Source organism: Acinonyx jubatus, chromosome C1, assembly GCF_027475565.1.
Source record: "Acinonyx jubatus isolate Ajub_Pintada_27869175 chromosome C1, VMU_Ajub_asm_v1.0, whole genome shotgun sequence".
In the NCBI taxonomy this organism is placed as follows: Eukaryota; Metazoa; Chordata; class Mammalia; order Carnivora; family Felidae; genus Acinonyx; species Acinonyx jubatus.
This window is the reverse complement of record NC_069381.1, coordinates 18,013,232-18,079,660: the sequence shown is the minus strand read 5'-3', so window position 1 is coordinate 18,079,660 and position 66,429 is coordinate 18,013,232. Positions and strand designations below refer to the sequence as shown.

The window sequence follows — 66,429 nt, the reverse complement described above, 5'->3', positions numbered from 1 at the left end:
TGATGCTAACTCCTGGTAGATAGTGTGAGAATTGAGTTACATTAGAGGACACCTAGTGGGTGTGGCAGAATTGCCTGATGTGGGGACCCCACCTCCCCCCAGCACACATTCGGTAACCAGAAGTGTCAGAAGTAAAGCAATTTCTTGAGAGTAGAGGAGACACAAGAGTGTGTTTATCCATTAGAGTATAGAGGTAGAGAATGAAAATGGCACACACCAACTCTGACGATATAAAATATAAGTCCATATGCTGATTAAGATGTGAAGGGAGGGGCATCTGGCTGGCTCAGTCAGTGGAGCATACAACTCTTGATCCTAGGGTCCTGAGTTCAAGCTCCACATGGGGTACAGAGTAGAGACTACTTAAAAAAAAAAAACCACTTAAAGGGAATTTGGTGGGATATAAATGTGGCCATCTTCCATGTTCTTTTCCCTGTAAAGATGATAATGTTGATATAAAACACTTTCATAAGTCAATGAAAATTGCTTACAAAATTACCCAACAAACCACCCCTGTTTCAGATGTACCATATGGACTCTTAGCTGCTTGGAGATTTAAAAATAACAAAAAAAAAAACCCTGCTCTTTCCACATGGAAAATACTCAAATGCTCCAACTCATCCTTTCTTTGTCAGCAGAGGGTATTTTGCCACAAACTAGCCTCCTGAGCACCTGAGATTTTTTTTATTTTGTATTTTTTTAAGTTTATTTTTTAAATAGGCTTTTTAAAACCTTTTTTAAAATGTCTATCTATTTCTTTTGAGAGAGAGAGAGATGGAGAGACAGAGCTCAAGCCAGGGAGGGGCAGAGAGAGAGAGAGGGAGACACAGAATCTGAAGCAGGTTCCAGGCTCTGAGCTGTCAGCACAGAGCCTGACGTGGGGCTCGAACTCACGAACCGCGAGATCATGACCTGAACTGAAGCCATATGCTTAACTGACTGAGCCACCCAGGTGCCCCTAAAATTTATTTATTTATTTTGAGAGATTGAGAGAGAGAGAGAGAGCATGCAAGTGTATGAGAGTGGAGGAGGGGCAGAGAGAGAGAGAGAGAGAGAGAGAGAGAGAGAGAGAGAGAGAATCCCAAGCAGGTTCTGCACTGTCAGCACAGAACCCAAACTGGGGCTCAATCCCATGAACCGTAAGATCGTGACCTGAGCTGAAACCAAGAGTGGGATGCTTAACTGACTGAGCCACCCAGCTGCCCCTGAACACCTGAGATCTTACCTCCCAGCCAAGACTGTGCAGCTCTCACTTCTCTCTTCAAACCCTTAATCTGCTGTTTATGGTTTTTGAGATGGTTGCCGGGGAAACCAGACAAATGTCATGTAGGATTTGAATGCAATTTCAGGGGCAAGACAAAGCACAGAGAATCATGAATCCAGACAAATCCAGATCCACACTAATTAGTTCAGTCCAAAAAAACAAAAACAAAAACAAAAAAAGAGGAAGCAAACATACCTAGACCAACTGGTTTTGAAATCAATTCCTTGTCTCGGAGTGCCTGTGTGGTTCAGCTGAGCGTCCAAATTCAGCTCAGGTCATGATCTCACGATTCATGGGTTCATGCCCTGCACTGGGCTCTCTGATATCAGCATGGAGCCTGCTTCAGATCCTCTGCCCTCCTTTCTCTCTGCCCCTCCCCTGCTCTCTCTCTCTCTCTCTCACACACACACACACACACACACACATACACACACTCTCTCTCTCTCTCAAAAATAAACATTTAAAAAAATCAATTTCTTGTCTCTCAATCAAGAGGTGGAGAGAGTAGCAAAGTCCAAAAGACTCAGAAGTTGTAGTTCTTAATTAATTACCTACAGGGCATAGCATGATTTTCATGTGACTGTTTCCCCAGATAAATGTGGACTGTGTAGTACCCGGGATGCAATTGTGAAACGGAATAAAGAGAACTTCCAATGAAATGCAGTCGGGAGGCCAGAAGGGACAGTTCTCGCCTCCTACCAGAGGCCTCAGTTGCAGAACCAACAGGAAGAGACCTACTTTGCATTCCCAACAGGAAGAAGCCTGCACTTTACCACCCCGGCAGGAGGAAGATTTTCTCCTTGCCTGGCAACAGCCCAGCCAATGAGAGACTGTTCCAACTCGGCCAATGAAAAGCCACTACACTTTGAACTCCCAGTTTTCTCCAGTGGGCTTTGTGTTTATAACAGCCCCTCTTAACACCCTCTATAAATGAGGGTTCTTCTCTGTTCTCCCGACGTGCCTATGACTTTGCCATAGTTTATATGTCCTGAATTGCAATTCCTCTGCTCTTCCTGAATAAGCCTATTTTGCTGGTAAAATAACTGACAGTTTTATCTGTAAGGTTAACAAGATCCAGTGGAGGTAGGCATCCCTTTCCATGAACTGTTGCCCTGCATTTGGGTTAATTCCCATTTTACCTCTGGGAGCATCGGGGTGATGGAGAGTGAGGAAAGAAGAGAGTTATGGGGCCAAGCCAAGCGTCTGTAACCCCCAGCAAGCCACCTGATCTCCCTGGGCCTCTTTTTCATCTGTAAAATGGCAGGTTGGACTGTTTGGTCTCTGAGGGCTCTTCCAGATCCATGGTAAGTTTGATTATCTTAACAGCTGTTTTGTTTAATGTTTATGTATTTTTGAGAGCAAGAGAGAGACAGAGTGTGAGCAGGGGAGGGGCAGAGAGAGAGGGAGACACAGAATTGGAAGCAGGCTCCAGGCTCTGAGCTGTCAGCACAGAGCCTGACGCGGGGCTCGAACTCATGAGCCGAGAGATCATGACCTGAGCCGAAGTTGGATGCTTAACCCACTGAGCCACCCAGGTGCCCCTGTCTTGACTGCCTTTTTAGACAGCCGGCTCAGGTAATCACCAGGCAGTTTCCTCATTTTGATGCTTTGTTTTTTAGGAAGTCCATGACTCAGTACATTAGCACAAATCACTTGCAGGTGATTACAAGGGAAAACTGGTCCCAGGATGAAAAGGAGAGGCTGTAAATGAAATTAAGCCTTTGGCCATCAGCAGAAGGTGCTCTCCCTCCCCTTGGCAGGGAGCCTGCATTTTTATTTTGAGGGTTCTGGGAGCTCTTTCTGGTGGCAGTTAACTCATCTTCAGCTTTCTCAACTGCCGAATTCCCCCTCCCCTGGTACCTCCTGGGTCCACTCGAATACCACAGTCACCCTGGGAAACCTGAACAAGCGTAGACAGAGCCATAAGAACACACGGAGACAAGATGCAGTTCAACAGCTACTCCATGTACTTGCTGTGCGACCTCAGGCAGTCTTCTAACCTCTCTGGGCTTTAGTTTATTCTTCCATGGTTCATTTTTTTTTTTTTCAGTTCAATTTTTTTATTATTTATTATTTTTAAATTTACATCCAAGTTAGTTAGCATATAGTGCGATCATGATTTCAAGAGTAGAAACCAGTGATTCATCCCCTACGTATAACACCCAGTGCTCCTCCCCACAAATGTCTTCCTCAATGCCCCTTGACCATTTAGCCCATCCCCCCACCCACAACCCTCCAGCCACCCTGTTTGTTCTCTGTATTGAAGAGTCTCTTATGTTTTGCCCCCTCCCTGTTTTTATATTATTTTTGCTTCCCTTCCCTTATGTTCATCTCTTCCGTCTCTTCAATTCCACATGAGTGAAGTCATATGATATTTGTCTTTCTCTGACTGACTACTCTTCTATGATTCATTAATTCATTCAACCAATATTTACCAAGTGCCTGCTATATGCCAGCAGCGAACAGAAGAGACAGTAATCCCTGCCCTGATGAAGGTTATGTTCTCATGTGGGGAAAACAAAAATAAGCCAATGCTAGGCATGTTGGAGGGCGGTGAGTGCTCTGGGGAGAAATAAAGGGGGGAGGGAATAGTGATATCTGCCCACTGCCCACCCACAGATTGTGATGAGGACTGAATGAGTTGGTGTCAGTACAATTCCTTCATTGGACAGTAATGCGCTTTGCGAATTTAAAGAGTAATTACAGGGGCGCCTGGGTGGCTCAGTCAGTTAAGTGTCCAGCTTCAGCTCAGGTCACTATCTCGTGGCTCGTGAGTTCGGGCCCCACACTGGGCTCTCTGCTGTCAGCGCACAGCCCACTTCGGATCCTCTGTCCCCTACCCCCTCTCTACCCCTTTCCCACTTGTGCTATCTCAAAAATGAATGAACAGGGGCGCCTGGGTGACTCAGTCAGTTGAGCGTTTGACTTCAGTTCAGGTCATGATCTCACGGTCTGTGGGTTCGAGCCCCACATCAGGCTCTGTGCTGACAGCTCAGAGCCTGGAGCCTGCTTCAGATTCTGTGTCCCCTTCTCTCTCTGCCCCTCTTCCACTCACACTCTATCTCTCAAAAATAAACATTAAAAAAATTTTTTTTAATGAACATTTAAAAAATAAAGAGTAATTATAATATTGCAAAGAGTAGTTAAATTGCAATTGCAATATAATATTGTAAAATAGACATTTTGCTAAATGAAAGCATCAACAGAGATCCTAAGGGCCAGAGAATGTGGTGGTCCGGGATCCAGAACCCATGTCTGGGCGTGAATCACAGCTGGGGGCTGAAGGGAACGTGAACCTTCTCCAGCCCAAGGGGGGTGTCTCAGTCCTGGCTGCCCCTTAGGATCACCTGGGTGTTTTGAAAAGCTTCTGCTGGTGTCACCAATGCCCCATCGAACAAGAGTTCTGGGGGCGGGGCCAGAGATTCACTTTTGGCCCCCAGCTGCCTAGGTGGTCAATGTGTGACCAGGGTTGAGAGCCTCCCATTTCAGAGGAGGGGCCTGAGGCCACAGAGAGAGCGACTTGCCCACCAGTTGGCCTCTAGGCCTGACCTGCTTCGTCTTCCAGGCGCCACTTCCCTGCTGCCAGTCAGCACCTCATTCCCTTCAGTGCTGGGAGCCCCCTCAGGACTGTCATTGGCATCCGGGCCCCTCCTCCCGGACCCCGGATCTCCTACCTGACGGTGACAGAACAGTGTGACTCTTCTTCTCAATGATGACTAGGCTGGTGATCATTACACAGCATCAAGCATAGTTCTCTGAGCTTAATCGATGCCCAGGAAACAGTTGTGAAGGAATTGATGAAATACAGCCTTTGGCCGTGGTTTCTTGGGTCACCAGATAAGGGCAAATAATAAAAATTGAGGGGCATGGGACACCTGGGTGGCTCAGTTGGTTAAGCGTCCAACTCTGGATTTCAGCTTAGGTCATGATCTTGTGGTGGTGATCGAGCCCTACCTTGGGCTCTGTGCTGAGCCTGGAGTCTGCTGAAGATTGGGCGCTTTCTCTTGGGGCACCTGGGTGGCTCGGTTGATTAAGCTTCTGACTTCAGCTGAGGTCGTGATCTCACAGTTCGTGGGTTCGAGCCCCACATAGGGCTCTATGCTGACAGCTCAGAGCCTGGAGCCTGCTTGGGATTCTGTTTCCTCCTCTCTCTCTGCCCCTCCCCCACTCATTCTCTCTCTCTCTTTCTCTCTCTCTCAAATAAATAAAGATTAAAAAAATTTTAAAAAGGGGTGCCTGGGTGGCTCAGTCAGTTGAGTGTCCAACTTCGGCTCAGGTCACAATCTCATAGTTTGTGAGTTCAAGCCCTGCATCAGGCTCTGTGCCGACAACTCAGAGCCTGGAGCCTGCTTCGGATTCTGTGTCTCCCTCTCTCTCTGCCCCTCCCAGCTTATGCTCTGTCCCTCTCTCTCAAAAATAAATAAAAACATTAAAAAAAAATTTCAATGTATAGCCCTCCAATCTTTTCTGTGTGCAAATATGGGTTGTCTATTTTATAAAAATGAAATCCTATCCTACACATTTTATAATTTAAAGCTAGTTTTGTTGCACTTTTCATGTTTTTATTATTGGAATCCTAATCTCTTTAAAAATTTTCTTTAAAAGGTTTGCCATCCTGCAGAAGGGCCTGAGCTGTAAGCAAACAAGATTATCTTAAGTTACCCATAACCAGGACCAAAATACAAACATCTTTTTTCCTGGATAAGAATGTCTTCTAAACATTGACACCCCACTGATTCTTTTCACCTTCAGTGTCAGCCTGACTCTGTCTGGGGGCATTTCCCACCTGGCTGACTCTCTGGAGTGACCAGGGAAAATGCAGGGATTTATGGAATCGGAACAGGATGAAAGACAATCTCACCAATCTGAGTCTTGCTCCAGGGAAAGCAAGATATTTAATCATTGCGGGGTGCCTGGGTGGCTCAGTCGGTTAAGCATCCGACTTCAGCTCAGGTCATGATCTCACAGTCCGTGAGTTCGAACCCTCACAGCTCAGAGCCTGGAGCCTGCTTCAGATTCTGTGTCTCCCTCTCTCTGACCCTCCTCTGTTCATGCTCTGTCTCTGTCTCAAAAATAAATAAACTTAAAAAAAAAAGATATTTAATCATTGCATATTTTCTGGTTGTATTTTGGCTATAAAAAAAATGTAGTCAAGGAGTAAAAATACCAACCAATCTAACTGAAAGACTTTTCACTGGAGGCTCACTCTTTAAAGCTGTGGTTCTCCTGGGGTGCCTGGGTGGCTCAGTTGGTTAAGCATCTGACTCTTGGTTTCGGCTCAGGTCATGATCTCACGGTTTGTGAGTTTGAGCCCCACGTTGGGTCCTGTGCTGACAGCATGGAGCCTGCTTGGGATTCTCTGTCTCTCTCTCTCTCTGCCCCTCCCAACTTGTGCTCTCCCTTTCTCTCTCTCTCTCTCTCTCTCTCTCTCTCTCTCTCTCTCAGTCATTCATAAACAAACAAACAAACATTTAAAAAAATGTGGTTTTCCTGTGACCAGTTTAGGACTGGACCTCCCTCACAGGTCAGTCAACTATTAAGAAAAAATGACACATGCAATGATTCTCAATAAAACAAGGGAAAAAACATTTTAAAAAAATGACAGAAGAAGAGAGGAAACATTTAGCAAGCATGACTAGTCAGTGTCAAGGTGCCCAAGCTTGGCCTGAGGCCCTGAGCACGGGCCTTTCACCATAATGGAGTGAATGAGCCCTGTGGGCTCTACAAATGCCACAGAAGCAGAGAAAACCATGCAGGCTGTCACAGACATGGTTCCTTCTGCTCTGTGACTAATTCAGTTCACCTTGTAGAGAGGGATAGAGAGGGGACAAGATGCTCACCCACACAATCCTCTAACGTGCCAGTTCTGGGAGCAAGCCCCAATCACAATTCTGTGACCTTCAGCACCCTAGATGACCGGATCATTTCCACCTAATCTTCTGGGTGCCTGATAAGTAAATCCCAGAACAAGAAGGAGCCAAGTCTTTGACACTGGGAACAGGTGGCACTGGGAAATCAGTGCCCAGGGGCTGCTTCTCATTTGCAAAGGAGAACAAATCTCTGTCCAGACTTTCCAACAGTTGCTAGAAACTTCTAATGAATAATCTGGGAAAATGACCAAAGTTATCAAGGAAATGAGTAATAGAAGACGCATAAATTTGGCCTCTAAAATACCTTTCATTCAAAGGATTCACTCAGGCAACTTCTGAGAAATCATTTTTGGCCTGATTACTTCCTTTGGGGCCAAGAGGCTTCGTAAAATCTCCTAGGACAGAAGATTGTAAAATTTTCCATTAAAGATCTTAATTATTCAAGCGAAATAAGTCAGTCAGAGAAAGACAGATATGACATGATTTCACTCATATGTGGAATTTGAAACCCTTAACAGATGAACATAGGGGAAGGAAAAAGAAGATGGAAGGAAAAAGAAGATAAAAGCAGCAAGGGAGGCAAACCATAAGAGACTTGAATACAGAGAATGAACTGAGGGTTGACTGGGGTGGGGGGTGTCGGGGTGGGTTAAATGGGTGACAAGCATTAAGGAGGGCACTTGTTGGGATGAGCACTGGGCATCCTGTGTAAGAGATGAATCACTGGGTTCTACTCCTGAAGCCAAGACTACACTGTATGTTAACTAACTTGAGAATGAATGAATGAATGAATGAATGAATGAAAAATTTAAAAAGGTGGAAAAAAAAAAGAAAACATTTAAATACTTTTTTAAAGTAAAAAAAAAAACAACACCTCAATTATTCAAAACACATTGAAGGAGGATAGCACCAGACCAAGAATTATCTTGATTACTTCTTTGAAGCAAAAGGAAATGGTGAATCTAGAGTCAAACCACATGCAACGCTTATTCATTTGTAACTCAGAAAACAGTGAATGATAGGTGTATTTTTTCCCACCACAGGGGAAAAAGATCTAATAAAGGGGAGTAGATCTAATAAGGAATCTATGTAACTTAGTTGGAGTAAGCATTTATATGTACACATCTAGCAACAGAATAGGTGGTACCTGATATTTTTCTGAAATATTTATCCTAAAAGGCATAAACATCTCCAATGAAAGCTGCATTTTACCTAAACAAATCACAGCAAAATAGTTTCTTCTAGAGCAATAGAAATAGCACACAAATTTAAACTAACCCTGATGTAGAATCAAAGGAGGAAAAAGAGAGGTATTAATAGTTTTTTAATGACTATGTAAAGGTTATATAAAGTCTAGCAATAAATCAGACTTCTTAGTTCACAGCACATCATCATCACTGATCCATATAAGATGCCTCTTCTGTATTAGTACGTACGTATGTGGTTAACATAGATCTTTTTATTTGTATATATTCTTGCACAACACAGTACTGTCTTCGTATTTTAATTTACGTAACTCAAGTGTTACACACATCTCACTGATGACTTTTGTCACGCGGTCTAGCATCCACGTAGCTGGGTAGATGGCTACTCTGTTATATGCTTCTCCGTGGGGTCGACTTCCCAGAAGGGGACACCAGCTTGCTTCCATAAATAACGGTGCAATAAACATTCTCATTGTGTCTCCTTCTGGACCCATCTGAGAATAATACCTTTGGGATATTCCCAGAGCAGAGCTGCTGAGTCAAAGATTTTGTTCTTATTGAAATGACTAAGTACTGCCACATCGTTCCTCAGAATAACTAAACCAGTCAACACCCCGACCTGTGTTACACTGGGTTTCCTGTATCCGCACCCTTTGGCTAGACTTGGCATTATTTACTTTCTACATTTTTGAAAATCCAGTAGGTATAAAGTGCCACCTTGTTGCTTTACTTTACACATATCTGCTTATTGGGTGTGAGGGTCTCTTGCAGGCCCCCTTTACTTTTCTGTCAATTGCCGTTCATATCTTTTACCCCATTTTCCTACTGGGATGCTTTTCCTTTGGATTTGCCAAAGTACCTCATATATTTATTTATCCCATATTTGGATTGCAAATATCTTCTCCCTATTATCTGCCGACATTGTCCATGGCATTCTTCACAGACTCTAAATCATTAGTTCTGATGTAATCAACTAATTTTAACCTTATAGCTTATGCTTTTAAAGTTTGATCAAGTCTTTCCCTTCCTCTAGGTCACAATGGCATTCTCCTACAACCCATTCTATTAACTCCATAGTTTTACATTCTATATTCTGGTCTTTAACCCATCTGGAGTCCATCTCTGTATGCAGTGTTTGACGGGGAACCAAGTTTTATTGACCTACCTATACTAAACCTTTTTCCCCAGTACCATCGACTAGGCAGTGTAGCCTTTCTCTGATTATTTATGATGCCTCTCTATTGTATATTAAAATCTTCTGCAGGGGCGCCTGGGTGGCTCAGTTGGTTAAGAGTCCGACTTCGGCTCAGGTCATGATCTTATGGTTTGTGGGTTCGAGCCCCGTGTTGGGCTCTGTGCTGGTGGTGCAGAGCCTGCTTGGGATTTTCTCTCTCTCTCTGCCCCTCCACCACTTGCACTCTCTCTCTCAATATAAATAAACTTAAAAATTTTTTACATCTTACGTAGACACTGGTCTCTGTCTATTCTTCTTTTAAAACTTGGACTTTTCTTGTATCAATCTCATGTGACTTTTTAGGTTGTCTTAATATTGTTAGGGCAACTCCTGCACCTTTTTTCTTTTTAAGGTTGTCTTAACTATTTTTTTTTTATTCTTTTAGAATAAGTTTAATGAGTGTAGTGTAAAAAAATATATAGCTGGAATTTTGACAAAGATTCCATTGCATTTAGAATTTGAAAAAAATCTCGGGGCGCCTGGGTGGCGCAGTCGGTTAAGCGTCCGACTTCAGCCAGGTCACCATCTCACGGTCCGGGAGTTCGAGCCCCGCGTCAGGCTCTGGGCTGATGGCTCAGAGCCTGGAGCCTGTTTCCGATTCTGTGTCTCCCTCTCTCTCTGCCCCTCCCCCGTTCATGCTCTGTCTCTCTCTGTCCCAAAAATAAATAAACGTTGAAAAAAAAAATTAAAAAAAAAAAAGAATTTGGAAAAAATTTGACATTCCTAAAATATGAAGTTATCCCGCTTAAAAGCATGTACGTAAATTATCATGTCCTTATTAGAGTTCGAAAGTTTGTTTATGCTGATGTTTTGTTGCAATTATGAGTGTTATTGCTTATATATTGGTCATTGATGGTGTAAGGGAATGCTACTGATTTTTCTAAGTTATTCCTGTATTCTCTGCTGAACTTTTGTAAATTCTAATAGTTTTATCAACTTGGTTTTCCCATTTATTCAATCAGGAAGGCCCTTCTGATACCCCAACCTCATAACTGTCCTCCTTAGAGAAATTAATAAAGAAATTTTAATTCACAAAACTATCCTTTAATCAGACTCCATGTCAAGATTTTAGTAGAATGTTTCTCTAAATGTTCCCCGGACAGCAATGCAATGGAACACTTCTGGGCAAAAGGGCTCTGTCGCTAATTAGATTTGATAAACACGGTATATCCTAGTTCAAATTAATTTGCACTCTCTCAAATTAAATTAAAATTAAAAAGTTCCTAGAAGCATGGCAATACAGAAACCAGTCAACTTTCCCAGGCATTTTGACCATAAGCTTTTCACAAATAACATTACTATCTAAATACTTAATCTACAACTAATTTATAGTTATACCTTCTATGTCTCAGAAGACTGGGAGATGTTTAGCAAGATTTGAGATGTTGCTCATGCGTGTAAGAATTTTAATCCTTTCTCCTTCTAGGTTAGAACCATATTGTGATGTGTTCAGAAAAGGCAGCGGGAATTTCTGCCCACTCCTGCTATCTAGTTTAACACGTGTCTTGGTGATAATTGGACTCTGTTGAATTTCATACACTGTTGAATTTCACTTTTAAGTCAGTGTATTTTTTTAAATAAAAATCCTTTTTTCTAGGGGTGCCTGGGTAGCTCAGTGGGTTAAGCATCCGACTTCGGCTCAGGTCATGATCTCACAGTCTGTGAGTTCGAGCCCTGCGTCGGGCTCTGTGCTGACAGCTCAGAGCCTAGAGCCTGCTTTGGATTCTGTGTCTCCCTTTCTCTCTGCCCTTCCCCTGCTCATGCTCTGTCTCAAAAATAAATAAAAAAATTAAAAAAAATTTTGTTTTCTAAATGTTTTATTTTTGAGAGACAGAGAGAGACAGAGCATGAGCAGGGGAGGGGCAGAGAGAAAGGGAGACACAGAATCCGAAGCAGGCTCCAGGCTCTGAGCTGTCAGCACAGAGCCTGATGTGGAGCTTGAACCCACAAGCCATGAGATCATGACCTGAGCTGAAGTTGGATGCTTACTGGACTGAGCCACCCAGGTGCCCCAAGTCAAGTCTATTTTCATGAGGTAAATTACTTAAACCTTTATTCTTCTATTTTCTATTCTGCATTAAAAAAATCATTTTATCCTCAGGTTATTTGCAGTGGTTCTACAAGTTGTTGTTTCAGCCCAGGAATCCTTAGCTCAAGTGCAATCTCATGCTAACGCCATTCTGCACAAGGAATGCAGGTGGGTCTGAAGCAGGGTGCAAGGTCCCACTGACTTGGGAGCCTGGCTCCCCCTGGAGGCAGCCCTGAGGAACACAGCTTGGAAAAACATCTGTTTAAAGGAGAACCATTGGGGACTAATCCGCTTTTAGTTTTACTGAAACAAACAAAACACTTAACAATTTTAAGAGCCTTTGAATCCTAATTCTTCCAAATAAAAAACAAAACAAAACAAAGATTTCAGTTTAACAGAGTAGTGGAGCATGGTCCACCTGGAACGGAGGCAGGAAACTATGGTTCTAGTCCCAGGTTGGCTACCATCCAGATGTATGAATTTGGCAATTCTTCTTGGGCATTTACTCATAAAGATGCATGCGTGGGGATGTGGCAGCCGCTGGACAGACTCGTGTTTGGGACGGTTCTGCTGAGCTCTCCCAGGGGCTAGATACCCTTCTGGTCCTCACTTCCCCCTCAATCCCTTCAAAGGGAGCAGCTGTTCACCTTTGTTTGGTAATCAGTTTTACATTAGACTTTATGTAAGACTTCATTGGAACAAAGAATAGAGTTCTATGGCTGAAGAATTAAGTACATATTGAAACAATCACTCCACTAGATAAGCTTTACAGTCATTTTTAGCTTCAGCGTTTGGATCTGGAGGGTTTTTGGTTTTTTAAACCAAGACAGAAAATAAGCCTTTACCTGGAATGAATCATTTTTAACTGAGGATAAACCCAGGTAAGAAAACTTTTCTTGGTAAAGAACTCAAACCATCGTGGTTATTTCCAGAGTCTGCAGTGAGTTAACACCTTTAACTCTGGCACAGCACAGTACTAACGTTCAAATGGAATCTACTAGTTAGAGTAGGTTCCACAACCGACATGGGGCTCAAACTTAACAACCCCGAGAGATCGAGAGTTGCCTGTTCTACCAACTGAGCCAGCCAGGTGTCCCAGTGTAAATGACAGTTATTAAAAATAGTACAAGAACTCAATCCAACAGATGGATTAAAAAAAAAAAAACCCTAATTTTATTTTTATTAGCTTTAAAAACAAAACTTGTTACAAGTAATCACAAGGATTCCAAAAAAATTACATTCTGCTTTTGTCACTTTGATAGGACAAGGAACGTTTACATGTCCTAAAAATACAGGATAGCCAAAGTTGACAAGTAACGAACTACTACGAATTACGGACGGTCACTTCAAGCACACTAAAATACGGAATACATGTATATAAATTACTGACCAGTTTTCGGAAGTACAATGAATATTCACTATAATTTATAGTACCAGAAAAGTAACGTGCCCATGAAGGTAACACAAGATCACAAACATGTTCACATAAAATGGCAATCCACCTCCTGGGTTCAATGAAGATAAAGTTGGAGGACATGTGCGCTGGCAGCAGAAACGTGGATCCCTCCTGTCTGGGGCCCCCACCTCGGGGTGACAAGCAGTGGGAAGAGGATAGCGCAGCCACATGAGTAGCCACCTTTCTCTCTCCGCAGTCCCCAGCCTGGGGGAGGCAGCCTGGGCACTAAATAGGAAACAATACAGGAAAGCGCGTATTATCTGCATAGAGACCTTCCGTTATGACAGAATGAACATTCAGTCGAAGCGGTGCAGGAAACTCCAAGGGTCTGCAGCCCATAATTGATTTTGCTTCAAAAGGAAACACAGTTTACAAGAGAGACCACGTGTCTAATGTAGTAAAAGGTCTTTACACTTCTGTTTAAAGGGATGGAGACACTTGGACTCAGCTCAATGTTCGTTTTTCTTAAGCTTGGCTGGAAACTTCTATTTTGAACGTGACCATTTTTATGATCTTTTTGGTCGGTAAAACCTAGCAGTTGTAGCAACTTCCTGTTGCTTTGTGGCTTGTGTATTTGGTAATAAAAACAACACTCTTCAAGGTATTGGCATTTTCCCGATTCATGGTTAAACACAACGATGGCGTTCCAATGAAAATGATCTGGCTGGCCCGGACCCCAAGGGGAGTTTATAAAGCAAACGAGTCCTTGTCATATTGTTGAACAAGGTTCATAAACCTTTTTCTTCAAATGTATTTAACTTGTTAAAAAGTGAGCTTCTATTACAATGGACTTACCTTCCAGCTGGGAGGAATGAATCCCCTCACCTTTTGTTCCTTTATATTGTCACACGGGTAAAGTAATTTGTTTCCTTTCATACAGGACGATGCAAATGTAGGTGGAAAACAGGAGCACAGTGGGGGGGTGGGGGGGGGAGGAAGGTTGACCACGTTCACCTGGGTGACAGGTTTTAAAGTACACATCTTCAGAGAAAAGGCAGATACCAGCAGACAGGGAACTTTGATGCACCAAAGAAAAGCATACATTTTCCACTGCTTAATTATGTTTGAGATCTTCCCTTTTAAAAATAAAGCTATGGTCTGTAAACGAGTCTATCTAAAAACATGAAGCACAGGTCAGTCTTCAACCTTTTACAAGCACTGGGTAATGGTGTCATTCCACTGCAAACTGTTTCCAAATCCGACGAGATCTCACACTGCTTCCTGAGAGTCACATCTCAAGTATGACTGTTTATATTTTAATCTCGTTATGACTAAAATCTAGGAGAGCCCACACAAAATGTCAACATAATTGCTGGCTACCAAAATGCCATTATTTAATGGGATTCCAATCCCAACAGCACGATGACAACAGAAACACAAACACGGAACATAACTTCACTCATGAAATTACTAAGTCACTACCTTCATCTGATGTTTCTTGTTCACTGTATCCCTTCAGGGGGAGATAGAATTCTTTTCCCTTTTTTTTGTTTGTTTTCTTATGACAGAGATTCACTGCTTCTGAGGGCCTCTAAAGAGGCCTATGCAAGAAAAAAGTAGAAAAGGCCCAAACATGGGAGCTGGGAATGCAAGCTAGTCCCTGCGAGCTTTGAAACAAGTGGCATCACCTCAGTTTTCTCGTCTGTGTCACAGGAGGAGTAGAGTACGTCATTTTCCAAAGCCTCCTTCAGCACAGTGGCTCAGGTTCTGAGAGAAGCTAGTCTTCACTTTCGATCACAACAGTTTTTGAGATGAAATCGCTGGGAGTGGGAAACAAAATGACCATTTTCTAAAACAACGACAGTGCTGTTCCTGTCCCATCTCCTGGCAGCTCTGATTCAAACACACCATGTTCTATTTGAACCATTTTGTTGAGCTTAAAAGTTCCTGGTAGCGTTTACTGGGCTCTCAGTTATGTGGACAGGTTTAGTGTATAAAGTCTCAAGAAGCAGACAGTAAGAAGATTAGTCTGCTCTCCTGCTCTCTGCTCCCGAGGGCAAGGGAACTGTTCACACCCTTTCTGCCTCTTAGAACCTTCAACTAGTCGATCCTCACACCAGCACACTTCTTAAATGGGCCGATTTCTGGTTTTATCAGGTGGGTATGCTGCAAGAACCTAGAACGGAAGAGCCAACGCACTGCAGGTTCTGTTGACTATTCTCATTAAGTGCTATGATTTTCTTATCCCTCACAGACTGTTTTTTTCCTAACACAAAGCATCATTTTCTTTCCTCACAATGCTCTAAGTAATTTGATTCCCGAGAAGAAGTTATGATTTCCAAAGAGCACATAGCTACTCTACTACCAGTTCAATCTAAGTAATAACTCAACTTCAGAGAAGAAAAATGTAGCTAAACATATTAAAAGGAACTTAAAAAAAGAACACGAGCCTCATCTCTTATAAGATGGTTACATGAGCTGGATATAAAAATGGCCAAAAAAAGGACAGAGCCCATCATACTTGTTGAGAAACTGGTTAATTTCACAATAGTTAAAAGTTTATGGGCATTTAGTAGTTTTTCTTTTAGCATTCACCTTATGGAACTACATTAGAGGCAATGAAAATATTAATGTTTTCCATTCAGAAAAGTTTAATATATATTAAGTATTTTATATTTAATATATATTTATTTTGATTTAAGTTTTTCAATTTATTCAATACTCTCAAAAAAATAAGAACAGAGAAAAAGAAAATATTCAGGTAATTTGCACTGCCTGACTTTAAAACCAGGTTATGTAAGTTAGGGACAGACTATTCTTTAACTGGAAGAAAGACCATGAAAGCCACGCCAAATAAAACATCATGGATTCTGACTACTTAGAAAATTATAGGTAATAAACATTACCTAAAAGGAAAAATTTTAATTCCCACCTGTTGAAAATACACACATTTCCTGACAGGGTCCAATCTGCAATGATTAGTGTAGCCAGGTAAGATTGAAAACTGGCAAAATGGGAAATTTAGAATGCAAAGCAAATGTACCAAGTGACTGTCAGTTAAACTGCCAAACAATTATCTGAATTTAATAAACTGCTTATGAGATCACAAATTTCAACTGAATTTATACTGAAGCTTAGTAGCAGCAGACATCTATAAAGAGGAGAGTATATCATCTGAGAGAATTTGAGGGCAAGGAAGATATAGAAAACTTTTTTTTTTTTTTTTTTTTGGCAATACAGTCCTCAGAGATAAATCTCTCCATAATAAGAACCTCTAACCCACAAAAACATGCTACCAAAAATGTACGGACATCCTGGCATGAATTTCTGTGTTCTTCTCTCCGTGTGGGCACAGCCTCCTTGGTTTATTGGTCCAAACTCCCATGTGCGGCCCCTCACACACATGACAGGGGGCTCCAGACATCTGACACATGGAGGAAACAGCACAGTGAACAGAGCTCAGCAGAGCCACCTGACCAAAGCCAGATTTTCTTAGTTATGAGACTTTTCTATAAAAGGATTACAAAGTCTGAACAGACCACAGAAAGTTAAAAAGATACTTGCTTCTGCTTTAGGGGCTTCCACTATCCACTCCTGAAGCACAAGTCAGAAATGATTCTGTTTTAGGGAAAAATGCCAAGTGTAAGCCAGGGTATAAAAGATCGCACCAGGAACAGAGAAGTCTGACTATCTGAATGATCTCAATTTCCCCATCTTTCCCTAACTCAGCGGAAAAGAATATGTGTGTCTTTTCTTCCAAAGGAAACTGGAAAATGTTTAAATAGGCCATTAAACATTGGTCTTCGGAAAACCTTATCAGTACCTTTTCTAATTTAAAGTCAATGAAGGGGCGCCTGGGTGGCTCAGTTGGTTGAGCGTTCGACTTCGGCTCAGGTCATGAGGTCACGGTCCGTGAATTCGAGCCCCGCGTCGGGCTCTGCGCTGACAGCTCAGAGCCTGGAGCCTGCTTCGGATTCTGTGTCTCCCTCTCTCTCTGCCCCTCCCCACTCATGCTCTGTCTGTCAAAAATAAACATAAAAACTCAACAGGTGGCTAAAGACAGTTGGGTATGCTACAGGCTAGCACATGGTCCCACATGGCAGATCGCATGAGCCACCTGAGGTCCTCGTCAGTCAAACTCTCTGGTGGTATGTCCTGCTTCCAAAGTAGCAGTTCTTTCTCTGGGAGGGACGGTGCATTGGGAACAGTGGTCTGTGCGTCACTGTCCTCTTGAAGTTTAACAGTAACAGGGAAGAGAGTAACACCCACAAGGATTTGTACTATGTGATTCCCATAGTCAAAGTGAATTTGGCATTTCCTCCCCAAAGCTAAAGAAAAAACTACTTGAGAAAAATGATTCTCTATCAATTACTTTACATTCCAGATTTCCTTCTGTGCAAAAAATTTCACATATATGGAGGAACAATTGACCTTTGATCAACAGAGTAGCTGGAAGCTATTATACCATTACAAAAGTACCCACAGCAGATTACTGAAATTGTAAGACTATTTTTAAATTCATAAAAATGGTACTGAGCTCGGTGACTACCGCTTTAGTTTTTTGGTACCCCATGCGAAATGGAATCAGGGAAGTTACCATTGCTGGAGGGAGCCAGAAATCAGCCAAATTTCCTAATTTGCTACCGCTTAAAAAATGGTCAAGAGTTGCGACACGTTGGGGGCCAATCCTTTCATTTCATGTGCTGTTCGGAAGATCTGTTAAAATTGCGACCAGGTAAAATCCGCCGCGACTTGATAGGGCTATGTCTGCAGCACAGGCGTGGTGGCAAAACACACCGCGCCCCATTCACTCCCAGCCTCCCCCCACACAGGATCAGCGCCAATGACCGGCAACGCTGCAGAGGGGCACGGGGCTCCGGTGTTGAGCCCACAAGGGCACCTGCCTGGCACCACAACCAGCGGCCTCACAGCGCCCCATCGAAGGTCTGGGGCTCACCCGGTGCTGCGGCTGGAGGTTCGGGGCGCCTCGTCTGGGTAATTTTCTGTTTGGGGTTTTTTGTTTCTTCTGCCTCTTCAGTTTCACTGTCGCAGACATGAACCACCACGCTGGGTGTCGACTCAGTTCCTGCATGGAGCTCGTATTTCTCTCCTGTGGAGGTAAACGGCAAGAACAGGTGTCTGTGTCTTAAAACTTCTTGTTCCACTCAGTTTTGGCACGAGAGATAGGTTACTTGAAGGTTCTTAGACAGTTTTGCCCTTTTAAGAAATTAGCTGGTGAGGGGTACTGAGGTCTTGGGAGTTAAAATGGAAATGCTAATTACTGTTGTATGAACAGTATGAGTGAACTGCTTAACTTTAGAATGATTTTGGTTTTCCTGCAGGAGAGACTTGTAAGGTGCCAGGCAGCATCAGCAAGCCCTTTATTATTTTTTTTAATTTTTAAATGTTTATTTAGGTTTTTTGAGGGAGAGAGAGAGAGAGAGAGAGCGAGCATGAGCAGGGGAGGGGCAGAGAGAGAGGGAGACACAGAATCCGAAGCAAGCTCCAGGATGAGCTGTCAGCACAGAGCCTGACGTGGGGCTCAAACTCCTAAGCTGTGAGATCATGACCTGAGTTGAAGTCGGACACTGAACCCACCGAGCCACCCAGATGCCCCAAGCAAACCCTTTATAATAGGACCTCATACATCTAAGATATAGCCTATCATGTCTAAAAACAACAGTAAGCCACCTCCCTAAAAAGCCTGTTTCCCTTTATAAGAGGCATAGTATTATTGTAGGTGAACAACCAGCAATGGCATTGATTTCTTATATTATTTTAAAGAGATGAGAGAAATCAAAGAAAAAGAAATGAAAACAAGTAGAAGAATTTAGAAGGAATGGTTTGGTATTGCCACCAATTCCTTGAAGTAAGTCTTCAGTGTAGAGAAGGTAACCAACAGTCACTAATGGCCTGTTATTACTAGTAGAATCTGCAGCAGTTAAAACTGTGGTTACATTTACTGAGTATTATATATATAACATTTAATCCTTATACTGAGTCCACACTGAACGGGAGCTATTACGACCGCTACTTTAGATGAGAAAACAGGTTCAGAAATTGGAGCTAAGTAACTTGCTGAAGATCACAGTTCACAGGGCAACCAGCATGTGACTTTTGGTCTCGGGGTTGTGAGTTCAAGCTTCACATTGGGTGTAGAGATTATTTAAAAAATAAAATCTTAAAGGGGCAGCTGGGTGGCTCAGTCGGTTAAGCGTCTGCCTTTGGCTCAGGTCATGATCTCACAGTTCCTGACTTCAAGCTCCATATCTGGCTCTCTGCTGTCAGCACAGAGCCCACTTCAGATCTTCTGTCCCCCTCTCTCCCCCTCAAAAATCAACAAACATTTTTTTTAAATCTTAAAAAAAAAATCACAAAGTTAGCAAACGCTAGATTTTGAACCCGGGTTTATTTGACTTTATCCTCCACTCTGATCGTGTTGCTACCAGTTGGCCAGAACACAAATCGCCGAATAGGGCCTTTAACACAAAAGTTTCTCAGGTTTCTCATGCCTGCGGGGCTCAGTTAGTTGAGCATCAGACTCTTGATTTTGGCTCAGGTCATGATCCCAGGGTCATGGGATCCAGACCCACATCGGGCTCTGGGCTGAGTGTGGAGCCTGCCTGAGATATTCCCTCTCTCTCTCCCCCCCACCCCTCTGCTCCTCCCCTTCTGCTCTCTCTCAACAACAAAAAAAGTTTCTTGGGGGGGGGGGGAAAAAAAAAAAAAAGGAAAGATGAAAGTTTGTTACCTGGTCCCAGTTTGGAAACTGCACAGAGTAAGTCATAATTTATAACAGGTGTCGCGTCTTCCCCCTGCTTCCACCCCACCGGAGGCGACGCGGGAGGGGAGATGAGGAACTGTTTGACTGGCTGGGGTGGCAGTAAATACGACTTGTCCCGTGTTTCACTGGACATCTGTACCTGTGGGGAAGGACGGAGGTTCTCAAGACCAGGTTGCAACGGGGCTGTTTCTTCCTTTTCCTCTTCAGGCTGTGACACCTCTTCGCAGACCACGAAAGCCAAGCCCCCCTCCACAGCCCGCACCTCCCAGCAGCGGCCGGGTCCGTTTAGTTTACCCCGGGGCACACACGGTGCACAGCACAGAGCCCACGCACACCGGGTGTTCGACAGCTGCCTGGAAGAAGCAACTGACAAACAGATGAAGGAACAATGAATGGTAGGAAACCTACATGCCGATTGTAGAAGAGATTAGGTCACATCGGCTGCGTCTCAAGCAGCTCCACTGAAATATCCTGACAACTGTCATCTAGGTTTTCGTTTGGAGTGTGAGACAACAAGCTTCTGCTTTTTTAAAGTTTATTTATTATTTTTGAGAGAGAGAGAGAGAGAGAGCGGGAGGGGGGTAGAGAGGAAGAGAGAGAGAATCCCAAGCAGGCTCTACATTGTCAGCGTGGCACCTGAAGCGGGACTCAAACTCATGAACCCAGAGATATGACCTGGACTGAAATCAAGACTCGGACGCTTAACCGACTGAGCCACTCAGGTACTTCCTCCCCACCCCCCTCCTTTTTCTTTTAATTTGAAAGTTAAGACCAAGGGGGAAAAGCATCAGTTGAAAGTAAAACAGCCCACTTAATACATGAATAGAGGTCAAAAGCCTTTATGTCATCAATTCTTCTGAGGAGAAATTAGTTTCGGAGAATTCCACCAGTAGGGATCAGAACAGTAAGCACTTACGGTTCTTGGTAACCCACAGGCTCCCAGAAACAGCCTTTTTTGCACGGTCCTCGCCACCCCCCTGGTCATCCCTAGGCTGGCAGCTATTTTCAGTGACGGGGTCTCATATGAATCACACAACATAGAAACGGTTTCAGAGACGATTTTCTCAATTCTCCCAAGGATGTCACATCACAAGTGCACAGGAGACAAGTTAATTCACTGATCTTAGGGTGTCAGGGCTTCACCAGTTGAGAAATGGTGCCCAGAAAAATGAATTCCTTTGACTATCAGTATAAGCAAAACAGAGTTAGGAGGGAAAATATGCTTAATAAATATTTATATATCTGTAAAATAAAGGAGAAATACTTTTACATTGCTTGCTGCTTGGGATTCAAAGACCTCTGATGCAATAAGCAAGAAAATGGAGAGAACCGACAGTACTTTGGGAGGAAAGGAGGTTGAGAGAACAGTGCCCTCCCTGTCCACCTGTACCTGTGCAAAATACAGCTTCAGCTTCTTCCCGTTGAAGTCTGTTTCGTTGAGTTCTATTCGCGCTCTTGCTGCTGCTTCTGGTTTGCTGAAATTTATTCTGACTCTTCTAAAGCTTTTGAACAACTGAAATGTCACTTGGTCATCATAGACAGTGAAAAGTGCTTCAAATCTCTCCTAAAAATCGGGGAGCAGCAGGGCAGGGGAAATGGGGAGGGGGGAGAAGAAGGAAAACCTTTAGCAAGAGGAAATTTAATTCAACGTAAGTAATGGGACGGAACTCATGATTTACCATTTTTCCAAAAACGTGTACTTTTATTGCAGGTGTACATAGGTATCCCATTGCCATGGGCTAAATTCGGCAATTTGCACCTATTTTAAAAGTAATTAACTTTATTAAATGTTGTATAGGTTCGAAGTATAAAATAAACAAATGTCAAGTATAAACAAAGATCTAAATACACGCAATCACAGAACAAGAACACTGTACTGGTTTGAAGCCCCCACTGAGCCAGACTGGCTTTTTCCAGCTCATCTGTTTCCTCCTTCAAAGTAACCATTTCTGGGTTTTGTGCTTATTATTCCCATGCTTTTCTTGATAGTTTTATATTTATTTGTGTCCTGAAAGACATAACCACATTGCATGTACACTTCTGTAACTTTTCGTGAGCTTTTCCCCTTACATTTTGCTCCTAAGAGTCTTCCTTGTAGCTGTAAGGCATTTTTTTTTTCTGCTGCTACGGAGTATTCCACCGAAGAGCCATACGGTGATTTATCCAATGCTGGTGGAATCTGGACTGCCCCATATTGTCTGCTACAGTGGTGCCACGAACATTCTTGCACACATCTCTTGGTACATAAATGCAGGAGTTTCCCTGGTGGACCCACCTATAAGTGGAATTTGTGGGCCTTACACTTGGCACATCTTTAACTTCAGTAGATACCGCCAAATAGTTTCCCAAAGTGTTTGTACCAGTTTACTCTCTAAGAGCAGACATGTGCTATAGTTATGTCTTTGTCAACACATCTTTGCAGGCATCTTTGCTTAATATGGACTTTTTATTAATGGGAGGTAGGGGCTTGCAAATGGGCTCTGATGTTGGCTGTCATTCACATTTCTCTAAAGATGGCGGTTGAGCCTCTTTTCCTGTTTATTGGTTATTTGGGACTCCTGTTAATGTCACATGCCTGTTTATATCTTTTGCCCATTTTTCTCCTGGGTTGTCTTTTTTTATTGAGTCATGGAAATTCCACAGAAATACTAATTCTTTGTCAATTAAATGGGCCATAAATATTTTTGTCCCAGCTCTTTTTGGTGTGTGTGTGTGTGTGTGTGTGTGTGTGTGTCTGTGTGTGTGTGTGTGTGTGTGTGTGTGCTTGAAAACAGAAGTTTTAGATCTGCACATTACTGAATTTATCAGTTTCTTCCTTCTGTGCTTTCTGTGTCTTAAGAAATCCTTCTAGGGGCGCCTAGGTGGCTCAGTCAGTTGAGTGTCCAGCTTTTGACTTCAGCTCAGGTCATGATCTCAGTTCGTGGGTTTGAGCCCTACATCAGGCTCTGTGCTACAAGCACAGAACCTGCTTGGAATTCTCTCTCTCTTTGCCCCTCCCCTGCTTATGCTCTCCCTCTCGAGAGAAAGAAAGAAAGAAAGAAAGAAAGAAAGAAAGAAAGAAAGAAAGAAAGAAAGAAAGAAAGGAAGGAAGGAAGGAAGGAAGGAAGGAAGGAAGGAAGGAAGGAAGGAAGGAAGGAAGGAAGAGAGGAATCCTTCTATACTCAGATTGATGTTCTCCTAGATCATTTCTCAAAGTATTATGGTTTTATCTTTGAAATTTAAGTCTTTTCTCAGCACAAGTGACTTTTATGTATGAGGTGCCCCACCCCACCAGCAATGACTATCATTTTTCTATCACTCTAGATTAGATTGTATTTTCTAGAGTTTTATATAAATGTACTTTTTTAGGGGAAGGGTACTTCCCAGTTGTATCTGGAACGGCAGAGTTCCCTGAGATCTAGCTTCAGGGGAACATTTTATATAAATGTACCTTTTAAGTTTATTGGGGGGGGGGGGCAGGCAGTGGGGGAAGGGCAGAGAGCGAGGAGGACAGAAGATCCCAAGCAGGCTCTGCTGACAGCAGAGAGCCCAACCTGGGGCTTGAACTCATGAACTATCAGATCATGACCTGAGGCAAAGTCGGAAGCTCAATCGACTGAGCCACCCAGGCGCCCCTATGAATGTACCTTTCTGATGTCATTAGCTTTTAATTGGACGAATTAGTCCACTGTTGTGATTACTGATATTTTTGGATGCCTACCATCTTATTTTATCTACTTTCCTCATATTTTCTATGTTCCTATTCTCTCCTCTTTGGCTTTCTTTTCAATTTTTTTTTTCACTTTCTATTTACCCCCCTGGATAGAATTTCTATGAATGATGCTAGTAATGTGCATTTAGCATCTTCTTTAAAGACACATAATATCCTACAGCCATAGTCCCTCTTTTACAAAAGCAAAACAACAAAATCTTTTTCTCAAGGTTCATTTGGGAATATGTAATTCTACAAAATTAGCATTGTTTGGTAAAAAATAACTATATATATATATATATATATATATATATATATATATCCTAAATATCTGAGACGAAATAGAGCAATAAAGAGCGAGTTATTCTATAAGGCTGAGAAAAAAAAAATGGTTCTACTCCCATTTGTTAATAAATGGCAATAATGAAAAAAACCCAACTTCAATTACTGGAACAGCAACATTAACTTTACTTTTATGCAATTTAGTAAGTGAAATGTAACAAAACAGACCTAAGAAAATTCTCAATACTTTAAGAAATATTCCTTAGGCTTGCCAAAGATAACATAATAAAGGAACCTGAAAAATACCTTTGTTTTTGGTTTATGTGCAGAACTTTCAATTAGTTGTTGATACTGAATTAAAAATCATTTGTTAACTTCTCTCAGTTTGAATATTTTCCTACCACTTCACAATACTTTTCCAATGTGAAAATGTGAAATGATTTGTTATCAAATATTTATTCTTCTAATGTTCAAATATCCCTTGTGATTTAGAAAACATAATTTACTTAAAAATTACATTATTTTTGCTCATTCATCTAAAAAATACAGATATTAAGGGGCACCTGGGTGGCTCAGTTGGTTGAGCATCTGACTTCGGCTCAGGTCATGATCTCACAGTTTGTGAGCTTGAGCCCCCAGTCGGGCTCTGTGCTGACAGCTCAGAGCCTGGAGTCTGCTCCGGATTCTGTGTGTGTGTGTGTGTGTGTGTGTGTGTGTGTGTGTGTGTGTGTCTCTCTCTCTCTGCCCCTCTTTCTCTCTCTCAAAAATAAATAAACTTAAAAAAAATTAAAGGGGTGCCTGGGTGGCTCAATTAGTTAAGTGACCCACTCTGGGTTTTGGCTCAGGTCATGATCTCACGGTTTCATGGGTTCAAGCCCTACATTGGGCTCTGCACTGGCAGTGCGGAGCCTGCTTGGGATTCTCTGTTCCCCCCCTCTATCCCTTCCCCACTTGCACTCTCTTTCAAAATATATAAACTTTAAAAACCTACATATATTAAGCAACCAGTTGTATGTCAGACCTTACACTGAGTGCTAGATTTCCAATGTACCACAGGCTGCTTCAAAGGGAGATTAACTTTAAGACTGATTCTATTCTTATTTACTATATGTTAAATAATTATATTAAATATTTACTATATATTAAATATTAATTATATATTATAATTATATATAATTATATATTATATAATATAATTATATAATTATATATAATATATTTTATATTATACAATTATATATTATATTATATTTATATTATATAATTATATATTATATTATATAATATATTATATAATTAATTATATAATTACTATTATAATTATATATAATTATATAATTATAATTATAATATTATTTATATATTAAATATTTACTATACATTAAATACTTGTATTAAATATTCCTACATATTAAAGTAATATGGGCAACTAAATTATTAGAGATATAGTTAGGATTTTTAACAGCACATCGGCTCTTAAAAATAAATATGAACATGTAAGTATATGAAATACTGATAATTATAAACACTTCCAGGCATGTTTTATAGTTTCCTCAGTATCCATTTTATTTATTTTTTTTAATGTTTTTATTTATTTTTGAGACAGAGAGACAGAGCATGAGCAGGGGAGGGGCAGAGAGAGAGGGAGACACAGAATCTGAAGCAGGCTCCAGGCTCTGAGCTGTCAGCACAGAGCCCGACGCGGGGCTTGAACTCACACACTGTGAGGTCATGACCTGAGCTGAAGTCGGACACCCAACCGACTGAGTGCCCCCCTCAGCATCCATTTTAAAGATGGTTGGCTTTGTCACTTTTTTAAAAAATTAGAATTGAGATTTTGTGAAATTACATTCTATTTAATTCTTGGCAGATGCTCACATTTTGAATTCTAAGCAAGTATTAAAATTCCCACGTGAGACAGTTAAGAAATATCAACACTGAAGGCAGTGGAAATGAAAAGCAAGGAAGAATTAAGCATGATTTATGAAATATTAGTATTTTGTAATTCTATACACTGAACAGTTTCCCTTGCCAAGGGTAAGAGGACCATATATTTATTACTAATTCCCACAACAATGAATTTTTTGTAGTTATAGTAACACTATCTTGCAAACAAAACAGCTACTCCCTGATCATATCCTCCTGTTTCCTTTCAAAACATTTTTCATTCCAGAAATATACTGTAACTGAATATAACAGGAAGGTAGCAGTGGGTACTATGGATCTCTCCTATTTTCAAAGATCTGCGAATGGATTCAGAATTACACAAAAACAAAGCCAAGCAAGAGCTTATCAGTATGCTTTTTCTAAGTTTTGTTAGTTCTTTCTCTTTCCCTCTCATTTTCATGGAGCATAATACAGTTTAAGAAATGTGTGATTTCCGGGCACCTGGGTGGCTCAGCCAGTTGGACGTCTGACTTAGGTTCAGGTCATGATCTTGCGGTTTATGGGTTTGAGTCCAACCTCTGTGCTGACAGCTCAGAGCCTGGAGCCTACTTCAGATTCTGTCTCTGTCTCTGTCTCTCTCTGTGCCCTTCTCCCACTTGTGCTCTGTCTCTCTCTCAAAAATAAACATCTAAAAAATTAAAACAAAACAAAACAAAACAAAAAACGTGTGGTCTCCAGCTATGAGGTGCAGTAGGGAACACAAAAAAGGAGGCAAAACTATTACTGTTTCCTCTTGAGGAACAACGTGAGAGCCCTTAGCTGGTAGCTCCGCCCTTGGCTGGTAGCTCCGCCCTTGGCTGGTAGCTCCGCCCTTGTGTGAATCCACAGGTACCAGTAGGCAGATTCCTGACATCCTAGCATTAGCACAAAAGGGGTTTAGAAGACTGCAGACAGGAGGTCGGAATCAGCACGGCCTAAAAATAACTTGTGACAAGTAGAATTTATTCAGAAACAAAATTATTACTTTTCTCCTTAGAATTGTTTTAGAAATAATTCACCTTTGTACCCTTCTGAATTCTCAAATAAAATTAACACCATCCTGTTAAAGGGCGGTCTTGCACATTTACTTCTGATAAGCAAATGAAGATCCCATAAAACCCAAATCGCCATTGACCATTCTATTTTTCCAGTGGTCTCTTCGTGTCCCCTCGGGCAGTAGCACATCTGTAGGAGTAACACAAATAATTGTGCCTGAGGCTTTTCCTGCTATAGCAGTTTTCCACAAAATACAGACGCTGCCTTCATACACTGAAATCACTGGCGCAATGAGTCAGCAGTAAAAATGGCTACAAACAGGGGCGCCTGGGTGGCGCAGTCGGTGAAGCGTCCGACTTCAGCCAGGTCACGATCTCGCGGTCCGGGAGCTCGAGCCCCGCGTCGGGCTCTGGGCTGATGGCTCAGAGCCTGGAGCCTGCTTCCGGTTCTGTGTGTCCCTCTCTCTCTGCCCCTCCCCCGTGCATGCTCTGTCTCTCTCTGTCCCAAAAATAAATAAACGTTGAAAAAAAAAATTAAAAAAAAAAACAAAAAAAAAAGAGAAGAGCAGAAAAGGTCTTGTGCGAAGGTAGGTTTCAGGGAGTGACAGATGAGGGTGGCAGCTAAGCGTGTATTTCTCGACCTTTACCGGAAATACCACTGCCCCGTCCCCTGTTCCCCATCCCAAAGCAGAGAATGGTGGGGATGGTGGGGTTCATCAATTTCACTGAGAAATACATTGTGAAAATGATTTTGCCGGACCCCTTTGCCTTGGACTAAAAGAACCCGAGGACCCCACCACTTCTGTACGAAGCAGAAGGAACAATTTCACTGTTGAGAAGAAGCGATGCTCAATCCATTCAGCTGTGGAATTATCTTTGGAGTCCTACGGCAGGAAATTTCTCATGTTCTATGTCTGTCTGTAAATCCGAGATAGCAAATCCCGTCTCTCCAGCAGGTTCATGGATGTCAGAGGTAAGGCCTCTGTGTCCACCCGGGGAAAGGCAAGTGCCTTTGGTGCTCGTCAGTATCACTGCTGACTCAAACAGGCAGAGGGATGGAATTCACGGACCAGGAAAAAAACAGCATGCATGCTCCTGGGTATGGTGAATTTAAAACTCTGATAATCTGAGCACTTGTAATACTTCTGGGCCCTAAATTCAGAAGTGCTAGAGGGGAGCAGAACACACAGAAAACTTAAAAACCTTCTGTAACCTTTGGGCTATGGCATGCATGTTGCCTTCAACACCTTTCCAGATCAGAAAGAGGCATAAAACTGAATTAAAATTCAAGAAGATACGGGATACTATCTGTTCAGTATTGGTTTTTAGGTTTTAATGGTTCATACTAAGTTTACAAATACATCCGCTGCCTTTATTGGAACGTAAGTTCTTAGGCGGCTATGATTCCCGCCCAAATCCATAATATCTCCTATACCATGTACACGAAAAGTAGTCAAACCAATGATAAATCATTTTTGATGGTAACAAACTGCAAACTGGTAATAGGGTCGGGATGGAAATATCCTTGATGAGAGTGTCCATCACATGGGTAAATACTGCCAAAACTCACCAAATCGCACACTTAAGACCTCTACGTTTTACTGTACGCAAGTCTTGCCAAATTAACAAAAAAGAGAAAAAAGGAAGAGGGAAAACAAGAGGAGGGATGGGATGAGGTGGCGACTGTGGCCAGCTGTGGAGGTGGACCTGAGCCCTCACCACTGCTGAGCACAGCCTGTCGGGCCCAGAGCCTCGCACACGGGTGGCGGCCTTCTGCCCAGCCGGGAGCACAGCAAGGCTACTATTTCACGTGGGACAACACACCCTGAGTCGTCACTAGTAAGTGCGGTTATAAAAACTTCTTTTGTCTTCCACGGCTCGTTGAAAAAGATGTGTGACTGTGTCTTTACAGAAGATGTGTGCCCAATGCAGAGGCCATTTTTCAGCAGTTTGGTGGCCAATCACCACCCTGAAAACAACTAGAAAACGGTTTGCCACTGAAGGAGGGGAATGAGATCCACAACCACACCATCACAGCCAACTGGAACACGAACAGTTAAACTGATGAGTGGCAGTCAGGGCCTCTACCAGGAGGTGCGACCCAGCCACACTCTCTCATTCACTCAGTTTTGGAGTTCCAGAGGTGCTGCACTCAATCAGTGCTACTCACATGGTACCCGTAGCCCATCAGGAAACAAAAGCACTTTTTATTTGGCTTTTCTGGGGAATGTTTATCGGAAAGGCGCAATCTTTGAAGCCCTCACTGTGAGAACTTCCAGCGAGATCCCAGCTCCTGACAGTCCCTGGGCAGCAGCAAGGGCCTTTTCTTTTCAGCCTGAAGCCTGGTTGTTTACGGAAAAGAGCAGAGGAGACAGAGGAGCACACTGTGAGGCCTCCTGGAGGAACAACCAACTTGGGGAGCGAGCAGACACAAGGAGAAAAGCAGAGAATGCTGTCTTGCTCAGCCTGTCTTCTACCCTGACCATTACTGTGCTGCTGGTGGGCATCTTGAAGAGGCAGTCAGGTTACAGGTGGGCATTACCCAACGTGAGGACTCAAGGTGGCCCGTGGTTTGTAAGCTCATCCAGACCCTTGGGCTCAAACACAGTTTCTGATCCGACACTAGAGGTGAGAAAGACCACAAAAGTGATTTCTTTCCCTGAAAACCATGTGAATTTCCTCAGGCACAAGGGAAACAGCATCAGTCACCCAGACTGCCGTTCCAAGAACCCAGGCTTCAGCTGGCAAGGTCAGTATCGTATATTCACACACAAGGAAATCCATGATTCTGCCCTCCGGGGTGTCCAGCTGAATCTCTACTTCCTCTTTTCTCTTCTCCCCATTGATGAAGTAGGAAAGATGAGGGAAGCCCAGGTTCAGCTTGAACTTCATATCTCGTCTCAGGCTTCTATCGAAGTCAACGCTGTGGTCTCTTTCCTGTGACTTTGGTGATGGAGCACTAGCTCTGATGAACGTACCAAACCCTCCTCTATATCCATTCCTGAGGAACAGAAGCTCTCTGCTCACTGGCCTTTATCATGGATAAAATATTCCTTCTTCATCCAGTTAAGAGAGACTGGTCACTTCTCCAAACACGAGACCACAAAGGGAAGACCTCAGGAGGAATCCCTAACCTGGAGGGACAACTTCAGGAAGGTCTGATGGCTTCTAACAGGCATTTATCTCCTCAAGTAACAGAGCTCTAGAGCTAGACTGTCTGGATTTGACAGGCAGTTTGCTTACCTTCGCTGTGCCTACTTTCCTTACCTGTTAATTGAGGATAATAAAAGTACTCACTTCATTGGGGTATTATGGAGGACAGAGTGAATACTTAAAGCTCTTAGAACAGGAATAGTTCTCTAACAAGTACTCTAACGAGCATAGAGTACTGTTACTGTTATTAACACAAACAGGGTAGGGCTTTGACAATATTCCACTTGCTATTCTGTGGTCGCAAAAAACCAGCTGCTCTTCTGTACGATGCGGATTCCCCAAGAAGGAGGTGAACGCACAAGCAGTGACACAGTATGAACTAGATGGCAGGTACCGTGGAGGCTGCCAATGGAAAATTAGAATCTGCCCTTCCTAACCGTCCGTTAGGAACCGTTCAGATGCATCACATTGCTGGAGCAGCCACCTGGAGACATGCCCTCCCCAGAGACCTGGGTGTTCTGGGCAACAGTGTACCACTGATTGATGACATCAGTGCCCCGTCTTCTCAGGATCTTCAGAACTAGACCTATGCCCCCTGACCCTTCGAAGCAGAGAAACTGCTTCTCTGTTAGGACACTGAGGAACTTGTATTACTCTGCTATGAACCTGGGACTTGAATGGAGGGAGAAGATAGCAGGGATTTTTTTTTTTTTTTTTTTTTGTAGTTATGGCAGAATTCTCCACGTTGAGAAAATACACTGTTTTCACTTCAGTGGCTTTTAATCTTCTTATTTTTTTGTTTTGTTTGCTATTTCTTACAATTTAACTGTTTGGTGGGGAGCCCAGGTGGCTCAATCAGTTAAGTGTCTGACTCTCGAAATCGACTCAGGTCATGATCTCTCGGTTCATGAGATCGAGCCCTGCGTGGGGCTCTGAGCTGATGGTGCGGAGCCTGCTTGGGATTCTGTCTCCCGCTCTCTCTCTCTGCCCCTCCCCTGCTCATGTTCTCTCTCTCTCTCTCTCTCTCAAAAATAAATAAACTTAAAAAAAATTAACTCTTTGGTGATGGCCTTGAAAGTGTTTTGCAGGGCAGCTGGGTGGTTCAGTCAGTTAAGTGTCCAACTTTGGCCCAGTTCATGATCTTGTGGTTCACAATTTCGAGCCCTGAGATGGGCTCTGTGCTGACAGCTTAGAGCCTGGAGCCTGCTTCAGATTCTGTGTCTCCCCCTCTCTCTCTCTGCCCCTCCCCTGCTCATGCTCTGTCTCCCCAAAATGAATAAATGTTAAAAAAATTTTAAAAGAAAAAAGAAAATGCTTTGCTATGTACTCATGGTGCCTGGCTAGACCAGGGGAATGAAAAACCACTTCAAACAAACAGAAATGGATGATACGATGTTATTAAAGTATAAAAGGAAAATGTGAAGCAGAAAGACATGATTCTTTTTAATCAAGGTCAGTTATGCACAAAGATCAAGAATGTTCCATCCTCAAGCTTGCCCATGTGCCAGTGGTTGGCAGTGACTTCGGGATCTATTTCTGTGGACTCCATCTAGGGGTGTGTGTGGTGTGTGTATGTGTGTGTGTGTCTGTCTGTTGAAATCTTCCTCACTGTTCATCCACACTCACTCATTCAGTAAGGCCAGTCCTACCCTAGGTGCTGAGGCTACAAGGACCACATACTGATTGTGTGATTTATTCAAGGATACAAGCTTGTTTTCTCATGGTGTTTTCTTCAAGGACATTAGAGGGTGAAGGTAATTTTTAAGGCTAGAGACCCATCTTTCCAAAGACATGTGAGCTTGAAAGAATGTCACAAACAACAGTGGGAAGAAACTTACATGTATTATTTGTCCTTTAAAAAGAGAAATGTAGCTTTCTTCCTGAACATTTAGACAAGAAGCTTTTAGGCAAAGCCAAGTATAGTTGGTGTGTCCATGCTGATGGGAAGCCGGGAGCCACAGTAGCCCTGAGCAGGGTGTCAGAGTTCCAGTGGGGTGAGGAAGGTGGTCACCTGGGAGGCAAGCCTGGCATGGGGGGCCAGAACCCAACAGGGTTCGGAAAGAATGCCCATGAGGGGCAGCCCAGCACAGGGTGTGGAAGCTCAGGGGGCTGAGGAGGGTATCCATGCAGGAAGACTGCCCAGAGCAGGGGAGGAGGAAAGTTATCTCAGCACAGGGGCAGACTGACAGGGTGTCGAAGCCCAAGTGGGGGGAGAATGGGGAGAGAAGGGTGAGGAGGGAGGTCTGTGCGGGGAGGTATTCCAGCACAAGGTCACGGAGCCCAAGTGCGGTGAGGATGTGTCTGTGTGGGAAGGTGGCCCAGCACAGCATACTGGATCCTGAGTAGTGGGACCATCAGAACCTGGATGGGGTGAAGAGCACTTTCACATGGTGGGTCTGGGTGCAAGGTGTTGGAGGACAGCGGGGGTAAGCAAGGCGTCCACATGGGGAAGAGGGTGGACGCTGGCAGTTAAGTACAGAGGGAGTGACTGAGTAGGTAAAAATAAGATAACAGAAGCTAATTTTCTGTCAAAGAAGAGTTACAAATTTGGAATGGGAGAAAACTAGAAACAAATTCTTTAGTGCTGGACTGGGGTTGGAAGTAGAACTGTAAACACACATATGCATGCATCTAGGGATTTCCTAGCTCTGTCCAGCAAGCAGCCCAGGAACAGCGACAGCTAACTCACATATCCTGGTTTCTAAACACTGTTCTCCACTGGAAGGAGTCAGGGCTCCTTGGAGAAATGGCGGATTCTAGGGCTGGGGCAGGCAAGGTACAATGAGATAATTCTGGAATATCTTGTGCTAGAGAGTTTAAGGACGTACGCAAAGAATGGTGGGCACATGTCAAAAAGACACAGAGGCCATCTTGAAGGGGCAACCACTGCCCAAACCTGGGACAAGTCAAAGTAATGGCAGTTGACAGATTAGACCAAGGAAGAAGATAGGAAAGCATGGGGCGCCAGGGTGACTTGGTCGGCTAAGCGTCCGACTTTGGCTCAGGTCATGATCTCAGTTTGTGAGTTCAAGCCACGCGTCGGGCTCTGTGCTGACAGCTCAGAGCCTGGAGCCTGCTTCGGATTGTGTGTGTGTCTCTCTCTGTACCCCCAACACTCACGCTCTGTCTCTCTCTGCCTCTCAAAAATAAATAAAAATGTAACAACAACAACAACAAAAAGATAGGAAACTATGAATTGTACTGATATGAATAAATGAATATCTTAGAACACTGATAGGGAAACAGAACACTTACAAATACCTCCCACAAAATAATTATAAGGAGAAAGAGAATTACTTGACAGTGGACACACCTGGGAGATGACCTTAATCAAGGGCTCAAAGTGACTTTTGTCGGTAATGGGACAAATGGAAATCTCTCCCCCGGACAGGACGTAGTGAGAACAGAGCATCACTTCCATGGTATTCTGGCCGAAGATGCACAACCTGGATCTAATCCCAAAGACACATCTCAGGAACCGAAATGAGACATGCAACAAAATAACCAGCCTGGAATCTTTGAGTGCAAACACCAACAAAGACCAGAGGAGACTAGAAATTCTTCCAGACTCAAGGAGACTAAAGGGGCCGGACAGGTAAGTGCAATGCGACAAAAGGAGCTGAAGTTTTTGACGTAAAGGACATTATTGGAACAGCCAGAGAATTGTGAATGGAGTCTGAGGATGAGAAGGGTATAATAAACCAACGTTAATTTCCTGAATTTTGTATTTTCTCCTAGGAGAAGGCCCTTGCTTGCAGGAAGCACATATCTTAGTCCTGGGGTGATGGGCATCACTGTTGGCAACTTACTCTCAAAACAGTTCAGGAAGAAAAGAGTTCTTTGTACTCCCAAACCAGTAAAAATACTTTGCTACGCACTTCAAACACGCTGAACTTGTTTACCCGCTTATTTACACACACATATACACACATATGTTACGGGCATGTCCTGCTGCCCTTGTATCACCTATAAAATTTGTAAAAATGGAATGTAAATCAGAGGAGGAAATAAAAGAAACAGAAAGGACATGGTTACTAAAATCAATTTATGAGGCTTCGACATAAATGTTGGCGAGTGTTGGTATCCTAACCCTGTAGGTGACCCTCCCAGTCTCACTCAGCTCATATTTGATGGACAGCAAGTCTCGAAAGCTGGGCTCCGTGCCAGGCAGTGTGGAGATGACACGTGTGACCCTCCCCAGGGCTCATTCCTGAGTCATCCCGACCCCTGGGAGCCCTGCTTCGGACAGATCGGGAACACACTCACATGGGTAATCCAGCTGTTTCTTCGGACCTAAGAGCCTTGAGTCCTGCCTTGACTTAGGGAATGGCAGATCTTTCCCAACTGAAATGAGATTATTGGGGGGGGGGGGGGGGGGGAGGGGACCTCTGATGAAGGATAGGTGCCAGTGTATTTTGATAAGGGTAAACTGGGGCGCCTGGGTGGCTCAGTCGGTTAAGCGGCCAACCTCAGCTCAGGTCATGATCTCGTGGTCCGTGAGTTCGAGCCCCGTGTCGGGCTCTGTGCTGACAGCTCAGAGCCTGGAGCCTGTTTCAGATTCTGTGTCTCCCTCTCTCTCTCTGACCCTCCCCCGTTCATGCTCTGTCTCTGTCTCAAAAATAAACAAATGTTAAAAAAAAATTTTTTTTTTGATAAAGGTAAACTATATGGCACTCTGTCTATACGTACACATTAGAGAGAAGTTAGTTAAATTGTTAGGAGAGATTTCAACTAAATTATAGGAAGCCAAGGCGGACTCATTATCACACTGTTCTTCCTCATTATTCAGGTCTCAGCTCAAATGTCATTTCTTCAGATAGGTCTTCCCTGACCACTCTAGTTAAAAACGACCACCGACAACTCCCTATCTACTTTTTATTCTGTTCATAGTACTTGTTATTACCCGAATTTCTTATTCACTTGTTTGTGTGTTAGTATCTTTCTCTCCCTATGCTCCCCAAGGGCTGGCACGTCATCTTGTTCACTGTGGTCTCCCTAGACCCTGTAACTGTAACTGTGGCTGGCACAATGCTCAATGCTTACTGAACCCGTGAAGCAACAGAGAACGTGGAACCTGTAAACCAATGATCTCTAAGAACATGACAGCCTCATGAGAACCACCTCATTACTCGCTGGTATCTTAATATTGCCGATAATTAGGATACCTAATGACCTAATGAAAGGACTCAAAATCCTTTTTAACTCTTGGTTTTGAGACAATGTATTCACAGTAGAAACTACAAATATACTTAAAGGTAACTGGAGACAGCTCTTTCATCTCAAGAGCTCCTACGACATTTGAAAATCCCGAAATGTTATAACGTACTGTGGTGTGTGGTCCGAGGACCCAGTGTGAGTCCACAAAGTTTGCTACCAGTCCAGGGAGTGTCTAGAAACACTTCAGCAAGTTTACATTGCTGTGACCTTCTTACTGCATTTTACCAAAACATCAGTCTGTGACAGTTTGGAGGAAAAGCCTGGTCCTCCACTAAGCAATCAATTTGAGAAGCGTTCATTTATAGCTTATCCAGAAATTCGTTAAAAAGTAACAAAAATGTTAATGACCAGCCTGGCAAAAATGTTAAATTCTGAAAACAGAATGCATTGGTAATGCTGTGGTGCCACGGGAACTCTTTTACGCGGCTGGCAGGAATGAAAACAGGTACTGACTGCACTTTGGAGACCACGTGACAGGATCTGCTAGGATTGAAGAAACGCAACCCTACAAGCCAGCAACATCAGTCCCAGCTAGACACCCTGGGGAACCCACCCTGCACCCCCCACATGCACAGAACATTCAGCATCGCTGTTGCAACGGCAACCTATCAAAAATAACCGAAAGGTCCAACATAAGAAGGGATAAAAAAGCTGTGGTAATCTTCTAAAATGGGACACTATATAGCAAGTGAAACAATACGTATTTCAACGTGGATTAATCCTCCAGATATAATGTTGAGGGGGAAAAAAGAACTTGTACAATATGCCATTTATATAAAATTAAAAATAATGTAAAATACTATGTATTTCACTAGTGTTTTAGTTTTTTAGCACACAGATCCTGCACGTACTTCCTTAGATTTATACTTCAATATTTCATGGTACTACTGTAAATGGTAATGTTTTTTATTTATTTTTTTATTTTTTTAATGGTAATGTTTTTTAAATTTCAGTTTCCAAATGTTTATGGCTAGCATATAGATGTACAGTTGATTTTATATATTGACCCTATGTCCTCCAATCTTCCTAAACTCACTTATTAGTTCTAATGGTTTCTAGGTGATTCCTTTCTACATGGACAATCATGTCAATTGCAAACAGTACAATTTAAAAATACAGAACAACCCAGGTTTGAATGTATAGATCCACTTATATATATTTTCGTTGATATAGTATAACAGAGTATATGTATTCTCTCTTATGATTTTCGTATTTCTTTTTTCTAGCTTGCATTATTATAATATAGTATGTAATACATAACATACAATGTATGTGTTAATTGACTCTGTTACTGGCAAGGCTTATAGTTAAATTCTGGGGGAGTCCGAAGTTATACATGATTTTTAACTCCATGGAAGATCAGGGCTCTTAACTCTAGCATCGTTTAAGGGTAAATCATAGTATACATGCATACACAGTATTTTGAACCACAGGAAATAGCAATATTTGATCACGTGACCTACAAATACAGCAATTTCATATGGTTAGGCTTAATAAACAGTTGAAATTACATGGGAAATCATAAACACTGAGTTTAGGATAATGGTTATCTGTGGGAGGAGACACGAGGAGTTCAATTATATTAATCAAATTTTATTAGCTAAATTGGGTGGGCACATGGGTTTTCTATTAGTCTTTATCCTCTTTGTAAAGCCTAAAAATCACCCTTTGTTTAAGAGCTTGGGCTAGTGCCTTCACACAAGATAAATAACCAAACCTGAAAGTTATCCACCTGTGTCTTACCTGGACTCCTCGGGAGAGCAGAGGCCAAGGTAAGGGCACACAGAGAGTCTGTTTTGGGAAGTGACTGCACAGGACAGAGGGGGAACAGTGAAACAGGGAAGCACGGTAAGCCAGTCTCCCTTCTGTCCAGGCTGTGTCGTCAAGCCGGTCACCTGTGTGGCCAAGCAGGGTATGATGTGGCCAGGAGCCCTCTGGGAGGGCAGTGAGAAGACCCTCTCAGCGTCAGAGGAAGGGGGACTTATTCACTGGCTTTAGTCTTCCCCTGGTCAAGGGCTGTCCTGTGGGGTGTTAACTCCCTCACGCTTCCATTTCTGCCCAGGCATCGGTACTGCTGAGCAACTTCACACAGGCAGCAGAGAAACACTGCGACGGAATGCACGGTACCTACGGTGTAATAGTGAGGTTACACCTGTGCACAGCTAGGTGCTCTAGCAAGAGCTGGAGTGAAAAGCGGGGGGGCCAAGACGATGTGAAGTAGGACAAAAGAGGTGTCCCGTACATATATGCATACATATTACACACATGTATCTATGTGTGTAGATACGTATATATGCTTGTGCGTGTGTGTGTATATATGTGTGTGTGTGTATATATATGTATACATATAGACACACACACACACACACACACAAGCATATTACAAAGAATGTTAAACTCAAGAACAATGGGTTATTTTTTAACTTTTTTTAACGCATTTTTATTGTGGTAAAATATACAAAACACAGAATTTACCATTTTAACCATTTTTTAAAACGTGTACAATTCAGTGGCATTAAGTATATTTATACTGTTGGGAAACACCATTCTCCATCTCCAGAACTCCCCCATGAGCTCAAATTAAAACTGTGTATGCATTAAACTAGAACTCCCAACCGCCATCCCTCCAGCCCTGGCAACTGCTATTCTACTCTCTGGGAGCCAGACCACACTCGCTAGCTCATGTAAGGAAGTCATACAGTATGTGTCCTATTGTGCCTCTTATCTCAGTATGTCTTTCAAGGGTCGTGCAGGTTATACCAAGTATCAGAATTTCATTTACTTTTAAGGCTGTAGAATATTCTATTGTCAGTATATACTGCATTTAAAAAAATTTTTTTAACATTTTTTATTTATTCTTGAGAGGCAGAGAGAGACAGGGCATGAACAGGGAAGGGGCAGAGAGACAGGGAGATAACAGAATCCGAAGCGGGATCCAGGCTCTGAGCTGTCAGCACAGAGCCTGACACGGGGCTCAAACCCACGAACTGTCAGATCATGACCTGAGCTGAAGTCGGACGCTTAACTGAGCCACCCAGGCGCCCCTCCGCTGCATTTTTTTTTTTAGTTTATTTGAGAGAGAGAAAGAGCATGAGCAGGGGAAGGGTCAGAGAGAGAGGGAGAGAGACAGAATCCCAAGCAGGCTCTGCATTGTCAGCATGGAGCCCAAAGTGGGGCTCCAACTCACAAGTGAAATCATGACCTGAGCTGAAACCAAGAGTCAGACGCTCAACCGACTGAGGCATCCAGGTGCCCCTATACTGCATTTTATTTATTCATTTACCCGTAGATGGACACTTGGGTTGTTTCTACCTTTTGACTATTGTGCATAATGCCACTATTAACACTGGTGTACAAATACCTGTTCGAGTCCCTGCTTTCAATTCTTTGTGTATCTATCCAGAAGCAGAATTGTTGGATCATATGGTAATTCTGTGCCTAAGTTTTTGAGGAGCTACCACACAGTTTTCCACAGCAGTGGCACCATTTCACACTCCCACCAGCAGTGCACAAAGGTGCTAAGTTCTCCACATCCTTGTCACTTGCTCTGTTTTTAGGACAGGAGCCATCCTAATGGGTGTGAAGCCCTAGCTCGTTGTGATTGTTATTTGTATTTCCCTAATATTAATGATGTTGAGCATCTTTTCATGTGCTTGTTGGCCGTTTATATATCTTCCTTGGAGAGACGTCTATTCAAGTCCTTTGCTTTTTTTTCAAATGGGTTGCTTGTTTTTGAGTTTTATGGTTGGGTTTCAGGATTTCTTTACATATTCTAGATATTAATCGTTTATCAGATAATATGATTTGAAAATATTTCCTGCCATTTTGTAGGTTGCCTTTTCATTGATGGGTGTTTCTTGATGTACACATTTTACATTTTGATAAAATCCAACTTGTATATTTTTTCTATTGTTACCTGTGCTTTTGGTGTTATATCCAAGAAATTATTGCCAAATCCAATGTCAAGAAGATTTCCCTCTATTTCCTTCTAAGAGTTTTATAGTTTTAATTCTGACATTTAGGTCATTGATCCATTTTGAATTAATTTTTGTATAAGGTATATGATAAGGGTCCAACTTCATTCTTCTACTTGTGAATATCCACTTTTCCCAGCACCATTTGATGAAAAGACTGTCCTTTTCTTGGCACCCTTGTTGAAAATCATTTGACCATACATATAAGGGTTCATTTCTGGACTCTCTATTCCATTAATGTTGGTCAATGTCTGTCTGTATGCCAGAACCACACCGGCTTTAAAAAAAAATTTTATTGAGATATAGTTGACATATAAGTACCACACTATCTTGATTACTGTAGCTCTGTATTAAGGGAACGTATCTTTTTTTTTTCTTAATGGTTTTTTTTTTTTTTTTTTTTTGAGAGAAAGAGAGACAGGGCACAAGCAGGGGAGGGGCAGAGAGAGAGAGAGAGACACAGAATCTGAAGCAGGTTCCAAGCTCCGAACTGTCAGCACAGAACCCGACGCGGGGCTCAAACTCATGAGTCGTGAGATCATGACCTGAGCCAAAGTTCAACACTAAACTGACTGAGCCACCCAGGTGCCCCAAGGCGACATATCTTAACATAATAAAGGCCATATATGACAAGCCCACAGCTTGTCCTATATACTCCAGATGAGAAGCTGAAAGCCTTTCTTCTAATATCAAAAACAAGACAAAAATGCCCACTCTTACTACTTTTATTCAACAAAGTATTGGAAGTCCTAGCCAGAGCAATTAGGCAAGAAAAATAAGTGAAAGGCATCCAAACTAGAAAAGAAGTAAAACTGTCACTATTTACAGATGACATGATATACATAGAAAACTTAAAGACTGGGGCGCCTGGGTGGCGCAGTTGGTTAAGCGTCCGACTTCAGCCAGGTCACGATCTTGCGGTCCGTGAGTCCGAGCCCCGCGTCGGGCCCTGGGCTGATGGCTCGGAGCCTGGAGCCTGTTTCTGATTCTGTGTCTCCCTCTCTCTCTGCCCCTCCCCCGTTCATGCTCTGTCTCTCTCTGTCCCAAAAATAAATAAACGTTGAAAAAAAAAATTAAAAAAAAAAAAAAAGAAAGAAAACTTAAAGACTCCAAAAAAACAACAAAAAAACCCTGTTAAAACTAACAGACAAATTCAGTAAACAAATAAGTAAACAAATTCAGTTGTAGGATATAAAATTGATACACAGGGGCGCCTGGGTGGCTCAGTCGGTTGGGCGGCCGACTTCGGCTCAGGTCATGATCTCGCGGTCCGTGAGTTCGAGCCCCGCGTCGGGCTCTGTGCTGACAGCTCAGAGCCTGGAGCCTGTTTCGGATTCGGTGTCTCCCTCTCTCTGACCCTCCCCCATTCAAGCTCTGTCTCTCTCTATCTCAAAAATAAATAAACATTAAAAAAAAATTTTTTTTAATAAAATTGATACACAAAAATGTTGCATCTCTTACATTTATAACTATCAGAAAAAGAATTTAAGAAAACAATCCCATCAAGAAAGAAAGAAAGAAAGAAAGAAAGAAAGAAAGAAAGAAAGAAAGAAAGAAAGAAAAGCAATCCCATCTATATTGCATCAAAAGCATAAAATACCTAGGAATACATTTAACCAAATAAGTAAAAGACCTGTATACTAAAAATTACAAGACATTAATGAAAGAAAGAAAGAATTAGTAAATAAATGGGAAGATATTTCAAGCTCATGGACTGGAAAAATCATTATTGTTAAAATGTCCATCCTACCTAAAACAATCTATAAATTCAATGCAATCTGCATTAGAATTCCAATGGCATACTTCAAAGAAATAGAACAAAGAATTCTAAAACTTGTACAGAACTATAAAACTCCCTGAATAGCCAAAGCAATCTTGAGAAAGAACAAAGCTGGAGGATCATGCTCCCTGATTCCAAACCATATTACAAAAGCTACAGTATTTAGGGGTGACTGGGTGGCTAAGTCCGTTAAGCGTCCAACTTTGGCTCAGGCCACAATTTCACAGTTTGTGAGTTTGAGCCCCTCATCGGGCTCTCTGCTGTCAGCACAGAGCCCGCTTCAGACCCTCTGTCCCCCCACCTCTCTCTCTGCCCTCCCCCGCTCATTCTCTCCCTCTTTCTATCTCCCAACAATATAAACATTAAAAAACAAAAAACAAAAACCCACAAAGCCACAGTAATTAAAATACTATGGTACTGGCATAAGACCAGATGCACAGATCAATGAAAACAGAATAGAGAGCTGGGAGATAAACCCACACATATATGGTCAATTTCCGATAAAGGAGCCAAGAATATACAATGGGAAAAGGACAGTCTCTTCAATAAATGGTGCTGGACAGCTACAAATAAAGAATGAAACTCAATCATTACCTTACACCATAAACAAAAATTAATTCAAAATAGATTAAAGACTTGAATGTAAGACTTGAAACCATAAAAAAATCCTAGAAGAAAAAAATAGGTGATAAGCCCTTTGGCATACGTCTTGGCAATGAATTTTTTTTATTAAAAAAAATTTTTTTAATGTTTATAGTCATTTTTGAGAGACAGAGTACAAGTCAGGGTGGGGCAGAGAGAGAGGGAGACACAGAATCCGAAGCAGGCTGTAGGCTCTGAGCTGTTGGCACAGAGCCCGATGTGGGGTCTAAATCACAAACCATGAGATCATGACCTCAGTCAAAGTCAGACGCTTAACCTACTGTGCCACCCAGGCACCCCTTGGCAATGATTTTTTGAATCTGACACCAAAACCAAAAGGAAGAAATGCAAAAAGCAGTGTGACTACATCAAACTAAAAAGTTTGGCACAGCAGAGGAAACCATCAACAAAGTCGGGGGGGGGGCGGGGGGAGGCAACCTACTGAACAGGAGAAAATAGTTGCAAATCATTTATCTGGTAAAGAGCTAATATCAAAATATATAAAGAACTCATAAACCCAACAGAAAAAACCCACACAATCTGATTTTAAAAATGGGCATAAGATCTGAACAGACATTTCTCCAAAGAAGACGTACAAATGGCCAACAGGTACACAAAAAGATGTTCAACATTGTTAATCATCATGGAAATGCAGATAAAACCACAATAAGATATCACCCTCAGAACTGTTAGAATGGTTATTGTCAAAAAGAGAAGAGACAAGTATTGGTGAGGTATGGAGAAAAGGAACATTTGTGCATTGTTGGTGGGAATGTAACTGGTGTAGTCACTATGGAAAACAGTGTGGAGTGTCCTCAAAAAATTAAAACCAGAAAGAAAAAAAATAGAAGGGGGAAAACCATTAAGAGACTCTTAACTATAGAGAACACACAGAGGGTTGATGGAGGGGAGGAGAGTGGGGGATGGACCAGATGGGTGATGGGCACTAAGGAGGGCACTTGTGATGAGCACTGGGTGTTATATGTAGGTGATGAATCACTAAGCTCTACTCCTGAAACTGTATTACGCTATATATGTTAACTAATTAGAATTTAAATAAAAACTTGAAATATTAAAAAAAGGAAAAAAAATTAAAAACAGAAGTACCATATGATCCAACAATACCCCTTCTGGGTATTTATCCCAAGAAAACAAAAACACTAACTTGAAAAGATATCTGCATCCCATGTTTATTGCAGCATTATTTACAATAAGAAAGATATGGAAACAGACGGTCTATCAATGGATGAATGGATAAAGACATTGTGGTGTAGGTTGTATGTGCATCTACATACATATGTACATATACACATATATACACAATAGAACGTTATTCAGCCATAAAAAAAAAAAATGAAATCTTGCCATTTAGGACAACACAGATGGACCCTGAGGGCATTATGTTAAGTGCAGTAAGTCAGACAGAAAGAGGCAATTACCATATAATCTCTCTCTTATGGGGAATTTAAAAAAACAAAACAAAACAAACAAAATGAACTCACAGAGAACAGATTGGTGGTTGCCAGAGGCAGGGGGAATGGGGTGACAAAATGGGAGAATGTGGCCAAAAGGTGCAAACTTCCAATATAAAATAAGTATTTTGCAGCCTCGGGTATTACCATTAAGGCTTTTATGTAAAGTTTACCATGACTGAGAATTGCATATAACACAAGGTCTACTGAATTGCTACTAGAGTTTCTGCTGATAAGATTCCCAACTTAATTTAGGTTAGATATAATCCCAAATGGCATGTATGTATGTATGTATTTATTTTGAGAGAGAGAGTGTGCACGTGCAAGAGAGAATTCCAAGCGGGTTCCTGCTGTCCACGCAGAGCCCGATGCGGGGCTCCAGGTCACGACCGTGAGATCACGACCTGAGCCGAAATCAGGAGTCACACACTTAACCGATGGAGCCACCCAGGCGCCCCCCCCCGAGATGGTTTTTTAAAATGAAAACCAACAAGACCTCACCACTTTGGCAAGTTAAAAAAAACTTCCTAGGCTACACTTTAAAAAAAAAAAAAAAAAGTTGGAAGAGAGATTGTGAGGTTTCTTGAAACAATCCTTATGAATTTTAAGATAAACTAGGAACACATGTGATTTTCGTGTATCGCAAATAAACAGAGTTAATGTAATTGTTACATGAAAACGCAGAGCTCTTAAAAAGTTGAGAAACCTAGGAAGAATGATTTCAAAACGTCTATGTCGTGGCTGAACTTGAGAAAGAAGACAACACTTGTGAATGAAAACCAACCTGAAAGATACAAAACTGGCGGCTGTGGTCCCTCTCCCTTGCTCCCTCGGGGGTTTCAGCATCTCCAGGCAGGTTTGCTGCAGGAGCGTCCTAACTGGCCCCTTGCTTCTCCTTCCATCACTCCGCCCTTCACATGTTGTCCACTGACCTGCCTAGTATGTAATTCTGATGGTCACCCCTTCGCTCAGAAGACTATTGGCCAGAGAGAGGCAACCCCCCTGAACTTTGCAGGATGCCCCAAGCTGACCTTTCCAGCTTGACTTTTCTTCCCTGTGGCCGCCCCTCATCTACGCACCAGCCACACAACTGCTTCCTGAAGTGTCCGCACTCATCCTGAGTCAGCTCGTTGGCTCGCTCTGTTTCCTCTGGCCAGAATTCCCTTTTCCTTCCCTGGGAACCTCCTACCCAGCTCATGCTGCCCTCCTCCAATGCCATCTCCCCATAAGATCTTTTACTGGACCTGGCTGTCATCCTCTGTCCTCTGACCCCTCGATGTACTTTCAAGTGCCTCCAAAGGAACTAGTATTCCGTCTTGCACCAAATTACTTACCATCTCCACTGCGGGACTATCAACTGTCTGAGGCAGAAGCTGTTTAAATTCCTACTCTATCCCCTGAAGCAAGCAGCACAATGCCTTACACACTGGAGGCACTCAAGTATGTAGGGCGTCAAACTCTATCAAGTTCTCTCCAAGAAAGTCACTGGAGGGAAAATACTTTGAGGACACAGATGGAAAACTAAGGGATGGGTGATAGTAATGTACTGAGAAAGTCTCAGAACATGCAAAATTTATACCAACAGCAGAAATATTTTACTTTCGTGTGACTAAAACCTACAGGCTTTTGTGAGGTCATGATGGGAGGAAAAAGCCACACATAAAACCTCTCTTTCCAGGTAAATAATATATGAACTAAAGGAGAGTAGCCTTTAAAAAATAAACTCAATCATTTTTCCCCAAGCTGTAGAAAGTAATACAGGAAATGTTGACAAGTCTGTTACAACGGAATCATGAATGTAATCAGCCTCAGAAAAAAAAGCTTCAAATACTTCTGACCTGTGTGAATTTACTCTCAAGTAATAGGAAGCCAGGGTGAAAATCACTAGCTGTTCCTTAATCACAGGCTCCAAGAACGAAAGAATGAGTGAATGAATCAGGACTTAATAAGACCCGACTGAGAATGCGCTATAAACCACTGCTTCACAAAATATTTGTGGGAAAGAACTGGTTTGGAAATACCTCTTACGTGTTGTGGACTGTTAGTTACTGTCGTACAATACAATTAAATGCTGCAGCAACGTCTAAAGGTTGAGGCATGCTTCTTGTACTCGTCACGGGCCAGTAACAGACTGTGCAAACAGGCAGCATCTGCTGCTTCTCCATATCCACATCCACTGAACCCACTACCAAATGCAGGGGAAGGTAGGATACGTGCCTACCTTCTGCTCTCGCACCTCAAACACTGCTTCAGGGACACTGCAAGCAAAGAGCGAGGTAGGCAGATCGCTGAAATCCATCATCTCTTCCAAATCATCTTCATTTTCACCAAAAACCATCTCTTCTTCCTCTTCTTGGTCACTGCTACAGAGATCTGACTGGCTGTCATTCCAAGATTTCATAGTGTCCCTCAGCATTATCCCCTAAAAGCAGGTCTTTTCCGTTTTTAAAGTTCTAAGGTGTCTACCAGGCATCTGGTGTTAAAAAAGAGAAAACAGCGTAAAGATAAGACTTTGAAGGCCAAACACCGTTCCAGTCAATTCTCAAGACAGCAATTTATCAATGGAAGCAATTTTATTCAGGGAAGACAAATCAGAGTGTAAATCAATTCATTACAGTCCTCACAAGTAAGTTCTATATATTCTAATTTGATTTGCTTAGCATAGTTAATGTAATACATTTCACGGCAATGACATATTACAAAAAAAAAAGGGCAAAAAGTTTTCTAGTGACATGGGGGGAGGGGGGGAATGGGCAGTACGAAATGAGACAGTATCAATATGTATGCTAGTTTCCAAGCAGTAGGAAGGAAAATGTGAACCAGAGCTGCCTTCCCATATTTGTTTTGGGTTTTAGGTCTACAACAGTGAAACTGGAGCAGCTGAATACAACCCACACGGATTCATTCACCATCTGCACCGTGAAACATGGTCTGCTGCGAGATGACTTCACCTGTCTTAACCGATTTGTTCTTTTTGAATATACTCTCAAAGAACCCAGTTGCACAGACCCGAAAGTTCTCTATGAGGCAGGTCATTGTCAATACCAGAAATACGGATGAAAGGCAAAATCTGACATAGACGACAACTGAAGAGATGACCTTTTTTCTGAACATTTATAAATTAATAATCTTAATCCTGAAGGCCTGGAGCCGATAGCGGCCCTCTGTTAAATAACGGAAGAACATCTGTCTTCTATGGACTTTCTGCGTGTCGGTCTCCTCTGATGAGCTGTACCCACACCCTCCGAGCACACTGCCTGGACCCTAACAAATTTCAAGATGCTAATAAAATGGAATTTTAAAAGTACCAATCAGGCACAGAAAAATCATGCGATCACGACCGTTACTAGCTTACTATGACTTCATTTGTGACTTTACATTTTATTTCAAAGAACACAATGCTGCAAATATATTGCTTATACAGAGTACATGACAGATGTCAATTACAGGCTAAAAACAGTAGAGGGTTTTTTCCCCCCCATTATTCTACTACAGCAATCAGGAAAGACTAATTCCCAAAAGTAAAGTCCTTACTCATTTTTATAAACATCTTCCGAATGCCCATCACATGCCAGGTATTATTGGGCATATTAGACGGGCACGAAACAGTTCCTGTCCTCAAGGAGCTCCGGCCAGAGCAAGAATTTCCTCTCCGCAGTGCTAACCAATCCTGAAGGATCTTGTTCTAAGAGTTCCTATGCTTTCGATTCCTGCTTCTCCACCGGTCCCTTTGCTTCAGCAAACACACCTACTCGGGACGCCCCCCCCCCCCCCCCAATCCTAGAAGAAGAAATCTTCCTTTGGAGTTCTGTCTTCCCCTCCAACTACCTCTCCGCTGCTTCTTCGCCTCTCCCACCAACTCCCTGCAAAAAGGAAGCTGTCCTGCTGCGTTCTGCTCCCCAACAGCACGTGCTCGAGAACTCGGTGCCACTGGCCTTCTGCCACTACCTTCGGCTGAAACCGTCCTCACGTGCCTGTCTCTGCAGCACCAGACACTGCCGCCCACCGTCACCCGTCACTCGGCATTCGGTGTGCCTCTGCCTTCCAGGTAGGGTCTCGGTCCTTCCTGGCTCCCCTTCCTAAACCAACTGTCTGTCACTGGCTCCTCTGTCGTCACTCACCCTCTACAAGCTCATCTCTTTGAGGTTTCCCTCCTCCTCCTCCTCTTCTTCTTCTGGAGTGGTTTCATCCATCAAGCCTTTAACCACTTAACTGCCAGTGCTTCTCAGCTGTTTCCTGCTCACCCTGTGGCTCACACACACAACATGGGGCTATCAACACTGCCTCTCATTTTCCGCAACGAATTGTAAGCTGGGAAGGATGTCACCGGAGTAAGAGCAGAGTCTTGGGCAATGGCGGGGGGGGGGGGGGGGGGGGGGAGGTTGGGTGGAAAAAGTACATGATCCCAAGAGGTTCTAATCTGTCTCTAGGTCTTTCCTGCCTATACACCCTGAAAATCACTAATCTGTATGATTCATGCATCCAGACTCAACCTCTGTCCTGAGCTCCAGACTTGTATTTTTAGCTTCCTATTACACATATCTGCCTGTGTGGCCCACAGGTACTACAATTATTTTAAACTTCATACCTTTAATTAGATTATTGTGCTGTAAGTCTCCAATCTGGAAAGGGGCCAGGTTGGGGGGGGGGGGCAGGGCAGGGGAATGGTATCTCACTAAGGCTTTCTTTGTAATCCTTTTCTTCAAGACTAAGCTGTCAGAGTTCATAATTCTCACAACACTTTGTTTATTTCTCTGTTACATACTTACCTGGTGACTATTTGTTTACAAATCACTCCCTGTTACCAGACCGTGAGTGCCTTTGAACCCCTTGTCCCTGGCACAGTTTCTGGCTGACAGTATAGGCTTAATAAGGATTGCTGAATGAAAGCAGATAGCCCTGTGTTTACCCCACTAATACGGCAGCACAGACAGAGGAAAATTTAATTCTATGTGAGATTAGAGACAGCTTTCCCAAGGATGTTATGGAGAGACTTAAAGATAAACAATTTCAGCAGAAAAATGAGGGGGTGCATTCCAGGCAAAGCCTGAACAGTTCAAGGACAAAGGGAGGACAGATCATCGTGAACAAAGATCTGATGTGGCCAGAACGTAATGTATTTGGTGGGGTGGCAGGAGACAAAGTTAGAAAGTCAGGCATGGGTCTCCGAGCTGCCTTAAAAGTAGGGTTACAGCGTACTGATACAAAACAGAGTCGATATCAGCATGCCATTGAAGGTTTTTAGGCAGGGAAATGATATATTAACCCAATTTAACGTTCAATATCACTAAAAGTAGATTGTCTTTATATCTTATCTCTTAGAGGAGCTAATGTTTTTAATCTCACCCGACTCCCAACCCATTACAAAGAGGTGAGGAAAATACTGTGCGTGGTTTTTTAGAGAATGGAAGGTTGGGGAGTTCTGAATGACCAGATTTTGAAATATGAGAAAAATCAAGCCATTTTTGACAAGATTTTTTGTTTCAAGTTCCTTCCTCCAACCCCTAAAAAGGAAAGGAAAGGGGAGGGGGAGGGAGAAGAAAAATCAGAGCACAGGAACAATCCCTCACTTGACTTAAAAAAAAAAATTCTTAGAAGGTTATACCTTCGTTTCCTGTTTTCTTCCTTCACTTTAGGGTAACTTTTTCTTGTGCCGTAATTTCAAACAGAAAAGTAAGACTAGTAGAAGGAAGTCCTAAATACTTTTTACCCAGAGTTACCAATTAATTACATTTTTGCCCATTTTTAAAATCATTGTTTCTATATATATACATACTTTTCCCCCTGAACCACTGAGAGTAAGACAAGTGTGCTGTCTTTACTCCCAAATACTTCAGTGTGTAAGAACAAGATCAGTTTCCTACATAAGCCACAGTACAGTGATCAAAACCAGGACATTTAACATTGACATAATACTGTTATCTAAATCAGTGTCTATCTTCAAATTTTGTCAGTATTCCTAGTAATGGCCTTATGATTATTTTCTCTTCAAATGTTTTAGGTTATTGTTAAATAATTTGCCTTTTGTCCCAAGATATCTCAATAGTCTTTATAGTGCTGCTACATTTTCTTTACTTATACATTACTGGGTATTTGATACACTTTAAAAGGATGGACTGATGAAATATCACAGTACTGCAAACAAGCCTGAACAGTCTTTAAGTATATCCCAAGAAGATTCAGTCTCCATAATCAATTTTCTAGATTTAAACTCTGGCTCCCCAGTACTCTATATTAGGCAAATCACTTTGCCTCCCTTTCCATTTCCTCAACTGTAAAATAGAATTATAAAATAATAACCCTTACCCAAAAGGATGTCAGAAGGATTAAATGCTAAGTGCTCAGAACAATGCTTTGCATATAGTTAGTGCTCAATGATTTTTACATAGGCACAATCCACATCAATGAATTGCTGGATTGAGGATGCCAATAATGTCAGAACCATCAATGGAACAGATATTCAAGCAATAAAATGAGAAAAATACATGTCCAAATAATCTAATTCCAAGCAATAAAAAGGCTACAAAAAGAAAATAAACACTTTGTATCATTTCAAGAAAACTGTTCAATGGCTGATCTAGCAGTAAAACCAGCTCAGAGCAACCACTGGAAGCAGTACTATGGCTCCAGGAAGAAAACCATTAAAGATTTAAAAACAGTTGGCTGAAAAAAGGCCATCGTGCTTTTTTTAAGAGCTTCATGGAATTTTATGTTGTAATTCAATGCACACGGTATTAGAGATACTATCTTTCAGATGATGCCTCTCTTGCTGAAGGCAAGCCACGAGCTTTTTTCGGATATAGCTTAAGTCAACATCATCGACCATTTCATAATTTTCTGATATCATAAAATGCAGTTAGATTTGATCAGAAAGAGATGATCAAAATCAAATAGTGGAAATGACAACCTTCGCACATCTGTAAAATCATCTTGTAAGGTAACTCAGCTTAACAAGCAGTTTGATTTCATAAAGACCAAGAAAATAATTACAAAAGTACATTGTTTCTATGCTGTTATTACTGGAGCAGTTGCTAACTCTGGCCCACTCCAACTATTACAAGATTAAGCTGTCCCTAAGTTTACTAAACCAGGGAAACACTGACTGGTTTAACAGGGCTGAACCAATATCCTCCCGCTTCTGTAAGCAGAGGTCTGCGCTAATCAGGGTTTAGCATCATCTCAGTGCCACTGTAGCTGTGGCTGGCTTCTGGCGAATTGTTTCTTCATGGAAACATCAAATGAGTGGAAAACTCCAAGTAGCATGACCATTTGTTCTCCTACCAGCCTTGTGACAAAAGTAACCCATCACGGCAAAACGGCAGGCATGTGCATTTGACTTGGCATTTTAAGTTTTGATTGGGAAAAGGCAAATTCAGCCTCTTCCAGGATTTTTTGAAAAAACAATTTTTCAAAATAGTATACTTCTCGACTTGTTGAACCTTTAAAATAGCTTTAGCTAGGTTCGCTTTTATTATTTTTTTGATGTACTCAAAATGCTACCAAACAATACTGGAAGCAAACAAGTTATTCCCTCTCCGGCTTTACATATGCCCTGCTCAATAACCTTGGAGGAAGTCACTTGGCTTTTTATTTGTTGTCTCATACATAAAATAAGGAAAATACTCACAGATGTTGCTGAACTACTAAATTCCTTTTAAAAACTTCGAAATTAGAATTCAGACTAGATTTCTTAAAAAAAAAAAAAACCCTCAGAATTGTCGATACGGGGGTTCTGAATAACTATCATGTAAGCCTCCAACGTCTATTTCCTGCTCATTTACCACTTAGAGGCAAGCTTTTACTGCTCTTTAATAGTTGTGGCAGAAGAAAAAAAATTGGGGAAGTAAATTAAGTAGGTGAAAATTAGATTTTTGTATTTTTTTATGTTTCAATGACCTATATATACCCTCTCTTCACAGATTATTTAGAATTAGTCCTATTACAATTATTGAGGTTCAGTGCTCCACCAGGCATAGAGGGATTTCTTAGTGTGAGAGAGAGAAGAGAAATAAACAACAAATATCAACAGTCAGAACATATGAAAATAATCGGTTTTAAAGACTTATTGAAGTAGGGATATAAAAGACAGATGCTATTTGTTTTGCTGAATATAATGCATTTTCCCTCACTATATAACCTCTATATTCTAGATAGATCCACTGTCTGCCCTGCACATTCTGTGGGTTTTGGGGGGTCTAAACAACAAATGGCATTCAACTTTAGAGCTTCCATTATTTCACAGGCTTCAGCCTAATGGATTTCCAAAGCACAGTATTTTTTTTTTTCCATGATGTTCTGCTTAACTCTTTCAACCAACAAATCCCCCGGGGCACCATACAAAATGTGTTCTCATTTGTAACCCTTGACATCCACATGTTTAAAAGCTTTACAAACGTACAATTCAATAATGGGAAAAATCTTGGTTTCCCTAAAAGTACTGAAATCTCCTCCCAAGCTAGGAAGGAAAAGGTTTGTCACAGCAGTGAAATGGAAAGCTGATGGCATGGCTAAAGAAGGGGCGTCGTCTTCAAGCCTTTCACTGTCTTCCTCCATCACAAGTCTTCAATACCAACATCAAGTCCCTGCCCAAAAGCACAAACTTGCGTGATGTGCAAAAATCTATACCCTGAATCTCAATGTTGTGTTTTTATAATTTAATAAATTGAAAGAGCTAATGAAATAGTCTTGAATTATTGTAAACCATATGCAATATCAGCTACAAAGAAACCCGTTGCTTCCCTTACCAAATAGTACATCAGAGACTTCCATAAAATGCAGAGAATTCTCCGCAAAGTTCAGATAAACGTGGTGTGCTACGGAACTTTCAACACAGGGGAGAGAATATTTCCGGCTTTGGGCGCCACACGAAAGCATCACTTTAAAGAATCGTAGCTTGTAACTGAAACACGGATCTGAAAACGGCTCCCTACACTGGACTCCTAATCTCTGAAAGAGAGGATCGGATTTTGCACGGAATCTGGAAGCAACCTGGAAACAGACCACTGTCCCTCCACCGCTCCAGACAGCAGATGGAGGCAGACAGTCAAGTTTCGAGAAGTTAGCGAGTAAGTAAAACGAGGGCTATTCCTGCATCAAGGGGGGGTGGAGGCGAGGAGCTCTAACCCCTCGCCGTCCCTGTGGGCCGGAGTGCACCTTTCCGGCCTTCAGGAGCAGGATGGGCCTGTCAGCTATTCAAAAAGTCCAAGTGCTGGGAAAAAATTCCTGGTGGACAGGAGAGAACAAAAAACAAAAGAATTTTTCTTTTTTTTTTTTTTTTGGTTTTGTTTTCCAAGACACCAGCCCGGAGCTGCCAGAGAAGACGCTCGGCGCGCGAGGGGCTGGACCCAGGACGCGCAGCATCTCTGGGGTCTCGGGCACTGGAACGGCCACCTGTATCGGGCATCTGCGGACTCTTTCTTTCTTTCTTTAACTTTCCGCACCCCGCGCCCTCCATCCTCCCCGGGGCTGGTTGCAACCTGCTGGGAGAGGCCGGGTGCCGGTCCCACCCGGCGAGGGGGACTCACCTGCGCGCTTGGCCACTGCAGGGAGGAAGGCAGGCGGGCAGGCGCGAGGCCGGAGCGGCCCGACGGGCCACGCGGGAGCCGGGCCGCCGCGAGGAGCCGGGCCTGGGGAGACGCCGCGGTCGGCAGCCGGGGCACAGTCGGCGCGGCTCGGGCCGCCCGCAGCCTCGCCGCCACGCCCTTGATGCTCGCGGGAACCGCGGCCTCGGCGGGGGCGCGAGCGGCGTCAGGGCCCAGGCGGGCTGCCGGCGTCGCGCGCGCGCGCGCCGGGCCCGCGCGTCCCCGCCCCGCCCCGCCCCCTCCCACGGCGGAGCGCGCGCGGCGCAGGCGCCCGAAGGCGGCGGCCGGCTGGGGCGCGCCGGGTCCGGAAGCCCGCCGGAAGCGGCCCCGCCCCTCGCGCGCGGCCGTGGGGGCGGGGCGGGGGTCTGGCTTCGCGGTGTTTGCTCGTTCCCAGGCTGGGGGGGCGCGGGAGCGTTGGGGCCGCTGCGCTGGGGCCGCGGGCTTTAGGTACCCCGATGGCAGGACCTTTGGCGCCCTTCTCGTCTCCCACGGTGGCCAGGAATAGTTTCTCTCCCGCTAGCGGCACGTGTCAGTCACAAGAGGAGTCAGTGGGAGTATTAGGGACGTTTACTGAGCGCCAGTTACTATGTACACTGCGCCCCGTGCTTGGCCAGCTTTACCTCGTTTAACCTCACGAACCGGATATTATTAGCTTTTATAGACGAAGAGGGCTTCCACGTGCTTAATTGCCCGAGGAGAGGGGGCTAGTAGGTAGCCGAACTCTAGGTAGCCCCGGGTGTGCGGCTCCTCCGTATCCTGGGCTATAACCGCGGTGGGCTTCCGCTGCCACCTGCCGCCTCCCGCCTCCTCCCCCTCCCTCCCTTATGTACAATGTTAATAACATTTACATTTTTAGTGCTTTACTTCCCGTTTACAGAATACTTTTCTCACGCACGGTCTTGCTTGATGCACTCAGAAGCCCAGGGAGACAGTGGGACATAATTACGCTTAGTTTACAAATAGAGCAAGTACCTAAGCTGTTCAATGAGTTGTCCACGGTTATAATGGCAGGCCTGGGGCTTTCTTTGGCAGATATTATTATTTTTTATTTTATTTTATTTTATTTTATTTTATTTATTTTTTTAATTTTTTAATTTTTATTATTTTTTTTTTATAAGTCATCTGAGCCGAGCTTGGAAGTGAGCTTGTGGCTATTCCCTTACTTCCTGGAGAGGGAAACAGCCATAGAACAGGAAAGGAATTTGTCTTAAGGGTGTGCCGTTGGAAGAAAATCAGTTCTGATCACCCACCCCTTTGCCTCAGAGGCAAGGTAAAGCAAACTGAAGGTCAAAATCCTGCAGTGTTGTAGACACTCAGCCCCCTGGGCATGGGGGGAAGAAAAAGGATTACGGTGCCTGGGGTACATCTAATGGCTGTTAGATTTACGCTAAGGAAATGGGGTTGGATTATGGTCCGATCACCCCAACAGTTGACCCTGCACCGTCAGAGAGATCACCTCTCTTGCTTCCTGCTCACTGCGTCTGTTGTTTCTCCTGCTTACAACCCTGCTGCCCCTGCTCCCCGCCTTGACCTAACCAAGTTTTTCCCTTTTCTTCATTTCACAAATATTTATGGAGAGCCACTTCTTTCATGAAAGTCACCCTAAGAACCGCCCAAGGTAATTTTTCTTCTCTAGATGCCACCAACCCAGCAGCTTGGCCAAAAATTGAGTTTTTAGGTCAAATGGGCTCGGGAACTATGGCATTCTGTACAGCTACCTGCATGTTAACACAGAAATGTTTCTGGGAGGTCCTAAGGTAAAAAGACCCATTTAGCCTTGTTTATCCCAGGGTTCCCCGTGAGGTATCAGGCTAGGCAAGGGGCTGCTAAGGATATCTTCCACAAAATCCACCCCTTTAGGAGCTCACAGAGGAGAAAGATAAGCGAAGGACTAATTGTGATACAATTTTACCCATGTGCTAATAGAGCATTTGCAAAGCGCTGACAAAACAGACCGAAGTGAGCAATTCTGCTGAGAAAAAGGAGGGAAAGATTCGCAGGTAAGACGCTATTTGAATAGGAGTTATCTAGGTGGAGAATATGGGAAAGGGCATTTCGTAGTAACAACAGCGTATTTACAGACGTGTGAGTATGTGTTGGCCTTTGGGGGTTGGGATTAAATATTATTCAATTAAAAAAAATGTTTTTACATTTATGTATTTTTGAGACACAGAGACAGCACAAGTGGGGGAGGGGCAGAGAAAGAGGGAGACACAGAATCCGAAGCAGGCTCCAGGTTCTGAGCTGTCAGCCCAGAGCCCGACGCGGGGCTTGAACTCACAAACCGGGAGATCGTGACCTGAGCCGAAGTCGGAAGCTTAACTGACTGAGCCACGCAGGTGCCCCATATTCAATTTTTTTTTTTTTTTGCATGCAGTCTATCAAACTGGACTAAGCAACAAATGAAATTCATTGTTTCATGTAACAGAAATAGTATGGGCTCCAGTCAGACTGGATCCAGGGGCTTAAAATGATAACATCAGGATTTAGTCCTTTTTTTTTTTTTTTTTTTTAGATAATCTCTACACCCAACATGAGGCTCGAACTCACACCCCCAAGATCAAGAGTCACGTGTTCCACTGAATGGGCCCGCCAGACACTCCCAGATTTAGTTTCTATTCACCACTTCCTGACTGTTGTCCTTTGTGTTGACTTTTCATTCTCAGGCTGCCTTTCTCCATGAGACAGCAGAATGGCTGGCTGCTGACAACTTCAAATCGCACCCTCACCAACAGAACGAGTCTCTTTTCCTCGCGGCTGTCCACGAAAGTTCTGGGACTGCCTCTTGTCGTTCTCACTCGGGTTATTGGCAACTCAGCAAACCCCTCTCTTGAGAAGGGGCCTGGGGTCACAGGCCTGGGTCACTTGCTCCCTTCTGGAGCTGCAGCGAGGTGGGCGGCTCTCAAGTCTCACAGACTGAGAATTGAGGAGACGTAGCTTCGTGTGTGAGGTATTTTCTGTTGGTGCCTTCAGATGATGTACGTCTCGCCTCTTTTCTTCCTGATTTGGATCTCAGGAGGCCGACCTGCATGGAGTGCTTCAGTGGGTCCCTTATCCTCCGGCTTCCATGTGAATTTTTCCAGTAGAAGACATGAGTAGGAGATCAGAGGGGTTGGAAGAAGATGAAGTGAGGGTATTAATCCAGAGGCCCCTTCCCTCCCAAGTTGCTGCGTCGTGGCTGCATCTACATCTCCTGAGGCTTGTGTCCAGTCTCATACAGATCTCTGCTCTAGTTATGTTGAAATCTTTCTTCTTTTGGCCTCGGGGTGGTAATGGCTCTCCATTCCTTCTTGATTCCCTCAACCCTGCCCGTACCTTTGTGATTAACCGTTGCCAAATGCATCTCAGATGAACATTTTCCTGGAACCCCGATGGTCACATTCACCGAAGGTAACTCAAGTTTCTATTACCAAAAGAAAGGGAAATGAATACGGAGCAGGCAAAGGTAATAAGATAGTGAGCCTGGTTTGCTAGGCCTATTGCAGTAATGCAGACCAGGGACGATAGTGCCTTCAACAAGGGTCGTAGGGAAGGATGTGGTGAAAAACGGTATGATCCTGCCTGTATCCGAGAGGCAAAGCTAACAAAATTTGCTGATGAATTACACGGAAGCATGAACATTCGAGAGGAAAGCAGTTGGAAGAAATAGCTCTGGTGTGGTGATTTGGGAGCGAGGTGTGATGGGTAGTTGAAATCATGGGTGCGGATGAGATGAGCCAGGGAGAGCAAGTGAAATAGAGCACGAAAAGTAGAGGACAGAATCCAGAACAACATCAGTCTTTTACATGGTGGGCAGGGGAAGGGTTGCCATCTTGTATCCAACAGGCTAGGTTGCGAGCAGCTTGAGAACAAGAAGGGAATCTGCCCATCTTTCTTCTTTACCATTGCGCCCAGCAAGGTGTTGGGCACACATGGATAATAAGTGCTTCTTATGAATGAATTTTATACGGTTTCACGTTTCTAACACTCCCTCCTCCTGAGGTTTGAGTTACAGGCAGAGAAAAACAAGGGAAAGAGAAATCGATCTCTTGTGGCTCAATCCACTGAAAGCTGTGCCAAGGCTGATAAGCATTTTGCTGTCCTGGAAAACTCAAGTAGAACCTGTCAGATGATGCTAGAAAGCCTCAGCAGCTCATCTCCTGCCTTTCGGGAGAATTTCCAGACAGGCGATTTCATCGCAGATTTTGTTATTCTTACTTGGTCAGATCGAAAAGTCAATACTTTAAAAAGTCGTTGCAGAAGTGTTAGACGTAGTAAAAGATCTCTTTCTTACACTCATGCATTGCTGGCGGAAAAAAGGATACAACCATTTTTTGGACACGGCCAGTTAAGTCAAGCTAAATGTATACCTACCCAAGACCCAGAAATTGCTCTCCTAGTTACACACTCAAGAGAAATGTAAGCAAATGTGTACATACATGCTGCTCTTAGTATCTTTACCCATCATGTCCTCAAAACGGAAATATTCCAAATATCTGTCAACAGAAGAATGGATAAACAAACTATGGTATATTCGGTCAATGGAATAGTGCACAGTCATAAAAAGGAATGAACTAATGATGCACATAATAGAATAAATCTCCAAAAAAAAAAATGTGGAGTTAAAGAAACCAGACACTGAAGAGTTGTAGACGTTATCCCATTCATATGAAGTCCAAGAGAAGTCAAAACTAATCTATGGTGATTCACATCAGAATAGTGACTGCTTCTGAGGGGTAGGATTCAGTAGAAAGGGGCATAGGAGCACATTCAGGGTTCATGGGAATGTTCTTTTCACATTATACAAACAACACATATTTTTGGATGTCTGCTATTTGCCAAGCACTGTTCTAGATATTGAGAAAGTAGCAGTGAACAAAACAGACCAAGTCCCTGCTTTTATACAGATCTACTTCAGCTCTTTCCATTGGCTGCATAGATAGCATCAATGCATTTTATTATTATTATTTTTTACCTTTTTAATGTTTATTTATTTTTAAGGGAGAGACAGAGTATAAGTGGTGGAGGGGCACAGAGAGAAGGAGACACAGAATCCAAAGCAAGCTCCAGGCTCTGAGCTGTCAGCATGGAGCCTGACATGGGGCTCGAACCCATGAGCTGTGAGATCATGACCTGAGCCGAAGTCAGATGCTTAACCAACTGAGCCACCCAGGCATCTCCAATGCCTTTTAAATAGAAAAAAAAAAAAAAGTGGCCTGTCTTTTTTTTTTTTTTTAACATTAATTTATTTTTGAGACAGAGAGAGACAGAGCATGAACGGGGGAGGGTCAGAGAGAGAGGGAGACACAGAATCTGAAGCAGGCTCCAGGCTCTGAGCTGTCAGCACAGAGCCTGACACGGGGCTTGAACTCACAGACTGCGAGATCATGACCTGAGCCGAAGTCGGATGCTTAACCGATGGAGCCACCCAGGTGCCCCAGTGGCCTGTCTTTACAGATAATGACAAGACTGAGGAACTTTCTTCTCATTTTATTTTTTATTTGCTGATGGGAAGGCAACAAAATACAGTGGAAAGAGCATGGGATTTAGGAGGTCAGCTCCACCGTTAGCCACCATTGTGTGACTGTTGAGCAAACTCTTTAAACCTACTGAACCTTACTTTTCTCATGTGTTAAATGGCATCAATGATACCCGCTTTGTAGGGTTGTTTTATAAAGTGCCAGACACGTTACAGATGTTCAGTACACAGTAGCTGGTTTACAAGTAAATTTTATTCAAGGCAGCAATATTTTGCCTCCCTTGCAGCCACGTACGACTTAATTTTGCCCAATGAGATATGAGCAAAAAGAAGCTTCCTCAGCTGGGAGAAGTACCCTTTTGCCCTTCTACAGTTTCTCTTTCTTCTAGCCCGAGGTGTGAATGTGATGGCTGGAGCTCCAGCAGCCATTATGGACCAGGAGGTAACCCTGAAGATTGAACACTGGAATGATGGATCAAAAGGATGAGGGGCCTGAATCCCTTGTGAGACTGGAGCTGCCCGCCCTGGGTTGCCTGTATCTAGCCTGCCTTTACTTGAGAGACAAATATTATTATTTTACATTGTTAGGTGTCTGTTGCAGCCAAACCTAATCCCCACTGATATGCCTAGCAAATCCTCCCACAGTCTAGACTGTTCACCGATGAATCCTCAGCTCCTATAACGATATCTGGTTCTGATACACAGTGCTCAATACATGTGGAAAAGAGAAAGGGAGGGAGGAAACAGAGCTGTTTCTGATTGTGAGAGAGGTCACCTCATGGGAGAGCACGTAATGAGAAAGGAAGAAGGCCGAAGATAGAAGCCTGACTGCCAATTCAATTGGTCTCTCTCTCCCTCTCCCTCAATCTCTCTTCCCCCCACCTTCCCCCCTACCCCTCAGGCTTATTAATGTGCATTTGGGTTTACTAGATATTTAAATTCCTAATCTGCTGCACACTCCAGATCTCCTGTGGGATTTGTCTCGCAGGTGCCTTTGACTGAAGAGCCTTTAATTTAACCTGCCTCCCTGGTGACATCCTCATTTGTCTCCTACTCCTGGAACATCAGTCATTCCCCCAACAGGAGAGTTGCAACATGATCCAATAGCTCGTTGGAGGAGTGAAGCTTCTTACTGGCATCACATTCAGCATTGGTTGGGAGATGTAGTGATGTGCATTGTTGATGTTTTTCATGTTCTCATTATAAAAATTAGTCTTTCCCTGTGCAGATCATTTGAAAACAAAGGATAAATAAGAAAATTCAAATCATTTACAACCTCACGGTCTAGAGATAGCCACAATTCAATATTTGAATTGGTCTATTTGGTATATTTCTTTCCAGGCTTTTTGGTAAGATTAAGTATATTACTGGACTCATTCAATTCAGATCTCCCATTTATTTAGCTTCACGTTATATTGCAAGTGTTTCCTTGTGTTGTTAAATTATTATTATTATTATTATTATTATTATTATTTTTATTTGAGAGAGAGAGAGCATACGAGCAGGGGAGAGGTGCAGAGGGGGAGAGAGAGAGAGAGAGAGAGAGAGAGAGAGAGAGAGAGAATCTTAAGCAGGCTCCATGCTCAGTGGGGAGCCCAACTTGGGGCTCGATCCCATGACCCTGGGATTATGACCTGAACCAAAACCAAGATTCAGACACTGAACCTACTGAGCCACCCTGGCGCCCCACTCTTTGTGTTTTAAAATACTATTTATAAAAATATATTTTTTGATGGCTACATAATATTGCATTGTTTGTATTCTGTTATTCATCTAATCATCCATTGTTAGAATCAAGGTTTCTTTAGAATTTTGTCTTGTATAATTAACTAAACAACAGGTACCTTTATACGTTTTTAAAACTCTTCTTGGAAGTTGACAAAATGAATTTCAGAACAGTTGTACACATCATACAATCCCACATCCTCAATGTAGACCTTACCACGTCCTTAATAATATTGGGTATTGTATTTACTTTAAAAGCCTTTCCTGTTTCGTAGGCAGAAACAACCCCATGACATCTCGATTACCGGAGAGGATGAACATTTTTTCACGTGTATTTATGAGCTATCAACATTGTCTGACTGATTGTAAGAACACATTATATACTGTCGATAGTAATCGTGTGATTACTATACTTTTTGAAAATTTCCTTAGTTTGTTTTCCCTTTTGAATTTTTTCTTTTTTTAATAGATGTTTAAAATTTTTTTTAATTAATTTATTTCTTTTGAGAGAGAGAGCACGAGGGGAGGGGATAGAAGGAGAGGGAGAGAGAGGATCCCAAGTTCGACGTGGGGCTCGAACCACAAACCGTGAGATCACGACCTGAGCTGAAACCAAGAGTCGGATTCTCAACTGACTGAGCCACCCAGGCACCCCTAAAATTTTTGTTTAAAGGTAGAGGCACCTGGATGGCTCAGTCAGTTGAGCATCTGACTTGGGCTCAGGTCATGATCTCATGGTTTGTGAGTTTGAACCTCATGCCAGGCCTGCTGCTGTCGGCACAGAGCTTGTTTCAGATCCCCTGTCCCTCTCTCTCTGCCCCTCTCCCAGCTTGTGCTCTGTCAAAAATAAATAAAACATTAAAAAAAATTTTTAAGGTAAATGTATCTATAGTTTGCTTCATAATTTCTTCGTTTGCTTTCCCCTGGTTAATAGTGACCCTCATTTCTTTTTTTGATTTTGTATTTTTTATATTTATCACTTTAGTTCGAGTGAAATTTATTTTAGTATAAAAATATACGGGGCGCCTGGGTGGCTCAGTCGGTTAAACGTCCGACTTCGGCTCAGGTCATGATCTCGCGGTCCGTGAGTTCGAGCCCCGTGTTGGGCTCTGTGCTGACCACTCAGAGCCTGGAGCCTGTTTCAGATTCTGTGTCTCCCTCTCTCTCTGATCCTCCCCTGTTCATGCTCTGTCTCTCTGTGTCTCAAAAATAAATAAACGTTAAAAAAAATTTAAAAAATATAGGTAAGACTCTAACTTAAATTCTTTTTTTAGATAGATTTAAAAATTTTTTTTCCTTTTTTTTTTTCATGTTCATTTATTTTGAGAGAGAGAATATGTGTGCCCGCAAGCAAGGGGGGAGCAGAGAGAGAGGGAGAGAGAATTCCAAGCAGGCTCTGTGCTGCCAGTGCAGAGCTCAACTCGGGGCTCGATCTCACAAACCATGAGATCATAACCTAAGCCAAAATCAAGAGTCAGCTACTCAACTTACTAAGCCACCCAGGCACCTTGATTTTTTTTTTTTAATTTAAGTAATCTCTATACCCAATGTGGGGCTTGAACTCATACCCCCAAGATCAAGAGTCACATGCTCTACCTAATGAACCAGCCCGGCACCCCTTAAATTCTTTTTTTAGTGGTTCTAATGTTAATTATTAAAGAATCCATTTAACCCACTGTTTTGTATACATATAATTTGGCATATATAAAAACACAGTAGATATATATTTCTGGTTATTTCTTCTTTTTTATTGATCTAGCTGTTAATAGAAACTATTTTGTAGTTTTATTATCTGGAAGGCAATGTCAGGGTACACATATTTTCAAATATTTTCCAGAAAAGTTTTATTAATTTATACTACCTCCTTCCTGTCTCCCCCTTCCTACCCTCAAACTTCAGCAGTGCATGAGAGAGACATTCTCAGGGCTACAGTCACTTTACTTAAAACTCTTCAAAAAAATGGGGCACCTGGGTGGCTCTGTCGGTTAAGCCTCTGACTCTTGATTTCGGCTCAGGTCATGATCTCTTGGTTCGTGAGATCGAGCCCCATGTCAGGCTCTGCACTGACAGTGTGGAGCCTGCTTGGGTTTCTCTCTCTCTCCCTTTCTCTCTCTCTGCCTCTCTCCTGCTCACTCTTTCTCTCCCAAAAATAAACAAATAAACTTTAAAAAAAAAAAAAAGTCTTCAGAAAACTGTAGGCTCCCATCCTGGTTGTGCTACTGACCAGTTGTTGAACCTTGAGAACATCTCACATGCTTTAAGCCTGGTTCCTCTTCAGCTAAATGAAAATTACAGTGGTACCTCCCTCCTAAGATGGTTTTGAGTTCAAAGCGAACGGTTTATTGAAAGCTGGGGAACTATAAAATCCTAACAGAAATGGAGGCAATTGATAATGATCACATTTTTGTAAAGAGAAACATGTCTTAAACAAACAAACAAACAAACAAACAAACAAACGTGAGGGGTGCCTGGCTGCATCCGGGACTCTTGATCTCAGCAGGGTGGTGAGTTCAAGCACCGTGCTCCCTGTGGAGCTACTTAAAATAAACAAACAAAAGAACATGTGAATGGTTTTGAGGTTTGGGTATGGAAATTCGTCTCTCAGTGCGCTCTGAAGTCTGGATGCCTCACAAGGTTCCATCTTGCCGTGTTGCTTTGAATTGCAAAGAATCAGTTCCATTTGCCTGCAGACCCAGAGGCTCCTGAATTTACTGCAAATCGGTTCGAGAGCCTTCAAGAGCCGAGATGTCACTCCACACAGGAAGGAGCGGCTCTCTAAGCGTTTTGATCCTTGACTTTGTTAGGCGGAGACATTATTTCCTGATTCACTTGAGCTGCAGATGGGTTCAGGAGGATACGAGCTAGATGACCATAATTAGGGACGGAAGTATGGGGGGGGGGGTGCACGCACATAAAGAGAAAAATGGAACATGGAAAACAGACAGCTGCCTGCATGGACCAGGGATTCAAATTATTTTAATTTTTCTTGCATATCAGTCAGGGTTTGATCGGGGAACAGAAATCACAACAGTGATTTGAACCGAAAGAGCTTAATGGAAAGAATTGTTACTGACCTAAGGTTATCAAACTAGGGGCTCTCAAACCCAACAGGCAGAAAGAACTTTAAGGGATCATGGCGGTGAAAGCCGAAAGCGGTGACCATTCCGAGGGTGAAGGGGATGAAAACTTAACAAGATAAGAGGTTATTCAGCCATAAAAAGAAAAGAAATGCCGACATGGGCTAGAACTTGGAATGAACCGTGAAAACATGCTGGCTGGAAGAAGCCAGGCATGTAAGCCCACATATTACATGATTCCGTTCATGGGGAAGTCCAGAATCGGGAAATCTATAGAAACAGAGAGTGGGTTGGCGACTCCTTACATAAATGGAATCACACAGGATTTGTCCTCTTGTGTCTGGCCTATGCACTTAGCATACTGACCTCAAGGTTCAGCCGTGTCCTAGCATGTGTCAATATTTCCTTCCCTTTAAGGCTGACGAATCCTCGTGTGCATCCGTTGACGGGCGCTTGAGTTGCTCCCATCTTTTGGCCATCACGAAGAACGCTGCTCTGAACACGGGTGTATAAGTATCTGAGTCCCTGCTCTCAGTTCTTTTGTGTCTGTGGCCAGAAGTGGCATTTCCGGAACACGGGGTAATCCATTTTGAATCTTTTGAGAAATCACCATACCATTTGCCAGCGTGGCTGTGCCATTTTACATCCCCACTGCCAGTGCACCAAGGTTCCAAGGTCTCCACACCCTCGCCAACGCTTGCTATCTTCTTTTCGGTGTTTCTTTTTGAGGGGGTGAAAATGTTCTAGAGTGGACTGTGGTGACGGTTACACATGTTTGTAGATAGACTAAAAACTGTTGCATTACGTAAGTTATTTCATTTAAGTTTACTTATTTATTTTGAGTGAGGGAAGGAGAGCGACAGGGGGAAGAACAGGGAGAGAGAGGGAGAGGGAGAATCCCAAGCAGGCTCCGTGCTGTCAGCGCAGAGCCCGATGCGGGGACTCGAACTCACGAACCCTGAGATAGTGACCTGAGCCGAAACCATGAGTCAGAAGTTTGACTGAGCCGCCCAGGCACCCCGAATCATATACTTTAGAGAGTGCATTGTATGGTATGTGATTTATGTCAGTAAAGCTGTTTAAAAAAAAGGTAGGAGGAGGGGTCCCGTGGATAAACCACACCCCCAGGCCTCCAGGAGGGTGTGCAGATATCGCTGAGGGGTGGGGGCCATGGAGCTGATCGCGTGAGAGTTGGAAAGAGCTGCAAACTAGACCCAACGGAGGCTTCACTGAGGGGAGGAAGTGCCTCCAGAAGATGGGCACAGGAACAGGAAGTAGACAGGAAGGGGCGAGCCCCTTCCTCCTGCAGCCTCACGACCCCCTTCGTGAGCACGACCCCCTGCTCCCAGAAAGCAGCTAGCCCAGCAGAGAGGGGGTTTGCAGCCTCCCACGGCCATCCCCTAGAAGGGCAGGTTTGGAGCGGAGGGAAAAAATAGCTTCACGACTTGCTGTCTTTATCTGTTCTGGTTGCTGTAATAAAAGACCATAAACCGTGTGGCTTATCGACAACAGACATTGATTTCTTAGTTCTGGGGGCCAGAAGCCCCAGATCATGAAGCCGGCATGGTGGGGTTCCGATGAAGGCCCTCTTTCTGGTTATGGCCACCTCCTTCTGTCCCCTCACGTGGTGGGGAGAGAGCGAGCCGGCTCTCTGACCTCGTGTAAGGACCCTGATCCCATTCATGAAGGCACAGAGCACGTGTGTGTATCAATCAGTGAAATACAAACAGTTGAGTTAGTTTTGTGCAGGGTTTCCAGCGCCTTGATAGAACAAAGTACAGATCTGTGTACAAGCTACGAAATACAAATTGTATCATACCCGTGGTTCCCATACAAGGGAAGGGCTCTTCTATTTGCATTTAAGATGGGTATTGCACGCAAGAAAAATGGCAAAAAATTGTCCCCTTAATGGTACTTTTCCCTGCTCCTTGAGCAAGTGCGGATTTTCCTTTGCACTTGTGTGAGTCTGTTTCCCCAAAGGCTTCCTGTCCCCTGAGTGTGAGGGGTGATTTTTGCCTCTGAGGAGGTGAGCTGGGCTGTCTGTGGCTTCCCCTTCAGGTGTGGAAGTGAGGGGCCCGCAGGCCGCCTTGTGCTGTAGGCAAAAGCAAGCAGGACTTCACACCAGGGGCTGAGATGCCTTTCCCGATCCTGCCTCCCTGTCCTCGTGGAGGGCCATGTTTCTTCAGCTCCGTCCTGTCCCCCTCCCTGCCCCAGCATCCTTCCCATTGGGCCCCCACCGCCAGACATTCCACTGTTAGGGCTCCATCTGGGGCAAATGTTGCTCTGCGTCTGTAGAGTCTATTATAGTTTTCCGATGAATCTGTCCTTTTGCTGCCCAGAGCACCCTTGTTCTTGGTACCTACTGACTAAGCCCTGGCACTGAGAAGAGGGGAGTGTGGCTGCTTAGGCTCCATATTGGAGGTGAGTGTGGCTGCTTAGGCTCCATGTTGGACAGGAACTTTTAACGTATCTTCTTGGCATGATGAAATACCTTTTTTCCCCTCTTTCACCTGTTTTTTTTTTTTTTTTTACATTATTCATTTATTTTAAGAGAGAGAGAGGGAGAGAGAGCATCCCCAGCAGGCTCCGTGCTGTCAGCCCCGTGCTGAAACGGGGCTCGAACCCATGAACCATGAGATCATGACCTGAGCTGAAACCAAGAGGCAGACGCTTAACAGACTGAGCCACCCAGGAACTCTTCCTCTCCCACTGAAGCTCAGGGAGTCTGTCTTCTTCCTCAGTGGGCTCCAGGGCTCATACAGACCCTCATAGGCTGGGTCCCAATCCCGTGAGGCCTCTCCTCCAACTCAGAGACACAGCACCAGCTTTAGTTGTAGCTCTCTGAGTTTCAGCTCCCCAGGGCCCCTCCTTTAGGCATAATATCTAAGTTTTAATAATTCCACCTGTCGTAGACTCCGGGTCTGGAGTTCTTTCTTGTCCAGCAAGAAAGCAGGACGCAGGATTAAAACGCTAGAGATGGCTAATGTCCGGGAGAGCTCAAGAGCCCCGATTAAGGGTCCTTGCTCAGTGTTTATTAGGATCAGAAGGCTTACAACCATGGTCATGGACGTGCACAAAGAGACAGTGAAGCTGTGAACATTAACTCACGGGTGTGAGGGAAAGGGCATTTTGAAAATATGTGGGCTCAGGGGTTTGGGTTAATACAAAACAAAATCCTGGCACCCAGGCGGAAGGTTGTTTACAGAGGACTTGAGGCACCACCTCTGTTAACCTGAACTAGTCTAGGGGACAAGAAAGAGCGTGCTACCTCAGGGTCCACAAGGGTCAAGCAACCTTCCTTTTGCTAATTCGCTCTGCTTTGGGCAACTTCACCTTGCAGCCCTGTTTACCTAATTTGGTTCTTCCTTCCTGTGAAAGCAGCTTTCTGCTATTGTACTAAATTGGGGGTGTTTCCACCCTGAATACCTAATCTTGTTTACCTCTTCTGCCTTTGTTTTATATTGGGGCTTTGCCCGTAACTATCTGGACTGGGCCCTTTGCCTCTCTCTCTCTCTCTATACCTATTTACCTAATCTTGTTTAGCCAGACTGGGGTGTGAGCATCCTAAGTCTTTCTAATGCTGCCTGCCTTGTTAACCCATCAGTGCAGGCTCAGGGAATTCCTAAGCTCTCCCCCCACATCCAGCTTCTTCCCTGTCTTCCCCCAGCCCTCGG

At 43.2% G+C, this 66,429-nt stretch overlaps 1 protein-coding gene across 3 annotated transcripts; it reads right to left on the bottom strand.

The window, feature by feature from the left end:
- Window positions 1-12,768: 12,768 nt before the first annotated feature.
- Window positions 12,769-52,730, bottom strand: RCAN3 (RCAN family member 3). 3 transcript variants are annotated; one of them, XM_027060067.2, is made up of 6 exons: window positions 52,439-52,730; window positions 45,136-45,387; window positions 21,173-21,346; window positions 19,750-19,921; window positions 17,956-18,108; window positions 12,769-14,818 (listed from the first exon to the last, which is right to left on the bottom strand). In XM_027060067.2, the coding sequence occupies exons 2-6, from the start codon at window positions 45,328-45,330 to the stop codon at window positions 14,793-14,795; spliced, it is 720 nt and encodes a 239-aa protein (XP_026915868.1). In that variant the 5' UTR covers window positions 45,331-45,387; window positions 52,439-52,730; the 3' UTR covers window positions 12,769-14,792. The 3 variants fall into 3 exon arrangements, with proteins under 3 accessions (XP_026915868.1, XP_026915867.1, XP_014930651.1); XM_027060066.2 differs by lacking the exon at window positions 12,769-14,818 and having other exon boundaries at window positions 16,237-18,108; window positions 52,439-52,727; XM_015075165.3 differs by lacking the exons at window positions 12,769-14,818; window positions 45,136-45,387; window positions 52,439-52,730 and adding an exon at window positions 21,462-22,460 and having other exon boundaries at window positions 17,041-18,108.
- Window positions 52,731-66,429: the final 13,699 nt, after the last annotated feature.

Excerpts from the sequence above, each read along its gene's own strand:
- RCAN3 (XM_027060066.2), bottom strand. The coding sequence starts at position 45,330 with ATGCTGAGGGACACTATGAAATCTTGGAATGACAGCCAGTCAGATCTC. Across the intron at positions 21,347-45,135 it reads TTGAGGTGCGAGAGCAGAAG|GAGAGATTTGAAGCACTTTT; the intron begins GTAGGCACGTAT and ends CCCGATTTTTAG. Across the intron at positions 19,922-21,172 it reads TGAAGCTGTATTTTGCACAG|GTACAGATGTCCAGTGAAAC; the intron begins GTACAGGTGGAC and ends CCTTCCCCACAG.